At 41.5% G+C, this 72,089-nt stretch overlaps 2 protein-coding genes across 3 annotated transcripts; both read right to left on the bottom strand.

Moving 5' to 3' along the window:
• Nucleotides 1–20,936: 20,936 nt before the first annotated feature.
• midn (midnolin) lies at nucleotides 20,937–45,326 on the bottom strand. The gene is made up of 8 exons (XM_007252620.4): nucleotides 45,092–45,326; nucleotides 42,629–42,857; nucleotides 40,947–41,034; nucleotides 40,781–40,843; nucleotides 33,012–33,518; nucleotides 32,780–32,900; nucleotides 32,000–32,314; nucleotides 20,937–24,341 (listed from the first exon to the last, which is right to left on the bottom strand). Exons 1-8 carry the CDS (start codon nucleotides 45,162–45,164, stop codon nucleotides 24,079–24,081), a joined length of 1,659 nt encoding a protein of 552 aa, XP_007252682.2. The 5' UTR covers nucleotides 45,165–45,326; the 3' UTR covers nucleotides 20,937–24,078.
• Nucleotides 45,327–64,486: 19,160 nt separating this feature from the next.
• On the bottom strand, nucleotides 64,487–71,748 carry atp5f1d (ATP synthase F1 subunit delta). 2 transcript variants are annotated; one of them, XM_007252618.2, is made up of 5 exons: nucleotides 71,471–71,748; nucleotides 69,097–69,250; nucleotides 67,816–67,904; nucleotides 65,382–65,523; nucleotides 64,487–64,643 (listed from the first exon to the last, which is right to left on the bottom strand). In XM_007252618.2, the coding sequence occupies exons 1-4, from the start codon at nucleotides 71,588–71,590 to the stop codon at nucleotides 65,401–65,403; spliced, it is 486 nt and encodes a 161-aa protein (XP_007252680.1). In that variant the 5' UTR covers nucleotides 71,591–71,748; the 3' UTR covers nucleotides 64,487–64,643; nucleotides 65,382–65,400. The 2 variants fall into 2 exon arrangements, with proteins under 2 accessions (XP_007252680.1, XP_007252681.1); XM_007252619.3 differs by having other exon boundaries at nucleotides 64,487–64,613; nucleotides 71,471–71,718.
• Nucleotides 71,749–72,089: the final 341 nt, after the last annotated feature.

Genomic DNA, 72,089 nt, shown 5'->3' with positions numbered 1-72,089 from the left:
TTGAGAGAGCGCCCGACGTCTTGAGTAAATCAAAGCTCTGCATTGACTCACTTTAATTCACACCAGATCTGTTTTGCAATCCGTGTTCAAAGAATTGCAGTTCAGTTGGAGCTCAGTTACAAAAAATGCAGACTGACAGTGATGCGTTGCGACTGCACTTCTGTGCCTCTCATTAAGCTTGTGTGTGTGTGTGTTTATGTATATATAAATGTGTGTGTGTGATGGTGAGTACATGTGCAGATATATGTACATATATATATAGCTATATATGTATATATATATGTGTGTGTGTGTGTGTGTGTGTGTCTGCATGCGCACATGTAAGTGTTTGCATGTGTGTGAATGTGAAACCAGGCTCCAACCAGGCTTGGTTCAGCTTTTGGCTGAAATGACACGGCTGATGTTCCTGTGAAGTCCTGCAATGAGATGTTTACCAGAAATGACTTCAGAAACACACCTCCGGCCGTACCGCGTACACAAGTTCAGCTGAAAATATAACACACACGCGCTGATGTCATCGCAGTAGTTAGTACTGAGCTGTTTGTTTGCGCAGAGAGTCGGCCAAACGACTGTGTAAATAAAGCGTCCAAATCGTTTCTCACGGAGAAGGTAAATAAATAGAACGGCAATTGACAAAGCAGGGGCAATTTGACCCACACTGCCATAGAAGAGCTCTGGAGCCAATAGAGTTATTTGCAGTACGAGTGGAAGAGTGCGACGTTTGGTTTAAACAATTCCCCGATGCATTGATGGCATTGGAAATTGAAAATTAGGCAATATTTTAGAACAAATTCATATCATATGTTGCATTAATAAAAAGGGTAAACCTTACACTCTCATTCAGTAAACAAGTTTGAGTTTGATTGTCTGTAAACTACTAGTAGAATAAACTGGTGTAAGCCAATTTCACTCCAGGCATGATAGACATGCTGCTTAACACATTAAACCCAGAGAAAAAAGGTTCTATATTAATCTATGCAGATTTTGTTCACAGATTGTGCAGATTGCTTTATGTCTATAGTTGATGGATGGATGCAGTGCACAGCATTCTAGAGATTCATAGACCAAAAAGCTATGAAAAAAACATAGTACTAATATACAGTATTATTATCTTTATTTTCATGACTATTTACATTGTAGATTCTCACTGAAGGCATCAAAACTATGAGTGAACACACTTTGAGTTATGGTGAAATAACTAAAAAAATGTTCTATATTCTAGTTTCTTCAAAACAGTCACCTTTTGCTCTGATTACTGCTTTGCACACTCATACTTTGGCATTCTCTCAATGAGCTTCAAGAGGTACAGTCACCTGAAATGGTTTTCCAACAACAGTCCTGAAGGAGTTCCCAGAGGTGTTTAGCGCTTGTCTGCCTCTTTGCCTTCACTCTGTGGTCCAGCTCACCCCCTAAACCATCTGGATTGGGTTTAGGTCCGGTGACTGTGGAGGCCTGGTCATTTTTTTGTTAAGTACATAAAACTCCACATGTGTTCAAGTTTATTCATAATTTTGATGCCTTCAGTGAGAATCTACAATGTAAAAAGTACCGCCTGCTTATGATCTACCACATCATGTGGGAGACTAGGGTTCAATTGCCGGTCTGATGATGATAATGATGATGATGTTTGCATTGAAGATTGAAGTTTGTCATGTGACTGATCCAAAGTGAAGTCCAAGGTAATGTAATATTTCCCCACAGTACCGTATGCACTACAGTTTTGCCACCTGTTACTAAGTCAAGTGGAACATTTTCTGTAGTGAGAACATGTCCCACACTGAAAATCAAACTGAGCAACCCCGCATTATGTCTGGACATTTCCCAGAGTTCATATCTAAAAAAGGGCTTTGGATTTACTGCCCTGCTGCCACCCCAAGGTTATAGGCACTTTCCAGGCTATTGACCTCCTCTGATCAATTGGCCAGACAGCCTTTCAGTCCACCAATGCCAATACTTGCCAATATTCTCCTGAGTCCCAGAGTATCTGCCACCTCATCACTCAACACCAATCACCAGTGGCCAAAGCCCCCCCCCCCCCCCCCTGTCTGCACCTGTCTCCAAAATCCCCATTTACAAAATCCCTATTGATTTAAGCTCCCTGAGCACCAGGAGGCTCCAGATTGAAGTAAGGACCATCTCTCCAGGGTTCTCAACTGATCCCACCATGAACAATTGGATCACGCTGAGAAGTGTTTACCTCATGTAAAGGCTTCTCTTTTTTGTGCAGACATGACCTGGAGCATGTTTAAAATCAGGTTAAAGGAGTGACGAATAAATATCGCTAGTGGGTCTTAACGAAATGACTGCTCCTTTTAGCTCTCAAAATAGAAAAAAGACTTACGAAACTTTCTTTTGACTACTTTTTCAACTTTTTAGGGCTTCAGGTTACACACTAATCATATTGGAAATTTCCCATCTCAATCAACATGCATTTGTCAATCCTGTTACTAAAAATGACAAATAAATATGGAGACAATATGAGAAAAAAAGTAAAATCAATTTTATTGCATCAGGTGTCTTTAGTTTGAGGTTGAAAGTTGTGATATGACTTGTTCTGGTATCTAAGGCTACTTTCTTAAAGGGGCGGAGTTAGACGGCAGGGTGGAGAAGGATTTCTCAGACATGTTAAAATACATTGATATTCCTGTGAAAATAATAATAATAAAAAATTCTTAGACTGTAAAAAAGATGGACGCCGTGATGCCGCTCCCAATTATTCAATGAAAATGAAGCCAAAATCTTCCAAAATTTGACAATATAAGCTTTACATTAGCTTTATATTAGGTTACATTAGCTTTTGCATTTAAATAATGGAGGTAGAATTACAGTAAATTGGAAAAGAATGTGATTGAAAACCTATGGGGATTGGTGTGGTTACACAGCTTTCTGCAACCGAACAGCAGGGGGTGCTCGACCTGTGGTGGCATCACTTTTGAGAGACGCTACGAAACGCTAACAGCTTCTTCCCCAGGACTGTAGCGCTCCTTAACCATAGTGGACACCTCTCCACTGAGTCTCCGACCTTACTCACTGAACTGTACTGACTGCATTTACAATTCGCTCACTTGCACTTTGCTTATTTGCACAGCTGTGCAGAAGTTCTTCTGTAATGTAAACATCACCGGCAACTTTCTTTGAACAATATTTAACAAGAATTTTTTGGATACAACAATATTCATATGCGAACAGTTCTGATTTTGATTTTATTTTTATTTCATTTCATTTATTTCTTAGCTTCTATTGCTCTTCAGTGTTTTTATTCCTTTAGTACTTTTAACGATATTCTTATTCTATTTATTGTACCTTCTTTTGTAGTGTAATGTTTATTAATAGTCTATGTCACTGTTATATACATATATACTGTCATACATGTGTTGCTCTCACCAACCTAAACTCATTGTATGTATAGATAGTTACACTGTTATTGTATGGATTGTTAATGTATAACTTCACAGTTATTAGAGTAATTTATTATGAAGTAGTTTAATTAAAAAAAACTGTGAAGGAAAACATTCTCTCTATATTTGCAATACTGCGTTCAGTGTAAAATAAATCTTGAAAATGTTTTGATTTTAGAGTCATGTCCAGAGTGCTTTAGTTAAACAAATGTGTTTTTTTTTATTGAGTGACAAAAAACTGCACAAAAAAAACAACAAACTGGTTCCATAAAAAACAATGTTTGACAATTGAGATTTTAATAATAAGAGGTATTGCATGATCTACTGAAACTAGAACAGTTTCTCTTCAGTACTTCCTAAATAAAAATGGTACAATAATCCAATAAACCCAATTAGCACCAGATGCCATATTTGACACAAATATGCCAAATTACAGCTTGTCATTTTCTCAGTTTAATAACTCAAAAATGCATAAAAATCATCAGCATAAACCATATGTATATATATATATATATATATATATATATGGCTAGAAAGAGCTAGAAAGACATCCTAATCTCGGATTCTCACACTGGAAATGATGAGGTTTTACCCCTGAACTTGAGTTTTAAAGGTTTTGAAATCACTTGAAGAAGCTGCCTGTTTTCTCTCTACTCCACTTAATAATTCCACATCAGTGTCAGAAATCAACCCAAATTATGCATGTTTAAAAAAACAGACGTTAAAACTAGACAAACAAAAACTGTTTGATTTGTATTCAGGAAAATATCAATTTTAAAATGAAGTTTAGGAAATAGCCAATTTTATGATTTTATTCATTATATTTTGACATTAACAGATTTACTTGACTATTGTTTTTATTATTATTACAATTACAATTATGCTTTTCAGTAATGTTCCTTATAAAACAGGAAAGCTTTTTATGTAATGCTTGAACAGAAATTCTTAAGATTTAGTGGTATAATATCAGGCAGACAATTGATAAAAATCAAGGGCTGTAAAGGTTAAATTTTATAATTTTTCGGTTATCTCTGCTTATCAGTGATCGAGTGATTAAAAACACTGAACAGTGATTAGGTTCTTTGTCTAAGAACCAGTGACTTTGATTCCAAGCAGGAGCACACATGGGGGGGGGGGGGGGGGGGGGGTTGGTTGTCTGATGTAGCTATAAAATCATTCCATATACGTAGGTATCTTCTTACTTGAATAAGAGAATAAACATAATCACATTGTTAATCTTTTCTATAATTTGTATCATTTCTATTTTATTCTTACTAAAAAAACAAATGATTTTTTATTTTATCTTTAATCTTCTATTATTCCATTCATTTCTGATTTTTGCAATGTTTTAGGTTTTTGCAATGGTATTGGTATTGTTGTATCGGTATTGAGATGTTAGATAGATTTAGGTAGTAAATGCGTTAAAAATCATTAATAATCAGTTATAACACATACGTAGAAAGGTGACAGCCATCTATATATCTGTTGCCCTTTCTATGTATGTGGCATTTACAACATAATTAGCAACCATTAAAAAAAAACAAATTGTAAACCATTTATAAACCCTTTGTAAAGGTAGTCTTATTTTAAAGTGGTACCCTATACTGTATATACCTCATACACCAGTTATAACTTTCTACTGAATGTTTTACTACACATCCAAGAAAAGAACCGCGTTTAGGAACCTGTAATTTTAGAGCAATCTTAGCCTCCTGACAGGCAGTACCTCTCATCAAAACACATACAAAATATAAAACACAAAGTGTTCTGTTCTTTCTGAGCTATTCTGACCCAGATTAAATGAACGTACAGATCGTTTCCCGCTCCTAGATGTTTATGTAGTGACCCTCACAGCTAATCACGGCAGTCAGAGATGAGCTTAACATATGTCATCAGCTTTAGTGATGTCACATGTCAGCATGTCCCTGTCCCCCCGACTGCCAGCGACGAACACATGCTAATTGTAATGGCACCTGCCTGTGCTCTCTCACTGCCATATTAGAGCGAGAGGTCGGCCTGCCCCCGTGCTGACGGGCAGGTGGCTGAGTCGGTGTGTACGTAAACAAAGTCGTTCAGGGTGGGTTTGGTGTGAAAGGCTCCCGTCAGAAATGTGCCAGTGTTTGTGAATACTGCTTATGAATATAGTGCCTGAAGCCTGAGATACTGTCTATCTATCTATCTATCTATCTATCTATCTATCTATCTATCTATCTATCTATCTATCTATCTATCTATCTATCTATCTATCTATCTATCTATCTATCTATCTATCTATCTATCTATCTATCTATAAAAATCCTGGTCTGTAAAGTTAAGTAAAGGTTAAATTAAAAAAGAAAAAATGTATTCAATATTTTATTCAATATTGTTTCAATTCATTGTTTCAAATCTATCTATCGATAAAAAGCCTGGCCTGTAAAGTTTAGTAAAGGTTAAATTTTGTTATTTTTTTAGTTTCTTCTTATTATTACTGATTGAGTGATTCAAAACACTGAACAGTGATTCAATTTTTTTGCCTGAACTTTGATTCCAAGCAGGAGCACACATTGGGGTGGGGCTGGCTGATGACATCACTGATGACATTTTTCTATTATTTTTTTTTTATTTATTTAGCTATCAAATAATTCCATATATGTATTATCTTCTTACTTGAAATAGAGAATAAACATCATCACATTGTTAATCTTTCCTATACTTTTTTTTATTCTTATTTAAAAACAAAGATTTATTTTCCCATGTTCAATCGCCTTTTATTCCATTCATTTCTGATGTTTTACGTTTTTGCAATGGTATTGTTTCAATATCAGTATTGAGATAATCAGGTTTTGTATCGAAGGTCGTAATTTTGGTATCATAATTAAAGGTAGTCTTATTTTAAAGTATTAAACCCTATACTGTATATACCCCATAAACCAGTTATAACCTTCTACTGAACGATTTACTGCACATCCAAGAAAAGACCTGCTTAGGACCCTTTCATTTTAGAGCAATCTTGGCCTCGATAGGCAGTACCTCTGTTCGAAACATGTACAAAATGTAAAAAACTAAATGTTCTGTTCTTTCAGAGCTATTCTGACCCAGATTAAATGAACGTATAGATCGTTTCCCGCTCCTGGATGTTTATGTAGTGACCTGCACAGCTAATCACGGCAGTAAATCTTTTCAAATTATTTTTAGGAAGACATATTGGGTTATATGAAGATTATGAAGGAATGCATAAAGAATCATATATGAACTAAAAAAAAACATGTTAAACAAACCAAAATACTCTGTGAAGCATTTAGGTTTGGTTTCTGAGGCTGGTAACTCTAATGAACTCATCCTGTACACCAGAGCTTACTCTTGCTCTTCCTTTCCTAGGGCAGTACTGATGAGAGCTGCTTTCATCCAAATGTTTTTGATGGTCTTTTCGACTGCACTTGAGGATTTTCTTGAATTTTTAGGATTGACTGAACTTTGTTTCTTACAGTCATTTTTTTTGCTTTATTTAGTTGAAAAGTTTACATGCACTTAATAATCCAATGAAGGATGCAGAAAATCTGATTTCGTCAGTAATCTGAACAATATGTTTACATGCACTTGGGTAACCAGATGCTGGGAAAATGACAGTTTTTTTTTATAAATTAGACAATAATCTTACAGAAAGCATGTGATGTGAACTTTCTGCTGCAGCTTTTATAAACATGGACCCACTTAACCGACACATAGAGCCACAATTTGCTTTTAAAGCTATCTATTGCTATCCATGTATGATTGCGTGAGCATGCACAAACTCATAAAACTGAAAGAAATCAGAGGAATTGTATACAATATTTTCCACACTATAAGACGCACTCCTTTAATTATTTAATTTTCCGGAAAATCAACAGTGTGTTTTATAATCCTGTGCCCTTCTTATGTATGAATTTTTTTTACCAGTGAGGTTGTAAGAAGCAATAAAGCCACTACGCTGAAGTGAAGCATTATAAATGATTTTCAATTAAATTTCTTCAGCACTAAGACTGAGCGTTAGCGGCTAATGCTAATGGTCCAGCCTTAGTGCTGGAGAAATCTGGAAATTTAAGCTTACTGTAAATAAACATAAGCACTTTACTCCCCAATAAACAGTTTTCAGGAGAGAAATCCAGCGCTCATTTGACTTTGGAAAGTTTAAAAAGAAAATGTTTTTTTAAGAATTACAGTTTTGTTTACTTAACTTAGCTTTACTTAACTTAGTCGCTTCCTACCACCACCCAGCGGTAAGACCTGCTGAATTAGAAGGGAAACATGGCGAAACACCTGTTCCTTACTAGTGACGCTTAAAATGCACCTTATAATCCGGTGTGCCTTGTGTATGTATGAAAATAGACCAGAAAATAGACATTTATTGATAGTGCGCCTTATAATTCGGGGCATTTTATAGTGCGAAAAATATGGTGCATACTGTATGCTAATAAATTCAATTACTGGGGTAAAATTGAGCTTTCTTTATTACATTCTAAATCAGATTTCTAGGCCTTGATCTAAGAAATCAGACTAAGTTTTTATATAACTGCAGAAATCTGATTGTGATAATTTTTTTATTATTTGCTAACCCAGTGTACATGCTGCCTGGTACCAAACCTGACCCTAGGCTAGTAAACATTACACCCGCTCCCCCACTGCCACCAACCCCCCCATCCCCCTTCCACATTGAAGACGACACCTACACCTGCTCTCAGCTCCCAGCCCAGCTCAGCTGTTCTTATCACAGCTGAACTGAATTCTGGGAATCTTCATCCACTTCTACACACTTCAGTTTCCAGCCCTATCTCCTGATCTTCTGCTGCAGAAGAACATCATTATGTAAATGTTCCTCCCCACGACGGGGAGCCGAGGCTGGCCAAGAATAAGAAGTGTGTGAGGAGACGGCGCCGCTCCAGCACTGGGCCGTCCTCCTCAGGCCACATTTCTGAGCGAGCGGTTTAAAGTTCATCCTCCGCTTTGTTTATTTTATGCTGCTCTCTCACTCCGTCTCTCAGAGCGCGAAATGACGTCAAGAGAGAGAGAGAGAGAGAGAGAGAGAGAGAGATTCTCAGCAGCTCCACCAGGGCTCCTGCTTTCGGTGTGTTACCATAGCAGCGGCCCCACTTCCTGCCAGTGAGAGGTTTCCTGTGTTCATTCACTTTTCTTCTGCATGTGTTCCTCAGCCGGCCTGCAGCTCTGTGGACGACGACACCATACAAGGAGCTGGGCGTTCTGGAGGTCAGCTGCGCCACTGAATGGACGGCAACGCCCGCACACATTTTTGATTTTAGGCTTCATTTTGTTTTACTTTGTACAGAACTAGTCAAAAGTGTGGACTCACTTTAAAATTCTGTGTTTTTTTTATATTTTCTACAGTGTAGATTAATACTAAAGGCATTCAAACTATGAGGAAAAACATATGGATTTTGTAGTAAACAACAAAACTGTTAAACAAACCAAAATATGTTTTATATTTTAGATTCTTCAAAGTAGCACCTCTTGTTTAGATGGCAGTTTTGCACATCTTGGCTGGATTTTATCAGGCAGCTTCATAAGGTAGTTAACTAGAATGACCTTCAGTTAACAGCTGTGCTGAACTTGTCAAGAGTTACCTTATTTTTCGTACTACACTGTAAACCCATACGTTGTTTGAAATCTCTTTTACATAAAATTGGATATTTCTAAACATTACTCAACTATTTAGAGGTATAAAAAAGCTCCCACAGATCAGGAAGAGGAAGAAAACTTGGGAGGACCAAGACTCACATCTTATTTTTAATAGTTTTGTACATTAATATATACATATATTATTTGTATATGTTATGTATATATATATTACTGTTTATTTAGTAATTAAACTTTATGAACTTTGCTCTCTTTTTGACTGTGTCACAATGACGCCAGACTTTTGAGGAAGTTGGAACCTTTTTCAGGAATTAGGAAGGTCAGAATGTCTTAGTCGACAGCAAGTGCTGTGATGAGAATGTGAACCTAAGTTTCAGAAAATCTTCAGTGCTGCTCTGGGCCCAGTGTATATGAACTAGGACGCAACAAGCTATATATATATATATATATATATATATATATATATATATATATATATATATATATATATATACGTGAAGAAACTATAATTAAATCTTAACAAAAGAAAAAAAGCACTGACAATTTAACGTACATACATGACCTGTACTTAAAAACATAATACAAAAGACAACAATTATCAGTAATACTACTATTGTAATAAAAAATAATAATGTGTTTATGTAATTTTTCAGTGTTTTTAATTGAAAGCCACAAACTCGGCATGTGCAGATCTGGGTATTTCCTTCAGACTTTGTTTTTTGGTTTTTGGGTTTAAATGTGGGGAGTTTTTGGGGCGTATGTTTAAAAGATCAGATGTATATTTTGCTCTGATATGTATTTATTTTATGGGAAATAACCTGACTGAGCATAATAAACTCATTGTTGGGTTTTACCTGCTGTTCTTTAACTTTGTTGACAACATCTACGACTACGGCGATCTCGAGACGGGTCACATGCAGAGATAACAGTGTTTTTTTTTTTGGGTCTTCTCACGCAGTTTCCTGCCTTACCCTCACATCTACTTGGCACTTTTAACTCATTTCAGATAATCACAGCTTTTATGTCTCGAGGGAAACCCCCCCAACCCCCCTCCTTCCCTCCCTCCTCTCCCCTCCCCCTCTGCTACAGCTCACAACTAATCTCTTACACCTTTTATTCTGCACTGGAGCTGCTGGTGTGAGTGTGTACATGGAGGGGGGTACCAGTAATCGAATTTATCTGCTGCAACTCGAGCCTGCCATCTTCACTGAGAGATTATCTCATCGCTCGTCTCCTTCTCAGACCGGTTTTCACTTCACCGGTGGAGGTGCTGAGGGACAGAGAGCTCCTCGCGGAGTGATCTGTTTCGTTTGTGTGGGTTTCTCTGAGTTTTCCACTTAATCAGACCTCAGAACTGTAATGCAAATTGCAAATGTGGCCTAACCACAGCTTATCTTGGGAATCACAGACCCAACCGATCACCCTTGTTCTCGCTGAACATCCTGTCAAGCTAGCAACTGGATCTATACCAGATCTGCAGGAGGTGTCTCGGTCAATTGTTGCAAAGTGAATTCACAAAGATAAAATACTGTATCTGCTCAAGAGTTTGTTCCAACTGCCCGAAAAGCCTCTGTGGCAGCTCTGAGCATCCTTACTAAGTTCAAACTGGATTCATACCAGATCCTCAGAAGGTTTTTAATGTCAATGGTGGTAAATTTAGGTCCGGAGAAGTATACAAACCTGTCCAGGCAGTTAAAATAAGGATGTTTCTTTGAATCATAAAGTTCAAATCAAGTCACAAGACTTTACGCTACAGTTGAGTTCAAGTTTTGAGATTTTAGACTAGAATCCAAGTCTAGAAGTCAAGTCACAAGTTTTTATAGGTTAAAGTCCAGGTCAAGTCAGTACTTATTAGGCTAGAATCCAAGTCTAGTCACAGGTCTTTTTTCTGGAGTCCAAGTCAAGTGATGAGTCTTTAAACTAGAGTCCAGGTCAGGTCACGAGTCTTTAGACTACAGTCCTAGTCAAGAAGTCAAGTCTTGAGTCTTTATAGGTCTTTATAAGTCCAGATCAAGTCAGTAGTATTTAGGCTAGAGTCCTAGTCAAGTCTCAAGTAATTATAGTATGCACAAAGCATCTATGGTAAGTGTAGACTACAGACTACATTGGAGCTTTACACCCCGTTATACAGCAGTTAGTTCCGACCTTACAATCTAATTGGTTGAGAAGTGTTCTAACCGTGCTGATATTTGTGATAAACAGCACGGCCATATATACACAGGAAGGTTTTGAATCATCGCCTCCACCAGCACCAGCAGTAGCATTAGCTTAGCACAGGCTAGCGCTCAGCCAAGGCACGCTCGCTCATGGCCCGCAGTGCTGGCTCCATCAGTCACCTCGGCCGCAGTCTGATAGCCGGAACGGTAACCAGCCAGGCTACGCTAAGCTAAGCTAATCCTAAACTAAAGCAAGCTACGCTAACCTAACCACAGTCCAGCCGGCTAGCTAACCAACACCACCCAGCAAAACAAGAAGAAATGCTCACAAACGCACTGCTTTCACATGAAGACGACTCCACGGGGCAGGAGAGGAGATGTTCAGCATTATTTTACGGTCCTAACATTTTACTAACCCACTTAACCCCCAATTTTAATATCAAGCTAACGTATACACCATACGCAGTTTTGTAGCTACAGTTCTGTTACAGTTCACTTGTTGTGGAACTACTTTTTAGCGGAAGGCACAGTCCGTTATACATTTTTTGAGTGTCTTTTATTTTCTTTAGTCATTTTGTAAAAAAAAAAACTGTTATAAAAGCAATAGAACACTCAGGGTCATGTGTTATCGCGAATAACATCACATTCTAATCTTATTCTATTGGCAACATTTATCTTTACTGATACTACACTTGCACTAGCCAGCTGTTTTGATGCACTATATGATACACAGGGGCTGTGTCCCAAATCAACGAAAAACAGCAGCTTTTTGTCTTGTCCACCAAACGTGCATGGATTATAGAAAGACGCTTACAGTTCACATGCTCTTTTGGACAAGTCTGAGTTAAGTCAGGAGTCATCAAATCTGGTCTATTTTTTATGTGACTCAAGTACATCTCATACTAGAGTCACTAACTCAAGTGGCCATCTCTGAATTGGAAAGAAACGCACTGAAGACTTTTTCTCTGGATCTCTGGTTGGAGTGTGACAGTGAGTTCAGGAAGGCTGTGAGCTTGAAGCTGCTGGTTTGAGATGGGGGCTGGCCTTCCATTTTTCACGAAAGCCTGTTCCTGACATTTGCGAGGCGGCGACCCCGAACGATCCGGCGTTTAGCTGCGGCTTCTTTGAACCATCAGCGGCGCTGCCCTTCGTGGAGACGCAAATCAGCCAGCTGCACTTTCACCTGCTGGGCAAGGAGCTAAAACAATGGCCTGGCCTTTCAGAAGCCCCAATCATTTCTACAGCAGGCCTCTCCAGCACCCCCACACTCCTCGAGGAGCAGCCCCTCAGAAACACAATTAAGTTGGACAGCTCCTAATTAGACTGCATGTCTGGACCGCTGACTGCGGCTGAGGCTCGGTTTGAGGCGCAGCAAGCAACAGGTTAGGGCTTGTTGTCATGATCGGTAAATGAGACGCGATGAGGGCGCGGGGGCAAAGGCGAGGATTATTAATTTCTGGGGTGAGCTTGTGGCTTGTGGGTGAGAGCCTGTGAGGGGAAGGGATGATGAAACGCTGTTGCTGCTGCTCTTGCTGCTCCTGCTGCTCTTGCTAAAGGTCAGTAGCATGTGCTCAAGCATGTGCGTGTGATGACCCCTTTACCACAGATGAGGTGACCACATTCACCAGGGAAGAGCACTCTATAAATGTCTCCAAAACAAGGCGAACAGCTAATTGCGCAGGCAGGCAGCTATTCACTTGTTGCGGGAACTGTAGTGTGGGTGGACGAAACTGCACCGTCATACGCATCAAGAGCATGAAGCCATTTGCATATCAGCCCAGTCTCTTGGGGGTCTTTCTGGAGCTCCTCCAGCATTAGGAGACCTGCTCGCAGATCCCATGGCTTCCTTTTTCAGTTCACAGCAACAGGGAAGCTCACAGTGATGTGGTCAGACAGCTGGAACAGCAAGTCGAGAGACCACAGAGAATGAAAGAGTGAGAGAGAGAGAGAAAGAGAGGGAGAGAGAGAAATGGCATTAGAGGTTCATTCAGTTAAAGCAGCTGCATAAATAAGAGCCATGTGACATTTTGAACAGATTCCCATTCTTCTTATTTAACAGCACTGGGAACCAACAGACTGACGGAGACCAACACATTCCACTACTTTAGAACTAGTTTGGTCCTTTTTTATATGTATACATATGTTAACCATGTCCAGAAATGGTGTTGACATTTCAGAGGCTCCATGGCATCTGGGATGAGCCATTACATAGTGGAAAACGATTTGTGGTCAGATAAATTAGTATTTCTGGGCTTTTTGTGACGGAAGCATTAATACAGAAAGTGCATTGAGATCTTTAAGCAACATATGCTTAAATTAAGATGTAATCCATGCATTTTTTAATAAGACAATTCAAAACCACATGCTGCACACATTACAAAGGCATGGCTGCTGAGGGTACAGTAGTGTATGGATAATGCTTCCTCCGATACATGTGAAGCCAGCCACCGCCTCTTTTCGAGCTGCTGCCGAGCAGGACAGCGCAGCGGCTCGGTTCTGATACATCAGTTCACAGACGCCCTGTGCAGCAGACATCACCCTAGGAGTGATGTGGGTAGAGAGCGCCATGTACCCACCCGGAGGGAGCAAGGCCAATTGTGCTCCCTCTGAGCGCCGGCAGGCTGCATGAGCGGGCATTAGAACCTGCGACCTTCCGCTCATAGTGGCAGCGCTTTAGACCGCTGGACCACTCGCCGCCAATGAGTGGAGAATTGGCACGAGTATACCTCTTCTTCTACAGCCATGCCTTTGTAATGTGTGCAGCACCATGTGGATTTGCATTGTTCTGCTGAAAAATGCATGGACATTGAGCAGACAAAACATGCAATATGTTGTGTTTATTCTGGCTGTAAAGTCTACGTAAATGTATGAAACAGAGTTTTCTTGCCTTTTTCATGCTCTCCCAACTTTTTCTGATCTGTATTTGTAATAAAGTAAACTGTGCAACTTCCATCTGCACCGACATCGTAAAAAGTTTCTGTTTTGGCTTGTTTCCCTATTCAGAGTGCAGAGACAGTGTGATCACATAAGCCCTTTCAGCTGTGAATCACACGGCAGCCGCTGAGAGGAGGAGGACTCAGCCATGCAAAGAATCGTTGGGCCGTTGAGCAGCGCGGCGGTGTGGTGGAGGGCTCTAGGCCGCAGTCGCATCTCTCTTCCTCAATGCTCAGTTTCGATTTCAGTGCGCTGCTGTGCGCCATGCGAGCACCGAGCCCTTTCTTCTCAGCAGCCGAGTGTGTGGAGGCAGATGCAAAGCTCCGGCGCTGCAGAACCAGGCCGTGGGTTCTGGGAAACACTCTTAACTGAAATCGTAGTATTACTGGAAACTTAAAAAAGGTTGGCCCTCTGACCCCGCCTGCTGAAGCAGCTCTGTGGCAGCAGCGGCGGAGAGCGCTGCACTGTGTTATCAGAAGCCAGGTCACTGACATACATATCATAACCAGTCTGTGATCGGCGAGAAAAGGAAATGCTGGTTAGCTGTTTTTTTGTCTGTAAAGGATAGAGGCAGTAAAACACCACAACATGATAAAGCCAATTGATTGGAAATCTACTAAGATTGAAAAGTTTTAGTGCAATGTATTTGTTTCACTACAGCTTCTGCAGAGGGGGATTGCAGTGCTGTTTAGAAGGAAGATAAAGGTCACCAGAAACAATAAATGGTTCAAAATGTAGAGCAACTTTTGGTACCTCATATTGAAACATGCCGATTAAATACTTACACAGTTATTGCAGATTTTGTCTTCAGTGCAAGCTCTTGAGAGGGCAACACTATGTGGACAAGCATTGTCTTGTTGGAAAAGCACAGTCCTGCTAAAGGCACAGACCTCAGTGCCTCCACACACCAATGTGTTGGTTGTCTCCACCAAGAAAACAACAGCAGGACTCTGACTCATTGAAGATGACACTAGTGAGAAACTAGTGAGAAACAGTGGTGTCGCCATGTTTCCCTTCTAATTCAGTAGATCTTACTCCTGGGTGGTGGTGGGGACGTAACTAAATTAAGTAAAGCTAAGTTAAGTAAACAAAACTGTAATTCTTAAAAAAAACTGTTGTTAATCTACACAGATTTCAGTAAAGAGCTTCCATTTATTTACAGATTTCCACTGCGGCTGGGTGCAGCAGCATTAGCATTAGCGGCTAACCTCTAGCCGCAGTTAGAGCTAGTAAACGCCGCCCGACATCGCAACAACACTGCTCCAGCGGTGCTAGTCAGGGTTAGCAGCAGGCTACAGGCCGATAATACTCGCTTTTGAACGGTGAAAGAGCTTGTGCTTAGCTCTGTTAAAGGCTAATGCTAATACTGCTCCAGCCTTGGTGTTGGAGAAACTAAACTGAAACTCCTGTATAACACATAACATATTTCAGTGGAGTGGCTTTACTTCTCCTTACAACCAGACTGGTAAAATCTTTTCATAAGTCACACCGGATTATAAGGTCCATTGATTTTTGGGGAAATTAAAGGATGTAAAGTGCGCCTTACAGTGCGAAAAATACTGTATATAATGACAAAAAATGACAAACTGGACACACCTTTTGACTGGTACTGTATTATCAGTAAATAACCCATAAATAACCCCAGTCTCAAATCTGCTTTGCAGCTTTTGCAATGATGGTAAACCACCAACTCCCAAAACCTCGTATTGACCACTAACCCAAGGGTTTCTGTTCTTCACACACACCTGGGCCTGGTTTATGCCACCAGCAGACTGTCCGCATATTTCATCTGTCTTACCAACCAGGTAAAAACCCACTTTACCGAGCTGAGGAGCAGGGGGAATTTCGTCACAGCGTCCAAACCGAGTGTAAGGAATACGCGCACCGTATACCGTGTTCACATGATGCCCAGATGTTTCGTTTAGCAGGCATTAGCACTGTCAGACGTAAGACGCCTCAAAAAGATGATTTTCCGGCTGAGTGAAATGTTCGCAGGATCTTTCTTGTTAGTCAGGATTTAGCGGGAGTGCTCCATGTGATTGGCGGTGAAGGTTTCCACCGCTCAAAATTCAACCTCTAATTATCTCTCTTTCTCTGTTATTAGAGCGACATGAGCCTTAAGTTTTAAACGGCCTTTCTCCCCGGCCTTTAAACACAATTCCCTCTGCTTTATTGAAGCCATGAGTCATTTGAAAAAGTAGTGTACCTGGTTTTTATACCAAGCTTATCCCAAGTGTAGTTAAGTCAGCAAAGACATGTTTATTGGACACCTTGTCAACAAAGGCATGGTAAAACCATGTTCTGAAAAGAAAGTTTGGAACGGTTTTGCTTTTTTTCCCCTCTGTAGTGCATAAATTCAAATTCAAAAACAGTTCAATTGGGAATGGGAAATTTCAGAGTGTAAAGGGCAATGCAGCTTAAGTTGAAAACCACTGATCTACAATAGCTGATACACTGCCTGGCCACCTGGATTTAAGTAAGCAAATGATGTGGGGTTGATGCTGCAGTTGGTCTACAGGTCTAGGTTCAGCAACAGTATGTGCTGAAAGAATGAGGTCAGCTGACTACCTGAATATACTGAATATAGACCAGGTTATTCCATCAATGGATTTTTTTTCTTCCCTAATGGCACAGGCATATTCCAAGATAACAATATCAGGATTCATGGTGCTGGAAAAGAGTTCAGGGTTCAGGGAGCATGAGATCATCATTTATTGAGAGAGTTCACCACAGAGTCCAGATCTTTGGGATGTGCTGGATGGAGAAGGCTTTGTGCAGAGGTCAGACTCTACCATTATCAATGCTGCTGCAAGATCTTGGTTAAAAAATTAATGCAACACTGGATTGAAATAAATCTTGTGACATTGCCAAAGCTAAAGGCAGTCCAACGAAATATTAGTAATATTCGTTACATTCACAAATATCACTTAAACCTTTACGTATGTGTTAACCCTATCCAGAAGGGGTGTCGATTTCTTTGGGTTGTACCTTTCTTAAATGGTACATACAGGATCCAACAGGGTCCTGCCACAGTAAAAAAGACCAACTGCCAACTGTACCTTAAAAATAACAATTATGTTCATTTCAGTATGCTCCTGGCACCATTTGCATACTGGATGTGTATCCATCAGTGTGTAGTCATTTGCCCTGGATTATTCAAGTAATTTTAATGAAAATTTACTGAATTTGCAAATGAATAATAGTTAAATTGCCAATTAAGAAAAGGTGCTTTCACAACTGAGTCCAATCGGCTAATTACTAAATAAGTTATACACAAGAACCAAATAGAAAGTAACCCAGGAGAAACAACTGCACACTGACGGTGAGCGTCTGAGACAAGAGGACATGCTCATTATGCAAATTTATGGTGTCATTAGCCAATGGGAAAGGTGGCAACTGTTAATGTTTCAGTCATTAACTTGTGCCTCCTATAAAAACTGTCGATTCATTCTTATTATTAAAGAAGCTTATTAAAAACCACTGTTTACATCCTATCCGTATAGTCTGCCTCCTGCTGGGGCCAGCTGCTACACTATGCGGAGTCTATGTATATGTATGTCTAGGTTATTATCAGTACAGTAATGGCGGCACACAGAGCTAAGGCTAGCATTATAGGATGTAAATAGAGGTTTTTAATAAGCTTCTTGGGCACTTTTTAAGTTATTAATGCCTCGTTTTACATGTCAGGGCTCTCAGGATTCTAGCAAGGAGGAGTGGAGCTACTTTGAGCCTGAATAACGGAGGGAAAAGCAATTTTTCAGGGCAAATTATGCCCTGTGTCACCCAGTCTGAAGGGTGTTTGGACAAACTGTTAAAATTTCTGGATCTCGGAACTCTGTGGGAGAACGTAGGTCTTTTTTATCATGTTTTACTACACCAAAAGTATATTTTACAGCAGAGTTCTCCTTTAAAGCACATAATATAACATAAAAACCAGCGAAGAATTTACTGTATAGATACAGCAGCAGGGACATCCATGCATTTTTCATCAATGCATTTTTCATGTAATGTACAGCAGCAAAACCACATGCTACTGCACATTACACACTACCTAGGCATGGCTGTGAAAAAATGTGGATACAGGTACTGCACTGGCCTGCCTGAAGCGAGTTTCAGGTTCTGCTGGTTCTAAGCTAGTTCTAAGCATAATTCACCAGCCTGAGCTCCAACCTGGCTCATCCTGATCTGTCAGCTTGTCTTATGTTTTCTCCTACACTGGGAGATCGGGCGGGCTGACAGATGGGGAGAGCGTTGGACTCTCCATGAGCATCCCAACCCCCTCCAGCCACCTCCCTGAGCAAACCCCCCCAGAGCCTGGCTCTGATCCGGCCCCCCTGCTGCAGAGCCAGCAGCAACCCCATCCGCTTTCATACCAGCTTTCATCATCCCCGTACAGCTGTGCAGCCGTGCCGAGATGGCGCAGGGCAGTGCGCGCGAGCTCGGCGTCCCGCTCGCTCCTCTGATCACACATTCCGAAGGGCTCGGTTCAGAGAGAGCGAATGGAAATGAGGGCTAGAAACGAGAGCTGGAGAATAGCTAGCAGCATGTTGGAGGAGCCTGTTATGAAGGAACAGCGTTGTTGTTGTTTTGCAGTCAGCTTGGTGCAGCATTTCTCTTTTGCAGGATTCGTGTGTGGTGTAGGATTGCTTATTTGTTGAGGGTCGCATTGATTCGAGCCAGTATCAGCAGATTCTTGAGAACAATGTTCAAGAATTAGTGAGAAAGTTGAAGTTAAAGCGCCGGGGCTGGATACTTCAACAAGACAACGACTCTAAACACTAAAAACTGCTCAAAATCTACTAAAGCATTCATGCAGAAGAACAAGTAAAACGTTCTGGAACGATCTGGAATCATCTCAGACCCCAGACCTGAATATTATTTAAAACATTATTGTGGTGTGATTTAAAGCGGGCTGTTCATGCTCAGAAACCTCATCAAACCTGACTAAACTTAAGATGTTCAGCATGATGGAATCCCTACCAAATTTTACAGTGGGGAGCAGTAAAGTGTTTGTCTTGCAATGCTGTGTTCTTTTTCCTCCATGTATAAATAACCGCCCTCCAATTAACTCAATTTTAGTTCCAAAATGAAGCCAGCTTGTCCAAATGTGCTTTAGCTTTAGCATACCTCAAGCGACTCTGTTTGTGGCGTGTGCTCAGAAAAAAGGCTTCTTCTGCATTAATTACTCTCCCATACAGCCTCTCCTTACAGCGAAAAGTGCGCTGAATAGTTGAACGATGCACAGTGACTCAATCTGCAGCAAGATGATGATGTAGATGATGTCTTTGGAGCTGCTCTGTGGGTAGACTAACACTGTTCTCATTCTTCCATCCTTATCATCCTTCTCCTTCGATTTTTCTTGTTCTGCCACTTTAGGTCTTAACTAGAACTGTGCCTGTGATTGTCCATTTCCTATATTTCACTATGTTCCTCACAGTGGAAACTGACAGCTGAAATCTCTGAGATTTGAGCTTTTTATATCCTTGCCCTAAACCATGATGTTCAGATGTTCATGATCTTCAGGTCATGTTGCCACTCTTCAGAGAAGGTGAAAAGAGTACACAAACAACTTGCAATTGGTCACCCTAAACCTTTCTCATAACTGAATACAACTGTGTATGTAGGTCAAGGGTCAACAGGCTTACCAAACAAAAATGTTTGTGTTCCTATAATTAGTGCTTAAGGTATTCAAATCAATAAAACGACAAGGGTCCTATATTTTATGCACCTGCCTAATTTTGTTTAAAGAATTATTGCACACTTTCTGTAAATCCTATTCATAAAACTTCATTTTATTGCTCAAATATCACTGTGTTCATCTGCTTAATGATACTGTATATTAAACTGAAATTTGTTTATGCAAACAATGATTTATAAAGGAAAATCATTAAAAAAAATTATCAACATTGCCCAAACCTTTTTATACCACTGTATAGTGTATATTATATTTGTATGTTATTTAACATATTTGTTGTTAGTTTATTTTTATATGTTCTATTTCATCTATCTTTTATCGTATTTATTTGCTCTTTTTTTTTGCGCGTGATCGAGCAGTCATCAAAGCATTTAATTGCGAGTGGTTCTGTGTATGACTAATAACATGACAAAAAAAACTAGTCACTTTAATTGTAGTCAACGCCAGGAGCTAAATCAGGTACTGCTGCTAATGGGTGTTTATTTCTGTCACACCAATTAATCCCAAAAAATCATTCCACAGAATTAAGTGCTTACAGCTGCTCCTGAGCTTCCATTTCTATTGATTTCACCATACACACAGATCCACTGCACTGTCCACTGGGGTGGGAATACCTTCTATGGCGTATTCCAAGTACACACGTGCCACTGCAGATCAAGGCGTGTTTAAATGTTAATACACATTCAGGAATGGAACGTCAGATCCATCTGGAACTATGCTTTACTTCAACTTATAATAATAATAATAATTCAATAATTCAAATGGCCTTGCCATGAGCACACTGGCCAGTATTCAATCTCACTCACAAAACAACACCTCAAAGTTAAAACAGTTGTGGCCATTCTTCAAGCCATCCCTGACGTGAAACTCTTGATCATGATCAATTTACATACTGCTAACCCATGACTTGGCGAATCCCATGACTTTTAGTGTTTTAAATTCTTTCTGAGGTTTAGAGGTTCTGACGAATGCATACATTCTATTTTAAAGTGACAGTCTGTACGTTTTGGGTGAGAATGAGTAATTGTAAGAAAGGACGGTTCCTTTAACATATAATTTTAAGCCTCACAACTTTTCTATGAAAATAAATAAAAAAATAAAGAGACATTAATTAAGAAAAACTAACCACACAAACAACACAAATGTTTTCTTTCAATTTATTACCTAAAAAAGAAAATGTCCTATCACAAGTCACACTGAAATGTATTGCTTAAGAAAAAAATATATTTAGATATTTTCTTTTGTTTTGTTTTTTTAACTTGATTATTTCCATTATATTCCACAAAAACATAAACAGGGCACAGCCATGCCCTTCTTCGCCTTCTCCCAGTTTAAAAAAAATGCACAAAGAAATACATAATTCACAGTTACCATTTTGGTTTTATAAATTAATACAGTCACACATGTGCTACACCGGTCTATAGCTAGAACATTGTATTTTTGACTCTTGTTATTATCTTTAATTGTTGGCTACAAGAAAGAACAGGCAACTTAAATGATGTGAACTTCAACAAACTGTATTGTAAACACCCCCCCTGCCCTAAACCCCACCCACCCAATAAACCATCCCACTTGCAAACTCGTACATTTTTTTTCCTTTTTCTCGTTTTTCTCATTTCACATATAGGTGAGGCACACACAGAGTATAGTTCATACATATATGGAAATTAAAAAAATGTTTTTTGGGGTTATGGGGAGGGGCAAGGTGGGTGAGGGGGAGGAGCAGGGTGTGGCTGGGGGGGATTGGGTTTGGGGTAGGGGGTGTCCTTTGAAGGAGGAGGAGGAGGAAGTGCATGTAGTAACCTGTCCTTACAGGACGTCTCCGTTCAGAGTTAGGGCACTTTTACTTTTTTAGCTGTAGCACTACAGTGGAACCTTCCTCACTATTTTCATTCAATAATTTAATTCTTTTTATCATTTGATTTGTAAATTTGTTGCTTTTCAGCTTCTTGGTGGTAGGACAGAATAGGGTTTAAAGGATCTGCTCTTACAACAAAGTATGAAACGTAAATTTAGTATTTTACAAAATACGAAATAATAAATGATAATATCATTGTTCTACAAGAGCCCATATATTAGCTCTGCTGAAGAACCGGGTTCTGCAAAACTGCTTTTCATTTTTTCTTGCTCACTGAAGGGCAATTTTTAAGGCACAGAAGCCTTGACATACTAGAGCCTCCACCTTTAAGAAATGCAAAGAGTTGCCCAAATAATCGGAGAGAGTGATGATGTTTTGGCAAGAACACAAAACAAAACACAAAAATAGAACGTCCCCATCTTGTCCCCCGTCCCCCAAGTGTCTCATTGTGAAAGTTAAGGCCACTTGAAAAAAAAATAATAATAATTAAATTAAAAACAAAGACTAGGTTCCCCTTCAGGCAAGTAATCTCATTGCAAACTCAGCGAGTGCAATCGTGGTCTCCTTTTCACGTCGTATTTCTTTCGTTCTTTTCTTTTTTTTTCTTTCTCCGAAATCTTTGAAAGTAGTTTCAAGTCAGCTGGGGCGGACGCTGGTCCAAAGTTGCTCCTGGGGCGGGTCAGTTGCGGAGGGGGTTGTTTTGTGGACCCCCTTTTTTATTTTTTTTATCTTGGTGTAGAAAAAAAAAAAAATCAGTTTGGTTGCTCTCAGCTCATCACAGTCCAGGAATGATCCATAAATACTGTTTATAAAAGTCTGTGTTTTGGTTCACCACTGATATGTATCGTCATTTGTGATTAGGACCCCCGTCAGGTGACAGATTTTTTCTTTTTTTTCCTCAGAAATTCATGCAATTTTTTTTCTCCTCCTTGTAAGCACCAGTTTCTAGTTTCTCGTGTCGTGTTTTTTTTTTGTTCTCCTACAAAAACATGAGGCTAATTCACACATTTGCATGCAAAGTAAAGTCCCATTTAGCAGCAGAACTGTCGGGGCTGTGGAAGGCCTAATTGGATGTTAGTGCATCTACCAGTGAGGCACTGTATCGAGTAGGTGAAGATCACGGCGGCTGCGGTCCTATTGTATTCCTGCTGGATCTAACGGACAGCTGAGGGCCTAAATACGGGCAATTTAGGAGCAATCTGCGAGAGGTGCGCTCTGGAGACTGCCATTACGTAGATGAGACAGGGTAGTTATCATGTAGAAGATGGGAAACTCCTAGGTTGCGAGTCTCTGTCTGAATGTAGTAGAAAATCGTTTTCAAGCCTTTTGCCGGAACGAGCGGCGACTGCGATGGACGTTTTCAATCCTACTCTAAAAATGTACCTGTTCTTCAAAGAGATATGAGGACAAACTGAAAGAAACTGTTTAGATAGTTATACGACTTACAATTAAACTTAATTTGTGGCTTCACCCAAAGCCATATCCAGTAACTATCATGTTAACAAGGAAAATATATATATTTATGTATATATATTTATAGATTTATATATCAGATCTTGTCATCATATTTTGTTTTTGGTATTTTTTTTTCTGTTTTTTTTACTTTTTTATTTCGAGAATGAATCCAGCTTTAAACCTCTGTCACTACACCGAGCTGCATTAAGAACCCTTTGTGTGGTTGGAACATGCATTGTACCATTTCTTACTTTTGACCATCCACTGAAAAATCAAAGATATGTGCAAATAAAACCTCCTCGTCCATAAGATCAAAACCTGAATGCTATGTGGGTAATGCTACATATTTTTTTTCTTTTTCCAAAAAAAAAAAAAAAGTAAATTGATTAATATTAATAAAAAAAAAGCATAAACAAAGAAGAAATTACCCTCCCCTCCCCATAATGAGATCTGCTTCATGGCTCCTAAATGGTCTTAAATGCCCCAGTGGGGAACGAACAGAACCAGCAGCAAGTTGTAGTTCTCCGGAGTGGTGGATTTGCTGCGTTCACCCCGTGCTCTCCTTGAGAAGAGAAAAACAGAAAAAGAAAAAAAAAAAAGAAAATAAACAAAAACAACACCAACACCATTAAAGTCTGCTTTGCTCCTTTCTTGCGTTTCTTCTCACGACAGTGTGCATCTATCTCTGTGGTCATTAGTCCAGTCTACGTCCAGCACAACATTAACCCAGAATAGGTCAGTTTCCATTAGAACAGGCTGATGGGGACGTTGCCGTAACCATATAAAAAAAAAAGTCAGTTTAACTTCCTTTGTGAAACGAGTCTGTGGTTGAAGGGAAGCGTACAATGCTTTGAATTTTTCTCAGTCGTCACCAGCCTGAAGTCTCACACGGTTTCCATTCCTGTACACAACACCCCGACTCCTGTCAGCCTCTTCGTCCTCCTTAAATCGAGGAGGCCGGCCGCGTCCGCTTCAGGCCATGATGAACTCCGGCTTCATGTCAGCCTTGACGTCCGGCTTCCACACGGAGTCGTCAAAGTCCAGGTCCAGAGAGCCCTCGCTGGACATGCTGCTGTTGCTGTTGCTGCGGCCGGCCTTGCGGTTGGGCAGCCAGGGGTAAGGGGCGCGAGAGTCCCTCCTGGCCTTCCTGCGCAGACGCTTCTGCTGCATGAGCAGCTGCAGACGCTCCACCTTGCAGCGAGTGGCCCGGTTCTCAGTCTGCCGTAACCGGTCACCTGGAAACCAGAGGGAGGAAACAGGATTAGAGCTTAAAATGGCCTAATCAACCTCTGGAATTATTATACAGTTGATGTCTTAATGAGTTTTTATTCAAGAACTTCTATTACATGACTAATTTGATTAATATGCATAATTCTGAAGGGCAGTGTTGTCTCAAACCAATCACAATTAGCCAAAAGACATTTCACCACTGTGGTTATCTTTTGTAATTTACTATGGTAAAAGAAGCTAACAGAACAGCCATAAACTACATGCCAGCAGGATGTGGTACAAAAATAAATCCAAAAATAACAATAAGCGGCCATATGTTAAATTTTTTTTTAGCCACGCGCTAATATATGTTAGCTCAAAGCAAACGCTTTGGTAAAAATCTCATATTAGCTCCAAGCTAACACTCTAGTCATAAGCTACATTCTAGCTAGCTTGCTATGGTACAAAAATACCACAAGCTAATGTAATTCAACATGGCTGGTTCATATCAGCTCCTAACGAACACTCCGGCCACAAGCTACAAGCTATGGTTTAAAAAAAAAAAAAAATACATGATACATAAGTTACAGTACAATTCAACCATTCAACAATTCAAACTAGCTAGCTTGCTATGGTACAAAAATACCACAAGATACAATTCAGAACATAAGCTGCAGTAAATTTTACACAAATTTCACACAAAAATAAAACCACTGACCACTTCCAATCTAAAAATCCAGCCACAAGCTAATATGATTAAAAATAGCTAGTTTAAAAATATAGGAATGCTCGGAGATGCGGCACAAGATTTGGAGAATGAGCAGTGTTAGCTAAGCGTAGAATCGACACACACGCTCGCACACACGCTCGCACACACGCTCGCACACACGCTCGCACACACGCTCGCACACACGCTCGCACACACGCGTGTCTCCAGTATCTGATACCAGCCTGAAGCTTTTCAGTGCGTGCCCAAACGTCCTTTCCGTCAACCTTATCAGAGAATAGTTCGCTTTTAGAACAACCCACTGAACCTGACCTTGAGATTTCCAAGGAACTGTGGCCTAATCACACCTTCAGCCATAGCCTCAAACACACACACACACACACACACACACACACACGTCTCCACCCCACAGTGCCACCACACAGCTAAACACAAGGCTTTATTTTTCCGCAGGTAAAGATAATCTTGTGCTGCCCATCACTTTCCATCACTGTTGAGACACTAAACACAGTTTTAGCTGTTGAAGTGCTTAAGGAAAAGAAAACCCGGCGGGGTTACTCCTCACTTCTCCTCAACGTCAAGACCGCACTCTCCTCTGCCCTGCCCTAATTTCATTTATAAATATATTCAGAAGGATGGAGGGGAAAAAGCAACCGCAATCTATTAGCCAGCTCCATTAGGATCTATCCCAGAATTAAATAATGAAATAAAAGGCTAGAACGTCAATAATCCGAAGCACGGACCATCTTTCATTGGATGCAGTGTGCCTCACTCACACACACACACACACACACACACACACACACACACACATACACACACACACACACATACACACATACACACATACACACACCAGCAGCAGCAGTAGCTTTTAACATGGATCGATGGCAAATTAAAAAGACCTATTGATTAAACCTTAGCTGTAGTGCGGCAATCCATCTCCAGGCGAGGACACGGCTATTGGCTTTCAATAGAAAATGCAAGCGAATGGAAATTGTAAGCGAAGCAAGCCAGGCTTTGCCCCCCCCACAACCCCCACGCCCGCCCACCCTCCCCGCCACCCTTTTCCTGGTCTAAGCTCATTGAACGAGTAATCACCCCCTCCTTCACACACAAACACACAAGGAAAAGAGACCCCCCGTCCATAACCCGTAGAGGAAGAGGGGTGAAGTGTAGGGAAGTCGTGGCATTCTAGCATTCTACTCCGGTGAGATGGATTCTAGTGGGTGGGGATCAGATATGTGTGGCAGGACCCAAATCAATCACATTCTACTCCTGAAAACGGGAGATTGTGTGGGTTCAATTTCCCTTTGTACTTAATTAGCTTTTTCACGGGGCGGGGGTGCAGTTCTTCCATGGAAAAACAAACCGGTTGCTGAAAATGACTTCTTCAGCACATCACCTCAACTACCAGCACTATTAGCAGCACCGCTTCCCCATCCGCCATATAACCAAAAGGCACGGTTGCATTTTCACATCTCGCACTGTATATGGCATGAGTGCAAACAAAACAGAGGGTGCCAGGTAGAGCAGGTAGTGTGACTGCAGCCTGTTCTGCATGATGTAGTCAGTATGTCTTTGTTCTGCTCCGCTGCTAGCCCCCCTCTACCCTTCGTACCGCCTGCATGAGCTACCACCAACTTCTCCCTTTTTCAAGCCCGGATACAGAAAATCAGCCTCTAAGCTTTGTTCGCTGACGTTTCTTCCACAATTCTGATTCTGATTCCAACTCCGGCTCTGGCTCACACTCTCTCCTTCACGTGTCCTCTCCAGCAGTCCCAGCGCTGATCGCTGCAGGCGTAAATGTAGGGCAGCCACCCTCACCCTTGAGCCTGTCAGCCATGCCTCTCCGTGATAACTGCGGGGAGTGAGCGAGAGGAGGGGAAAAAAATGCACACACACACTTTGCATGCAAGCCTATGTGCTCCAAGGGACAAAGATAGAAAAAAAAGCTGCAGAAGCTCATTAGGAGCACGGAGCACGGCATGCCTCTGCAGAGGTATTGTACCGCCATCACAATAGGCTCAAAGAAGCTCAGGGAGACCCTTCCTACCAAGCCAAGCTTTTGGCTTTTTTTTGTTTGTTTGACTGTGTGCTTTTTCTTCTTTGTGAGAATCTACAGCCCAGGACGATGCCCTTTCCCACACATGGCTGCTGGACACAGGGATAGCTCTTCCTAAATGGCCTGGTTGTACCTACTAGAGCTTCTAGGGCTTTACGATATATATGAACTGCTAACTTTTGTTTGGGTCAAAATTTAAAATGACATTACATGACAACAAGCATTTATTAATATTGTAATTTTTGCCTGAATACAGCAATCACAAAGACTGGAAGGACAATGGAAGCAGTTCTTTGCTTTGGGGGATAAGTAAAGATGGGACTTAACCTGCATGTTTACTTGCTTGCTTGCTAACATCATTAGTTAGCCTGCATGCTACATATTATGCCCCAAAGGGAGGGGGGGGGAATCCTGCCTCTGTTTATGGTAGCAGGGTCTATTATCTGTGGACAGGCTGGCCTAGCCAGCAGCCTTCCAGCAGAGCTGCCTGAGCTGATATAAGTAGACAGAGACAGAGAGAGAGCGAGAGAGAGCGAGAGAGAGAGAGAGAGAGAGAGAGAGAGAGAGAAAAAGAGAGAGAGCAGAGTGTGGAGGAGAAAGCCCAGGCAGTGGGGGCTGGGCTGAGGGGAAGCAGGGATACGCATGGAAACAAAAGCAAATAGAGGAAGCAAAAGTAAAAATGCCCTGCTTTCCCTTCGCTGCTTCTCAAGCTTTTAAACTCATTCCTTTTTAAGAAGGCTCAGGCACACAAACACACAAACATACACTTGAAGGCAGGACAGGAACAGAGTGTTTTTTGCCAGCAGCAAATCATGAGCGAACACAAAAGCGGGTCACCGACAAGGGGGACGAGAAGCAGAGAGAGAAGAGAACGCCTCCCCCTTCTCATCCCCTCCCTTCCTCTCTGCAACCTTCCCATCCTCCCCTCGCTAGCCTCCTCCGCCCCAGCCAAGTCCCTACGCCAACGCCGCATTGTCTCCCCCACAAGCCGTATGCTGCAGTGTCCTCAGTCAGTCACACGCAACACAACGCAAACAACCCAAGCCCAGAGCGCTAAGCACTACTGCAGACCTCGAAACGTGGGGCCCAGAGCCACGTGAAAGCGGGGGAGGAGTCATTCAGCTGTTCAGTCTGCACATGACATATACACCTGGCCTTCCTCTTCAACCCCCATCCCCACCACCCACGTCCCTCCCCCAGAACAGCGCCTCGACGGGGGCCTCAGAGGGACATGAAAAACGGCAAATGAGAACAAGTCTGCCTGGAGAACAAGAGGCTGGAAAAAGATTACACTGGAAATCCCTCTGGAATCTTGAAGGAGCAGGCAGCCTCTCACTACCAAAAGCTGTCGCTTGCAGCAGCAGAAAAGCGCTTCAGAAAAGGGGACAGACTGCTCCAGCTTGCCTTGTGCATCTGGGCAGAGAGGCTGGTGCATGAGAATTTATCGATCGCTGCATTAAGGGAGGAGGATTTCAAGCATGCTGATCGCCACGTGAGGAGAGAAAATGGAAGGGAGAGGCTAGAAAAAATTGTGGGGGGATGGTTGGGTGGGTCAAAGTGAGCGAGATAAAAGAAGAAGGAGAGAGATAAAAGAAGAAAAGACATACAAGAAGGACAAAAAGAAGTTAATGAAAGAGAATGAGAGAGAGAGAGAGAGAGAGAGAGAGAGAGAGAGAGAGACAGGAAGACTTTCAATCAATGACACAGTTGGCCTTGCTGCAGGCATTGGGTCAGTCCTGGAATACTTCTGCCCAGTCCTGCAGCCCACACTACAACGGCTGAGCAGCTCCAGTGATCGCCTCCTCAATTGATCTGTTAAAGATCAGCTTAATGAACAGTTGTCTCTGATTTGTTTGTTTGTTTTCCCAGAAAAGTCCTGTGATCTTTACAGGCCTGGATGAGCTAGTGCTCCCATCAATGGGAGATTTCACAATAGCAGAGGACATCACTGCAACAAAGCCAACCAGATAGAACATCCTAAGCATTTATCAAAGTCGTATTGATCGAATAGTGAGAATACCTCAATGAGTAAACATGAGCGAGGCATGAACAAATAAAATGTCCTGCAGACATTTCCACAGCTGTGCCCTCAGATCAGAGCCCGTTACTGTGCTGTGATCAAGCTGCAGCACGTTCCTGGGGAGCTGTAGGAGAACCAAAACCACCTCGAGAAGGGACAGAGGGGGTGAAGGCAAGCTCAGAGTTGCTACACAGCACAGGACAGGACAGGCATTGTGCTCAGCCATCTGGAGCCTTAAACCAGGGGAGCCTTTACCAGCCCCGCCATATCCAGCCTCTCTTGGATGCGATGCCATCAATGACCCCACAGGGAGCCTGCATCTCAAATAACTGTTATTTGCATACTGGGAGCAATAAAGGGCATCAGATAGGGGGTTCTATAGAGCCCAGCCTGACAGGAAGGGAGGCAGGTTCAGTTACGGCCTCGCAGCAGCCAACAGGCTCGCCGATGGCAAAGCTGCACCGGGGAATGAATTATTGAACCGTGGCCAGGCATGGGCAGGTCAAAGCTCCATAGTGACAGAGAAAGAGGCCTGGGGCACTCCAGCACAAAGAGCACTGCAAAGGAGGCAAGCCAGAGCCGAGGCTTTTGGGAGAGAAAGCCATGGCCCTGTTTAAACGAGGGGCCGTAAAAGATAAAGAGAGGACGAGATTTTGACATTTCACGTTCCGCAGAATGTACACAGGAGCTGGGAGTGTTAGCTTTTGGGTGGATTAAAGGAGTGACTTGAGGAATTTGAGCAGTCCCCACCCTGGTGCCCCTCTTGCACTCACTCACTTGCTTGCCCTTTCTCTTGTCTGAAACTCAACTCCACCCAGACTGCCTCTTCCCAAGCCCAAACTAAACTAACCTGACCTGACAGATAGTGAGGGGAGGGGAGGGAGGAGGGCATTCCTGCCCCCACCCCTTCACCAACCCTGCTTCAGACTCCTTTTGCTCCCCCTTTAGCCCTACTGTTGAGCTTTGCAGTCAACAGATACACTGACTAAAAGCTCAGGCTAATCTTTCAGCCTTCTGGGCCTCATTCTGTCCATACCCTTTCAATCGTTAATTTCTTAAATTCTTTCAGTTCTTTACTTTCCACCCCTTTCTCCTAACCTTCCTCTCTCTCTCTGTGGCACTGCAATGGCATGGGCTGGTGTTCTGCTAAGCTATTTACTTACTCTGGGGGGAAAAAGGCCAGTCCCACACAGGGCAGGGACTATCGAGACCCCACCGAGCAGAGAACTTCACTCCAAACTGCCAAACCCTCTCCACGGGTGACCTTCCCCCTCCTGTGGATCATAATCCAGTCCCCCTCCCTGGACCCCTCACTCAAACAGGCCTGGCCAGAGGCAGTCAAAGCCAAAAGCTTGATCGAAATGAGGCCAAAGGGCTGGGGGTGATCAGTTACTTTCTTAATCAACATGCACTTCACATGAACATGAGGTGTAGAAGAAAGAGAAGAAGAAGAGGTAGAAACAGAAGAAGAAGAAGAAGAAAAAGAAGGTGGTGGCCTCATGGAGAGTGCAAGTATGTGACATTTCCAGGAGCCGGGCTTACCCAGAAGCCAGAGAACACATTGAGGTGTTCGTCTCCCAGGCTATTCCTGTAGACTAACAGAGGGAGATTTCTTTGAAAACTATAACTGTCATAAAGCAAGCCAGTCACCAGGTGTTAAGAAATTCAAGCCTCTCAAAGCTTGAGCTGACTGCTTGGTCACACACTCCCTACCTCCCCAAATGCAGACAAAGAAATCACCAATTTGGAAACAAGCCGGCACTTTTCTGCACGACCCTCCCCCTGCCTCCCAAAAGGAAGCACCAATTAATCAGTGGGCAGTCGTTGGCCAGATATAAACACTATTTTTTTTATGAATGGACTTTTGGTTGGGTTTTTTTCCTCTCCCATAGACCTCCAAACACAATGAACATTCTCTTCAGGCTCATGTTTCTTGTATAAATCTCTCTATTTAAAGATCGAAAGGAAAACAAGGCGTCATTGAGAAGGCCTGGCTTGTGGTGCCTGGATGGCCAGAGTGGAAACAGTAGGATGGCCCATTGACTGAAAATGTGGGAGTGGAACAAAGAAAGCCTGATGATACAAGCAGGGGGTGAGTGCACAGAGCACATTATGCATTACCACAAACGAGTGAAATCCCTCACCTTATTGATAAAATATAGCAAAAGGGGTAAAAAATATTTTGATTTGTTCAGATAATCAGTGGTTCTCTTTCAGTTTCACATTTGCACAGCTTTAACAAAACTGGCTGTGCTTTCAACAGTAAATACTGTAAATGGCGATATTTTTTTTTATTAATGGAAAGCTCTGTAGCAGCTGTGTTCTTTTCCTCCTTTTTAAGCAAGAAAAAGGCAATTCAGTTTCTGGAGACAAAGCAGGGTACCTGCCACACGCCCGTGAAAGATCTTAGCTGACTATCTAAGCTCAACCTCCTCCCCCTCCTGTTCATTCTCTCCTAGAGGAAAGCCGACACCGTCAGCAAAGAGACAAAGCCAGACCTGCTGCTGCTGCCAGAACGCAGCTACTGAAGCTTGACAGAACAAGTCTGCCAAGGAAGGTACTGAAATCCCAAGATAGTGCCATCTCTTCACCTTACTCTATTTCCTCACTTCTCCTTTACCACCTACACCACCACAAAAAGCATTATCAAACAATGACTTTACCCTTCATTGTTTCTAGTACCTCATTCTCTTACTTCTGCACATATTATTTTATAGTAGAATCCAACATAATCCAATTTAGCTTTAAAACATCCTAAACATTAACAACTAAGCAATAAGTCCACAACATATGTTGAACGCATCAGAATTCCCACCCCTTGATCAACACTAAAACAACCAAAGTTTATTTCATAAAGTCTAAACAAACTCACCATGAGGCTTGCACATTCGGACCTGGCTCTGGCACTGGACTAGAGGGTGGAGGGAGGGCTGGGTCGCTGATGGCACGGAGGTAGCTTTAGAGGAGAGGCCAACGATTTCGGATGTGGCTGGAGGGGATGGCGGCGGTGAGGGTACAGGGGAACCTGAGCTGCCGCACTGGGTCTGGTAGCGGAGCTGTGTGAGAGATGCGGGCATGCCCTGGTAGTGGCGGGTAGCACTCAGGAGGTCATTCAGGATTTGCAGGATGGTGCTGATGTCCCGCCTTGGGCGTCCGCTGCTGTCCTGACAGTTTGGATGCAAAGTGCCTAAAGGTGGGGGGAAAGAACAGACAAAAAGTCAAAGCCTGCTCTGTGTTCTGTGTCCTAAAGAAAACCACTACCTGTACTTCATAATGGATCAACTGGCAGGCCCCTTAAATCTTTACTTTAACTTATAGGAGAGAGTGGACACAACTGTAGACTTCTGGCATTGTTGCTGCCTACTGCAAATGATTGTAAAAAGCTGGATTCGCTAAACATTAACCACTCTGGTCTGATAGCACAGTGATCTACACATTATCTTAGAGTAGCTTGGCTATTGTCAGTTTTAGTTTAGTTCGCTAGTGTGTACTTTAGCCAGTGCCCATTCCATACACTGTGTCCTATATATATATATATATATTTTTTTTTTTTTTTTAAGTGAGTTATATTAGAAAAGGTGAAGGGTTAGACAACAAGTAAAGGATACGTAGTGGAGAAATTGGCTAGCAAAGCAGCAGCAGTTTTGAATACCTGAAAACGTTCCAGAGAAAACTCCTGGAGCGTGGTTGACAAAGCTTTCGATGATAGCACCTGGTTTGCGGGAGCGTGAAGAAGTGTTGCTGTTGCTGGCAGTCTTAGCAGTACAGTTTGTCTGTGGAGGACATGGGCAGATGGTGAAAAACCTGTCACAAACTCACAGTCAATTTAATCCTATGATCCATAATAATCTTTTGGGATTTGAACCAAAAGGATTGAGCCTTACCTCTGCGCAAGGGGCAGCAGGGCTGGAGCTGCTAGGGGAGCTTGGGCCGGCTGACGTGGACTGCTGGGAGCGGAGAAGGCTGTCCGGGAGAGTTGAGGGGCAGGGTGGGGTACTGCAGTGTCTGGAGGTCGAAGTGGGGTACATGAGGGGCACGGAATGGCCGGAAGAGGAGGGGCTAAAGGCTGCAGGACTGGATGGGAGTGTTGTGTGCGGATGGTGCGGGTGAGGGTGTTGATGTTGGTGTTGGTGTGGGTGTTGGTGTGGATGTGGGGGTTGGTGTTGGTGTGGATGTGGATGAGAGCTGTGGGAGACTCGTCCAGATGAACCCATGGTCCCCGCAGAGTGTCCTGTCGTGCCCTCCGAGCCCCCACGTGAGATAAGGTGTCGGTGCTGCAACTGTTGGCTGCCTGAGTGCTGCGCTGCCAACTGCAGCTGGACAAACATCATGTGATCTCCTACTCGCAGGGCCAGGGTCAGAGGAGAGCGTCCAGACAGGAAGTCACTGACCTAAGAGCAGGAAGAGTGGGAAAGGGTGGATTTAGGAATCTCCCCAAAGCTTGAAACTGCAACTGAACAAATTCTTAATAAATCACTGAATGAATGTGAAATTGTGAATGGCATTTCAGAGACAGACACTAATACTGTATGTAAAAGCACTCGCACACAGAAACTCGCACAAACACTCCCCCAGTCCTGAACTCTACCATTCAGTACACCCACAAAGGGCTAACTTCTGTCTGGCCTCGGGCCTGAAAAATCCACCATAGAAACAGGATGCAAACCCACTCGCCTCGCCGCCACATAATAGCCGATTGTTCGAGGGGTTTGGACGGATCTGGAAGGCTTGCCCATTTTAGGAGTGCCCAGAATGGGAAGCAGAGCCAAGCATGGGGGCTATGACCCCTACAAATCAGGAAGGGAAGCACACAGGGCTTCTCTTGACTTGGCTCTCTCAGCCTACTCATAACAACTTCCCTCTTGTCCCATCTCAGCCCTCAGGCTTCCTTTGTAACAGCTGCCACTTACTGTTTTGGTCAGACGGACGTACGGACGGACAGACACCTTAAAGGCACAATGGTGGTAGAGAATCTTTCCCAAACCTTTTATTTTTAGATATGTTTTAATAACAAATTCTTACCATACAGAATAGCTAGAAAGTGATTTCTTACTAGTAAAGCAAGACAAACAAAAATGTATACATCTTAAGCAAGAACAATATGTTTAAGGGGGACTAACAAGTAACCTCGATTGACTTTCTGCTTTTAAGAGAAGCTGCTCAACCAATCCTGTAAGCTTCTTCCTTGTGGTAAGCCTACTGACCCAAAAAGACACTAGAAAATGTAAGAGTAAAACCACACCACTTCTTACAGCCCATTAACACTGTTAAAAAAAGTTCATAAATATGTATATGAGTTAATTTTTTTGGGGTTCCTTTAAAGCACCTTAAGGGGTTCCTGCACAGTTTCAATTTGAAGAATCCCTTAAGGTTCCTTTTAACAATGTATTTTCCAGCCTTTGCAGAAGACATGCATAAAACCTGCATGCTATTAACCTTCTATCTAAATGGGGTCTCCCCATCATTACGTTTCACCTTCATCTTTTACGCTGATTTGTTTTTCTATCAACAGTTGAGTGGAACCTTTACCACAGCAAACTGACACAGAAATACCATCCTCATCTTCAGATCAACCTGTAACAACATCTCCATATTTACTAAATAGCAATCAACGCTTTGTCCATTTTGACACAGTTTTAAATATTTAAACATCTAGGACACAGGCTCTGTGGGAAACTCTATGCAAAGGTCACAGATGAGTCACCCCACATGGTGGGCAGTGAGGATCCCTTCACTGATTGACAGCTGTCAAGTAAATAGTAATAAATGATTTGCATCAGCCTACACAGTTCAGAGACTGGAGAGAAGCCCCTGCAAAGGCTGAACAAACTCTTCTGAGGTGAGAGGCAAAGCCTCCGCATGAGGACGTGTGGCTCTGGCACAAAGCCCCCAAGAACGCCACGCTTTGGGACTGTGAGTCGACGAGTGGGCACGGCAGACCCCGCATTAGCCTCGCAGATCAGTCCCCCCCGAGCCAAAGAGTCACACTGACTCATTCGCGAGGCCCAGACGCTACCCACATAATGAGAGAGTGCGCTAACCTCAACCAACCAGTAAAAGTGGCCCTGAAAGGCGAGGACAATCTGCAGTCTGCAGGCGGCAGAGACATTCCCCACAGCAGTCCGCCACTTGACTCAGAGTCAGACTGTCAATACATCGCCCACCACACACTTTTCTTATATAAAAAAACACAACAAATGGCCACTGCAGGGCAATGAGTTTTTCCTGCCTCCTCTTCTTGTCTTTCCTTTTATAATAATATTAGAGCCACCAACACTAGCTGAAGACCACAGATTTTATCCACACGTACAGTAGGAAAAACAGAATCTTCGAAAAGGTTTACATTAGAAAACCAGCACGGAGAGCATGCAGTAGCTGTCTAAGAATGAACTTAGTCAGCTCCCAGACCTCAGCATTCTTCCTTTGATGAGGAAAACACATGCAAACTGTGGCTAGAAATGCCAAAGACATCTTAAAAGCAGGTTTAAGTAATAAGGTGCAGCCCCGTCGTACAGCTCCCGTTGGTCTGCAAGAGGGATTATAATACATATCTACAGCACCTGAAATGGGTCAGGCTCTCCAAAGGCTTGGCCAACATGGCATGCTCAAATGTGCCTCTTTGTTCTAAAGGCCACTGACTTCAGCACTCATGCCAGAGATGACAGATCATGTTCTGACGGAGCGTTCTCAAACGACGGCATGAAAACATCTTTGAACTGCTCTGACCTTCAAATAGGGACCAAACCTGCATCTTCCACCCTTCCCTCCTCCCCCTCCTCTCGTTCTCCAAAAGGCCAACAAATCAGGCTTGTGCAAAGCAGACTGTATTGTAACATAATTTTCCAAAAAAAAAAAAAAAAAAAAAAAAAAAGGGTTCAGAAGCACTGTTTCCTAGATAAGCAGTACACATGCAAACGGGTGCCTGCAGCCACCACCTCTTCACCTTCACCATCCACTGTCTGTTTAGTTCGGTTACGGTGGAATTTGGTTCTGCAGTGGGCTGCTGCGGTTGCTATGCAGGGAAGAGCAAGTGAAGGCGACAAGAGAAAGGGAGATGGGGGAGCAGCTCGGCTGGGGGAGAGGGAGAGATGCTTGGTTGTGGAAGAAGGGGGTGGGGTGGCAACAGAGTGGAGATGCTGCTGGATGGTGATGAAATATTCAGTGAGAGTACACCCCTCTGGCTCCTCATGTACCCCGCCCCCAAACTCAGAGGCGGCTGACAGCGTGTATGTTTTAGGGTCCCTGCGGTTCAAGGAACTCATTTGCAGCCTTTTCTTTTTGCTGCACACAGTAGGCCAAGGGCCAGAGCCTGGAACAACAGTGTGGTGCCATCAGTCTACAGTCCAATGACTCCTTTACTAGCGGAATGGTGGGGAGGGGTCAAATAAGAGAACCGTTTCAAAGAGATGCAATATCCTGGTCATCTTGCCACAGCACTATAGGTCAGAGCAAAACAGCAAAACTGCCTTACTTATACTTTTACCACATTTACAAGAAGGGTTTGAATGCTATTGATTATGCATGCACCAAACATCTGGAAAATGAAAATATTTGACTCCAAATCATTTTTGGTGTTGGTTTAAAACCAAACGATGACTAATTTAACTGATATCATATAGCACTGTTTACACTACAATTTCTTTTTATAGCGGTGGCACTTTACTGGACTCCAAGACACAAAAAAAACAGATATAATGGCTCCCTATAGCCAGAGATAAGTGCAGATTCTCTGCACACAACGAGACTTCAGTCTATCATCAACTCAGCAAGTAATCAGGCTCAGAAAACAGTTACTTAGCATCCCTGCTAAAGCCAAGGCTGGCTACAGTGTCTCTGTTAGCATTTTTTTTTATTCTGGCTGTCCATTGGAGCCTGGCTGTTATGGCTTTCCCCCACCTTTAAATAAAAAGCCCTCCGACTTCCCACCCTTTCATATAAAATCTGAAGCAGCGATGGCAATCAATTTCAATTTGGTGCATCACTACTATTGATACAGGCTCCACACCAGCTTCAAAGATCACACTGAAGGGATGTTGACCTATCCACAGTCTAACAGAGAGAGATCTAAGCAGGTCTCAGATGAGATTGGTCCAGTGAACGATGGCAAGATTTGATCAGCCGAATGATTACAAAATCCAGAGTGGCATGCCTGACGAAGTTTCTGTCATCCCACCTCTTTTCTGTGTCTGATCTGAACCCAGCAATCAAATCGCTTTGAGGTGTTCTGGGGGCTACAAAAGAAGCAATCCACTTAGACCCTGCTCTCAACTCCTGCTGTCTCCTTTCTCCCTCCACTGCTTATTCCCTTGCTCCCTCCCTCCCCGGTGTTCTGCATTCTGTGTGATCTGAAATATGAACTGTGAAGGCTCAACACCTTCTGACTCAGACTCAATTGGCTCAGATGGGTGAAAGACGGTGCTATAAGAGATGTTCACTCCACACATTCATAATGGTTGAGCACAGCTGTATTTGATAGGAATATTTTTAGCAATAATTAAAGAATTAACATTTTAAATGTATTTTAAATGGATTTAAATTATGTGCCATTGTTAGTTTAGAGAATAAAGGGCTATAGTTAGAGGAAGGTTTTCCAGCAGTAAGCAATACATTAGTTCTTGGTAAAACGCTGGTATTATGGTTCTTAAACCCTACTTGTAAAAAGCCTGCTTATAGGGGTCAGCAATGTGACAATTTTAGTGTACAGTTTTCAATTTTCTTATACATAGTATATTCTCTAAGAATATTCAGGATTTTGTCAGTAAAAGGACCAACTGCACTTTTCATTACAAACATCTTGTATTACTGAATGAAGTACAGCACATTTAAATACTGTGACCAACATTATAATGTCTGCATCAAACAAAAAATATATAAAGAAAACCCGAAAGAAAAAGCGAAAAAATCATTTTACTTTCAATGGAAGTCATTTTGGAACATGTCCTTAAATATATTGCAAAACAATATTTTTGCCATATCTCTGAGCTATATCTACTCACAAATCTTTTGTTTAGCTGAAATGTAAGAGACCTATACACCCCTTATCATGTCTTAGGGCCAATCAGATCACACAAACCAATTTATCATTTTCACTTTGTCAATCAAGCAATTACATACACTCATTGCTCAAACACCACGTTCAAAAAAGATTATTTCTGTTGACATGTTGCATGTTTCATTTCAATCCCAATATGCACGTCATTGCTGACCAGTGTGGCCACATCACTGGAACCTTTTGTGTCCTCCTACCTATATTTATCTCCTGCCAATTAATATACAGCATTCTGAGTCACCGGCGCCGACTTTACTGGTAAGCTCATATACGCTCCACGAGAACCAAAGTGGGGGGCGTTGGAAAGGGCAGTTCTCAGCCGGAGCTTTGCTGACAATATCCATCCGCCCGTCCGTTCCTTTCCATGCCTCCCCCACCACTGTCCCTCCAGCCCCGTCCTATCCCCTCCCCCGCAGTCCCTCTTAGCCTCTAAGCCTGGGAAGAGGGAGGGAGGGAGTGGGAATTATGAGAGGGGTGACAGCGAGGTGACTCGTCCTATATTGTTAAATCCCACTATTTGCATCTGTCCTTTTTCAGACACAATGACAAAACCTTTGCTCGTTGAGGAGAAGGAGAGTAGTACACTTAAGAGGGACGGATGTACGGTGGGACTGTGGGTGTCGCTGGTGCAAGTGGGTGCACGCTGGTGGTGCAGTTATAATGGAAATACATCACTGAGAACAACAGAGGATGCAGCAGCTTTGAGAGATAAACTGGCATTGTTATTCCCAGAGGACACAAGGACTGATGTACCTGCCTGCGTCAGGAGGTTTGCAGCAGACACTGCCAATTAGGGAACTCTCCAGTTTCTCGAGTGGAGAATATGACACTGGCCATTATTTCTACCAGAGGGTCTTCTGTGATAACCATGTTAGAAGTGCTGCTAGCTTGTTTTCTTGAATCTCGCTTTCAAAACACCTATTTATTTATCTGACTGTTTAGCTGTATGGTCATATTAACAGTGGGACACACAAGGACATACAAGGCTAGACCCTTCAATTCCTTAATATGCACAACGACAGGCATGGGTTCAGAGTCCCCTGCGTTTAGTGGCATGGAGAGAGAGAGGAGAAGAAAAACTGAAACATCACAAGACATGGAAAACCAAAGTAGCCTCAAATTACAGAGCTAGAGTAACCAGGCAAAATACTATTCCAATAACTGCCGGCCTTTCTTTTCCATAAAAACACCCGTCCGTCTCGTTACATGGAGGTCTAAGATAGAGATTTCTGAGGATGCTATCAGTGGAATATATGGCTGAAAGCTCTGGGAATTCTGACACTGCTGTAAGGCAGACGACCTTATGTGCTGTAACTCTATGAGCAAGTTTCTACGTACATAACCTGATCTGCTCACTCGCTTGCTTGCTTGCCTGCCTGCCTGCTCTTTCTCTCTCTTTCTCTGACATATACACATGCAAATTAGCTGCATAATGGTGGGCTCAGGGCTTAATTTGGAAACAAGTCATAGCCTTTTGTTAAAGCCATTTATATTCCACTACTACTCAGTCCTAAACAGGGATATTTAGATATACAGAAGCGAACTACTAGATATAACCTAAACTAAAGCACATCCACAAGATAATGCGCTTATATAAATACATCACATGGATTTCAACTAAGGTATAAAAGGTTAGATGGCCTTCCTCTTAAGAAAATAAAAGTACCATAACCAAGAGAAACCCACGTATCATTACGGGGGCTGAGCAACTCCACTCGGTTGGTGGCACTGGACGAAGGCAAGGGCCAGACCTGGGCTGCATTCATGGTCGCATAAAAAGCTTTTCTTCAGGAAACAGTCGACACTGCAGCTGCTGGGAAAAGGCGTGCTGCATGAGAAGAATGGTGCACTCTTCTGCCAACCCCCTCAACACACACATCATATATACACACACACACCCTCCCTCTTCCTTTTTTCTCATACACACACACACATATATACATATACATATACATATACATATATATATATATATATATATATATATATATATATATATATATATATGCTGACTGCTTCGTCATCACTGTAAGCTGTTTTTTCTCTCCCTCTCTTATATTCATACACAAACACACAAATGTGCAAATACACACAAACACACGCAACAAAGCACAGCTCTCCAAGGTAAACGTAGCCTATACCTGCTGGTGAGTGACTATGAAAAACAAAGTGAGCAATTGAATTATTTCCATTTATTATGACCCAATATTACTCTGTATATACATAATATAGTTTTGACCAAAGCACAGAACCAGTAATCCTCACCAATAATCGCTCAATCAATTAATTCACACTACAGGACAATATCTACAAAAACAGAGGCTTAAAAAAAATCTGCTCGCCAGGTTTTACTTTTCTGCAGCAATTCGACTCTGGAAGCATATGGTTGCCTTCAAAGAGGACTGGGGTCTTATTGAAGTGGGTGCTAGGTGGAGCTTGCCCTGGCTTGTCTCAGCTCAGAGATGTTGCCAGGAAACTGGAGGGTGTTTCTTAAAATATGCATGCTAAGTGTGTTGAGGTTTACACCTTTGAGTTTGTCCACACACACACACACACTATCCAGCGCAAACGTCGCTTATCTAACATACATAAACAACTTCTTACCTGCGTTTCCGTCAGACTCTCCAAGGCCTGCATCACAGACTGCTCGGGTCTCGACGTCTGAGACTTAGAAAAGGAAAGAGAAAGGAGAGTCAGTCAGTTTCTCCGGAGGTGCGTTTTTCAGATGGGTGTCAAAATATCTGCTGCATGAGGTCAGCGGAATCATTACCATAAGGCCTGCTTCGACTGTCGGGACAAGAGTCAACTTGCTCCCGTCTGTAATGCCCAAGTCCTGAAGTTTCCCTGAACTCAGGCGCCTGCAGAGAAGACGAAAACTCGAGTAAGCTTTCGGAGCCCGCTGGCAGTCTTATAAGATGAAAATAAAATCATCATCAAAGTTTCATTACATTTTTCCACTTTAGCTACATGCCACTTTAGCCAAATGTCTCAAACATGACAAACTTATTTTTTTTGTTTGTCATTGTGTACTAATCACTTACGTGCATGATATACTGTAAACAATGTACTCAGTGACTAGTAGATAGCTCTATCAAAGCAAGAGTATGACTCCTTAGTTAGCTTATCTACAACTCTCCCATGCAAATGCAGCCAGTCAGCTGCCAGATACAGTTTCTGTTGATTTTATTTATGGTTATGAAACTTGAATGCAGCAGCACTTGGGCTTAAAATAACATTTGTGATTAAAATAGCACAAAACAGCAAAAATAACACTAACAGTGTTTGTGTGTTAATATGTACAATAAAGCCTACAGCTTACATTACACTAAGGCAGCTTGTTAGGCAGCAAGCAGGGCAACCCCCTCCAAAGTGCTGATGTACATTGTAATCATACAGACTTGTGCTAGGGCTAGCTAAATAGCTAAATGTCACCTCCTACTGAACAAAGGGGCTGACTGGCTGGCTGCATAGCCTACAGGCACCCAAAACCGTCTTCAAGAAGAAGACATTGAGCAGAAGCCCATGATGTAATTTGGTGGAGGCGATTACTCGAGGAGGTCGTTAAATTGGCCCAATTCAAATGAAAAACAATGCAACTGTTAGGGGTCATTTGCAAGTGACAAAGAGGGCTCTCTCTCGCTCTCCTCCCAGCTTTGCCACCTTTGTGTTATTGTTAGGCGGAGTGGAGAGCTTGGTGAAACTAACATTGCCCTTTTCAACATTAAGGAGGAATATTCTAGTGTGGCATTGTGTGGCTCGGTAGGGGAACATTTATTGTCTTGCTTCTGCTTTAAAAATGACATCTGCTAATCCAGCCAGGCAGGCTAAGCTAAACCTACAGTAAGTCTAAATAATTGGGGTTGGGGTTGTAACCAGATCAAGGAGGGTTTTTCAGTGCGCAGAATTGAATATTTTTGGATTAGGCCCTGGATTAGGCATGAATTCATAAATTTCTAGGTTTGGATAGAGAATGTTAGGTGATAAAGGCTATGAATGTTAAAAATTTAAACATGGACACAGTGAGGGGGGTAGGTTACCAAGTTAGGCAGAAAAAAGCGCTCCATTTATAATAAAGCTAACATTTTCTATCTACCTTAAGTACGTTAACTAGTTAGTTAACTATGTGAGCAAAAGAAACGTAGCTAGCTGCTAACTAGGTTAGCTAGTAAGTACGTCTTTGGAACGCTTACATAGGAAATGGGGGAATTGGCAACATAGACTAAAAGGTTTAATGGAAGGGGGCAGTGCTTTGTTCTATTGGATGCATGCAGTAAATAATGGTTGGACAGCCTCAGAGAGCTTAAAGGCTAAACATGGCCCCTGTATTAACATGCCAGAAGGTTCCTTCCCTGACCTATTTACCTTTAAAACAGCAGGGGGTGGAAAATAGAACAGAAAAAAGAAGAGAGAGAGAAGACATGCACAACTACGTAGCTGAACGTATATACTCACGTCTCTTTGTGCAGCAGAGCTAGTCTCTCTTTGGGGACCTTCAGTCTCTGGGACAGTCTTCTTTTCAGCCCCTCCACAGTCTCCTCGGCCGGCAGGGAGAGCTCGAAGCGCGTTCCCGTGGTGGACTGGATTTGCAGGCTGATGGGAGGCTCTCCCGGGACGGCCTCGCAGGACGGGGCTCCGCGGCTCGGGCAGCTCCGTGCGCTTGGCTGCTGCTCCATTCGGTAGCCTGCGCGTGTAACGGGGGGAGGCGAGGCGAGAGAAAGAGAGAGGATAAGAAAGAGGGAGAGAAAGCAAGTCCGTTTGTATATGCTGGGTAGCTACCAGGGACGGTGCTTTTCTGATAACACCGTGCGTTAATGCTCCGTTCCGCCGCTCCAGTGGGACCAGAAAGCCAAGAGCGAGTTAGATAGCTAGGGCAGCATTCCCAGGAATCACCAGGAGCACGCAAATCAATCCCTGTTCCCTTTCCGAGCGTCCAAAAACAGACGATCCACGTCGATCAAACAAAGCTCGTATTTGTATTATGCCTATAAACACGATGAACGCGCGCACCCGGCGCAGACAAACAAACCGCACATCGCGCGCACCGGACTGTCCTTTACAACGCTGCTCGCTTTCGATTCGCCAGACAGAGAGCAAGAAGAGCGCAAGCTTCACACCCGGCCAGACCCCGTGCTCCTCCAGCCAGCGCGCAGCTCTCCGATCCTACAGCATCAGAATGAGCTTCTTTAACCCGCCCCCACTTTACAACACACCGCCAGCGCGTTACGACTCCACCCACACCCTCCTGCCCCGCCGACCAATCAGGTCAGAACCAGTCGAAGACGTCGGTACTTTAGGCCAATCGGAAAGAGACGTGGACACCCACGTGGAGGATATGCCCCGCCCACACCACCTTCCCCCTCCGATTTGAAGCGAGTCTTTTACCCTCATGGAGGACGAATCGCGTCAGAGTGGGAGGGGCGTGAGCGGCTTCGACACAGGCACTGACCCGCCCTCTACTGTCCTAAGACCATTCATAATGCAGAACTGCTACCATAACAAAAGGGCCTCATCAACGGGTTGTGCACTGCTGCGACCACTAACATATAGCTAGCATATCAGAAATCCATGAAGCACCTATACAGGAGTGCGTACAGAATTCCACGTAGTATTTAACAGCATCCATAGAGCTTCTATACAAGACAAAATTCATATAGACATCCATTAAGGGGGCTTATACATTATTCATACAGAATTACATACAGAACCCATGCAGCATTTACACAGCAGCCATACATGCAATAAATATTTATATATTTTTTCAACCCCTGTTCATTGCAAATGCTCAGCTACACTAAGCCACAATAAGGGTCACCTTTAATGTACTGAGAAAACGGACTGATGTATCGATGGATTGATCAATTGATTAATGGAAGCAAAACAGTAAATTATATTGCATGGCTGCTTTTTTTTCGTAGGGGTTAAAACAGATACTACACCGCCCACTAGTGGTGAACACAGGCATGTGCTGTTACTAAAGCTGTCATAAACCCAGTTTATATAGCCAGTGCATCGTTTTCTGACGTTCTGTCAAGCAGAAAACATTATAAACAACGTTTAAAGACCAATTTCGTCGTCATCTCTAAATAAAGAGTGATCAGGTGTTCATAAGTAACTTAGGTTGCATGGGCTATCCTTAGCCAAAAACACAAGCTAGTATAGCATATGACAGTGCCTGAACAGAAAGCCAGATAAGCTAGATATAACTACAAACTGTCGAGATTAACATTTAGCTGGTTAACAGCTAGTTAGTTAGCAACGGTGGTAAATTATATAACGTTAACGTTACATAGAAAAGGGTCAAATTACTATTTAACAGTTAATTTAACGTAGTTAGCTAACACTAGCTCATTTATAACAATAACGTTACACATGGGAAGGAAACCACAACACAATACCACAGCAGTAGTTAGCTAACTGTGCTAGCTAGCTTTAGTTAATAAGGATAAACAGTTCAAATTAGCTCACTAGCGTACCGGTTAGTTAACTGGCTCAAATAAAGAAGCGTTAGCACGGTTGGCTAGCTTAATAGCTAACGTTAACTAGTTAATCTAGATAACATAGCTAGCAGATAACCTAACCTGTTTTAGCTAGCGTTAGCTATTTAAATTACCTTCAATGTATTTAGTTAGTTAGCTATGAAATGTAGCTTAGCTATGATATTTAACGTTATGGCATTTTTAATAAGGTCTAATCACGTCTGTGGCAATTTCAGGTCGATAAAGTAGGTTAACTTAAATATTCTAGTTCTGGTTACGCTGGATTTTTACATTTTGGACATCAATTTGATATTGACTTCAGCAAAAAAGAAAACAGTTCTAAATTCTAGGCTCATATAATAGTATAACTTAGCTAGTAACTAGTTGAAATGTATATCCCGGTATCTAAATCAAGTAACGTTAACGTCATGATACATACCAATAATAGTGGCGAAAATCTCAAAGTTCCGCGATAAAGTTCCACAATCCTCAAAATTCCCCAGTTTTGGCATGTACTGAGTAGAAATCTGCTCTAGAACAACCAGCAATGATCCAAAGCAGCGATCCACGTTATAGTCCACAGCCTCTCAGAACCAGAGCCAGACTGCTGCTGAGGGAGCTGGGTCGACTCCTTTTTACCAGCCGTTCTGAGAGCCGGTTCGACTCTCAGTGATTTAGCCGAGCTTAACGCTGAAGCTGGAGGTAATGCAGCTCCGGCCGGGTGGGTGGGGAGTGGGTGGAGTGTCGGCGTTAGCTGCTGCGGTGTGACTGAGTGTTAAGGTGGAGAGTTCAAATAGACGATACACAATGACTGTATTAGCCTGTATTTACAATGACTTAAGGCTTTGAGTTATTAAATCAAATCAGGTCACACAAACACACAGAGACTCATACACACACACTCATACACATTTATATACAGTAATATTCAAACGTTTAGACACACAACTTCTCATTTAATGTTTTTTTTTTATTTTTGGTTTTCTAAATGGAAGATTAATATTGACAACATCAAAATTGTGAAAAATGCATATGCAATTATGAAGTGAACAAAAAATGGTTTAACAAGCCATATGTCTTCAAAAAAACACCTGTTGCATTGATGCCAACTCTTGGCATTATTCTCTTCTCTGCTTTTTATAGTAGAACCTGGAATGGTTCTCCAACTGTCCTAAAGGTGTTCCTAGAGGTGCTGAGCAGCTGTTAACTGCTTTTCCTTGACTATGTCAGGTGTTTGTGAAGGCAAGTTTTTTCTACTACCCACTTTTTTCTACTTCCACTACTGTTATATGGGTTCCATTTATACTGTCATTCCATCTCAATCACCATCAATATTGCACTATTGTCTTCCGTCTTACGTATGTTTATTGTGTCTTGTTGTATTGTACATATAGTGTCTCCCACTCTTTTAGATTATATATCTTATTTCTTTTTGCTTATATTTATATATCTATTTCTCCCCCACACTACTGCACCTTGTTTCTGTCTCATGTATGTCTATTTGTGTCCCTGCTGTATTGTACACATAGTGTCTCCCATTCTTTCTTTTATTATATCTATTATCTGTACTTGCTGTAAAATTGGGAAGGAGAGTAACTTAATTTCAATTCTCTGTATGTCCTGTACATATGCAGCATTGGCAATAAAACTACTTTACTTGACCAATTGTCTATGTGTTCTTTTGTCGTTTTTAAATCTTCAATATTATTCTACAATGTAGTAAATAATACAAACTGAACAAATATTAATAAGAATATTCTATCTTGACTGGCACTTTATATACATATAAATATGCATATGTAACGGATCGATTTCTCATGTTGGTCCCACAAATGGATGTCCCGGATTGACCCCATCAGGCTCAGTGATAGCCTGGCCCCGTCTGGGTTGTACACTGCAAATGCACATATGCTGTTTGCCTAGATGGGAACAGTGTCAGTTTAAAAGTGGGCTGTAAATAAATATATATATATATATATATATATATATACTGTCCCTGGGTGTCTATATTTTTGCACACTGGTGTCTATATTTCTATACACCACATATACAAACATACAGAAAAATACATTAAATATTTATAATGTTATAACTACACATTCACGTTAGCTTCTCTTAATGTTGTGCTTTTTGCCAATTCCACCTTAAACACGTCGCCTTGTAAAAGAAGGGACGCCTTTGGGAGGTTGGAGGCGTGGCCAGCTATGACGACACATCTGTGAGGGCCGGGATGGGAGGGGGGAGACGCTAAGCAACCAGCGCAGCAAAACACGTTGCCAGGATACGCAAAGAACAGGACGGTAAACACGAGCCTGGTTACTTACTTTTACGTACCCCGGTGACGTCACAGCGCAAACGACGCGGAGCTCAACTGTTACAACGTCAGTAGAAATTTATATCGTTTTCACTAAAAACGAGTTCAGACAAAACCACAGCTCATAGTGTTTACTAATGTTTAGGGTAACGTGGGGAGGTTTCTAAGACGTTTTGTGCAAATATTATTTGCAATAATATAACATTACTTGAAGTATGTACTTGAAAATTTAACATTAATTACTAATCAATCAATTATATAATTCAGTGTAATCAGTCTTTTAGCAGGTGTTAGATATAATCATAATTTCAAACTAGAGCAATTTCTGCAGATATTGAAGCACATTCATGCATGAATGTTACATCGGTCTTATTTCAAATACACAGGTTAGTGTAGAATAGTAGTTTATGGTATGATTTATTTATTTTAAAATAAAAAGTAGTAAACCAAAGGACAAAACAGGCTACCCAGATAGAAAAAGTTAAATGTTGAATCACCATTTATTTTTCACTATGCATTAAAACAAGTATATAGTTTGAACACACAAACTTCTTGATGAATGGACCAATTCTCCAAAATGACCTAAAAACTCTTTTTACATTGACTTCCATTAAACGTTTAATGGAAGTCAAAAAGTTGCTGTTTGGAGCTCCGCATGTTTTTTATTGGACAGCGTCAATATACTCTATACCTTATAGCATAAGTGTTTACTAAACAGTTGGGATCCAGATTTGCTATCTGGTTTTAACAAGAGCTGGATGGATTCCCCTTTTAAGTCTTGTTTCCTCTTAATAGGCTCCTCTTGTGCTTTCTCACTTGGGGCTCAGACGTGGATCTCTGTGAATCAGCTTTATGACAATGCCTATTGTTAAAAGCGGTGTATAAACAAACCTGTTCTTGAAACCAGTGCAGTACTGCAGTAGGAGTAGTGGTGGTCAATATGGTTTTGAAATAATATCACGTTTCAGTGTATTGTGTGATAACAATAGCATTGGCGATATGAAACAGTTTCAAACATTCAGCAGAAGCAAAAAAAATAATAATGTGACACATAACAATGCATTGTAGCAAAATATCTGCCAAACAACATGTATAAAAATTAATACAGAAAAATATAATTAAAGTGCAAAAGTAAAAAATAGACTGCTTTCAAGACAGAATACTGCTCTTATTATGATATAGATAAAAAAATAAAAATGAATAACTTTAGGATAAATAACTTTTGGGGCATTGAGAATGATACAACATGGCACACACAGAGTCAGGGGTTAATCACCACAATTTTGATACATTCTGCGATACAGCCCCCCCTACGGTAATAAAATGAGTTTATAAACTTATACAGAATGGGCTTATTTCATTAACTGTTCTTAAGAAGAAAATGACTTTTCTAAAGAACAATTTTTTGAAAATTCATTGGAAGATACTGTTGAATAAGATCCAGTAATGTAAAAACTGAACTGTCAGCTGTGTGCATGTTGAGGAAACTGCAAACCTCATATTTCAAACATTTATAATTTGCTGTGTGGCCTCTGAAACACACAGGGCGTTGATCCAGACGTGGGTGAATTGCATTCCTATCCGTCAGAGTAATTCTCACGACCCGCTTCAGGTCACAGAATGCTGGCAGCCCTCGTCCGTCAGCCCACCACCTTCGTTTCTACTCCTTGAATCATAAAGGAGCGGGTTTAAGCACACCTGCGTCGGGGGTTTACATTCACATAAAAAGGAAGTAAAGGCAGGGGTTGAGGAACACGGTGGGAATGCGGCATGTACGCACAAGACACCTCCGGCCTGTGGGAGTCACACCCGTATCAGATCAGGAGATAATGCCCGCGATTTCTGTGTTAAATAAATAGGAAATGATGAGACAAACAGAGGAAGTGATCTGTCATTCAGAGAGATGGAAACATGGAATTGTGTTTGTTCTTTGGAAGTCTGGGAAGGCCGGGATAGCTGGAAAGGCTGGGAAGCCTGTAGGCCTCTGTAACCTGCAGTAGCGCTAATGCTAACATTAGTGGAGTTAACAAAAACATCTCTGTCTATAAGCCTCAAACAAAGGATGCCCCATCTGCCAAGACGTCCAAATACACTGCGTACAGACGGCTTTGCTGTGTTTAGTGGACAAAGAGGACAATGGACAATACCCTTGATTCAAAGCAGCCTCTAATGTTATTAAGACTCCATTTGGCAGCAGCAGGAAATGCGTTGAGACAAAGGGATCTCTCAGTGTCAAACGCTGCCTGCTCTCCAGCGTTTGTTCTCCAGATGCAGTCGTTATCCACCGCCCACTCACCTGCCCACACACACATTCACCCCACACACGCTTTTCCTCGTTAATCCCGGTTTGGCTGGGATTAGCAGCGCCCCACGTGCGGCTAATTTCGCCGGAACGTGGCTGGGTGAGAGCAGCTGAGCCAAGGCACACTGACATTTCACCCTCATAGAGCCACGCTCCCCTTCAACCCCCCTTCCACCAACTCCTCTGCACCCTTTCCCACCCTCTCAAAACACACTCCCCATCCACCCACCAGCACCCCCACCCTCCGCCCCCTTCTCTCTGGCCAGAAACCTGATCATCAATCCAGGCAGCCATCCGGAGTCACATGGTCCTCCCTCCTTCTTCACAGCCAGTGACCTCACAGGCCGGCTCTGTCCATTTACAATAAATAGGGCTCTGCGCCCACGATGGAACCATTTCCCGTCATCCTCTGCTGTGCACCCCCCCCCCCCCCACCCTCCCCATATGCTTCCCCTTTACCTCTATGCCGTCCATCCTGCGTCTATTTCCTCCTTTACCATCATCCATCCAGAACATAATTTACATGAGTGTGTGTTGAGTGTAACGCTCTCAGTGCTGGGGCGAGGTTTACACACACAGGTATGGTCATGTTATTATGGATTCCTGGAACAGGCCGACAGTGTGCGGTTTATTGTACATCCACGCAGTGGGCGATGAACTGTAAAGTACATTCTGGGTTGGGTGGGGACGAGTTCAGAAAACCAGGCCACAGCAGCGGGAGGTGAAAACGATTTTACACTGTGGTTAGACTGACCTTCCAATTTAACATAAAGGCCTCCTGATATATCCAGGGCAATTCAGTGCCATACTGTATACATTTTTGACAGGACTAAAATATCAATGATGAATAATGTAAAGAGTTTTGCACAAAAATCTAAGTGACATTTCATACAAATGTAAAAAATGTACACTTTTCACTGTTTCACACCTGAAAGTCTGGACCAGACGCTGTACCAAGGTTGTACCACCATGCAGGATCTACCCCAAACAAAGAGCCAAGGAGCACAAGACCTACATTTTGCGTGGTCCCTACATGCACTCACTCCACCAGCTGGGCTTATTTCAGTAATCTCGCTCCTGTTCCTGGTGAAAAAGGGAGGTAAAGCAATAAGTTCCAATAAGGTAAAGCAGTTACGTTACAAAGTGAAACAATCACACAACCCCACACACAGCAACAGGAGCAGATAGACTGCTTGAAGTGAATCCTAGACCACTCTGGCCCAAACTCACAGAGCAAAGTGCCTCCAGGTCTGGCAAAAAAATCCTATTGGACATCAATTTTTGTGAAGAAAAATGGAAAACTATAATTTTAATGAAATTACGCATACTTGCACAGGTGCTACTCTCTAAATGACTCTAAGCATTTTTAAACCCCTCAGTGTGCCACATTGGGGTTTCTCTTTAATATGTTAACTGTATATGGCATACATTTTATTTTTGGGGGGAAAGACTTCACATTTTGGAAGCTTTGTGGTCCCTGATAATTGAGTTTTTTACTTCTAACACCAGAAATTGGTTAATTGGAAGAAATATTCAATTTTAAAGCCAATAATTGGGCATAAACAGTAATGACTGTAGTGACTGCATCTCATCCATGTTCCTAAAAGTATTGCTCCTCCATCAGAATAAATATCAAACCCAGTTCAGAGACATGTCTGTGCCATTATACTAAAATGAATAAATAAGTATAAATTAGTAAAGGCACAATGTACCAACAAGACAACCAAGAAATGTCTTGGTACTTGAGGGCAACACCATGCCATAGAGGGTTAAATCAAGCCAAAAATGCTAAAACTGTACTACAGAAATGGATAATATGTACATGAAATGTAGATGAAATTCAAGCATTCTAATGTTTTAAAAGAAAGTAATTCTTAACATCATCAACATTATCAGTTAATCCGTTATTGGGTTCACTCTTCAGTGCTTCCTTGTGCGACACGTCTGTTGTGCGACGGATTCAAGCTCAGAAAGTATTTAATGGCAGACACACCCAACACCTCACAACTCGTGTTATCATGATGTTATTGATGGCGCCACTCCTGATGCACCTGATAACAGTCATGGATGCGACACATCAGGATGACAAAGATGACACCTGAAACATCGGTGATCTCCCAAACCTACAGTACATGACTCACTGCCTGGTGATCAGAAATGCGGTTTAGAAGTCTCACAGTTGAGTCAGAAAGCTAAGGGAGAACCAAGGTAAAAAAAAACTGTGGTTAAAACAGCCCATCACTGTTCCTGTCTTTCACTTTTTGTGGCAAACAACTCACAAGTGCGGAAGCTATCTGCTCCCAGTGCTGCGTTGTAAAAAATTGTGTTATTGGTTATTACTCCTTTCTATCAGTATGAACGCACATTCTCATAGTACTGGAGTGAGGGTACTGTAATAAGCTCAACTTAGTGGAGTGAGTGTGCATACTGATAGCATGGTGATAAGCGCTCATCTCACGCCGGCCTGGATAGATGCAAATCTTCTCAAACAAGAATGGCTTCCAAAAGAGTTTCCTTTCTACTGAAGTGTTAAAGCTTTTGCAATGCTACAAACAAAAAGTACTGCACAGAATTACGCAATCGATCCACAGTTCAGGTGAAGCTTTTGTGTGTTAAAAAACAAACCAGCGATAATGAACCCCTTCCCTTAAACAGGACCTGAAGCAGCCCTGAGTGCAAACTCTGCAAATTTATTCTGGACAAGTGTGAAAATACCTTAAAACACCTCTTATTAAAACACCAGTTATAATTGGCAAGTGTAAATGTATGTGGCTGAAATCTAATTTAAGGATAGAGCCCAGATTCTAGGTACAAGAACTTAGTCTTAGGCATGTTGTGGCTGATCGTTGATGGTTCCATGGTTCCATGGTAGCTGTGGTGGTGCAACTGGGATTTATCCATCTGTGCTAAGAAAGTGAATTTTGCGAGTGATAATTTCAACCTTGGCTGAATCACATCAAGTCATCAAGTTTAAACCAGTGTTGAATTATGTTTCCATTTTGAAATATTACAATATTGTTTCAATAAACTATAGATTACATTCTCTTTTCATTCTGCACTCTTATGATTCTTTTAAGATTTATAAAGATAGTGGTTCAATTAGACAAAGACATTTTTTTCAACCTTGAAACGACAACTGACAATATTTCAACCACATTTTAACATTGAAGGTCAGTCATGTGCCAGCCTGGAAGTGAAAGGCTTGCAATTAACATATGGACCTAAAGAAAACAGGCCAAAAAAAAAAATTAGAAAATGACCAGCAGAGGAGTTTTCAAACGACCAGATTCTGGAAAGCAGAATTCAAAGCAAACACATAAAATTAGATTTTCTCCTGTTTTAAATTCACTTTTTCCAGCTGAAATCAACAGAACCATGAATGTTAAACTATTTTACAGAAGAAAAAAAAAACACTGCCTTGATTCCAGTTCGACGCGGCTTGTTCTTGCAACACCACCCGTTTGGCATTTGATTTGGGGAAGCATAAGTGTTTCAAGTACTAGTCTGGTGTTTCACTCTCTAGCAAATGACATTTCATTTCACGTTACAGGCATGACTCAGACACCGGACATGCATCAGAATGTACAGTAGCGCTGCGGTCACGTTCTCCTCACACTTAAACTGGTTGCAAACATTGTGATTTCAGACTGAGAGGGTTGTTACCAAGCTTGTGACTGCTGAGTCAAGATCTCAGTGCATTTCTTAGCCTTCAATCAGCACAGCAGGAACAGCACACTGTGATCTGCAGCAAGGCCTGGCCTTCATCATCCAAAAAAAGGTGGCACTCAGAAGGAAGTGTGGGATCGCAATGCTATTCCGAAGGAAGATAAAAGATATCTGGATTAATTAATGATAAAATTTAGACTAATTTGGCAAAATTTAGTAGTGTGTAAAGCATGCGTAGGACAACATGCCTGGCATCTCAGCATGGAGATGTAGAGCGTTTCAATGGTGTCCGGTGATAATCCATCCCATGCAGCTTTAATATTCCAGCAAAGTTCCTGTAGATTTTGTGGTAGGCAATAGCATCCCACACATTTTCAATCAGGGATCATGTTTATTGTATTTAATGCAAATTAATCAGGTTACCAATTAATCAATTTACCGATTTCATTTTGCCAATCTTCCATTCATTCTTTTATTTACAGTTAAATGTCCACTAAATGTAAAACCAACTATTTTAAGAAGAGAAAGTGTGATTAATCACAGCATGTTGTTTTGATTTCCATATTGTATTTTTATAAAGGAGTTTTAGTATAGTTCTACAGCACCGAGACTCGAGACTGGAGCAGTATTAGCATTAACCGCTAACCGCGCTAGTCTTTTTGCTGCTTAGAGGTGAGTGCTCCTAACCCTGGCTAGCACTGCTGGAGCAGTGTTAACATTAGCCACAAACCATGCTAAGCGCTAGTTAGATCTTTCGCCATTCAGAGGTGAGTATATCGGACTGTAGCCTTCTGCTTACCGTGGCTAGCACTGCTAGAGCAGCATTATCTGCTAACCACACTAAGCGCTAGCTCTTTTGCCATTTAGACAGGAGTATATCAGACTGTAGACTGCTGCTAACCCTGGCTAGCACTGCTAGAGCAGCACTTGCCATAGCCGCTAACCGCAGAGCTAGTTCTTTTAGTTTACTTTGTTAAAACAAGCTACGTGGGAAGAACCACTAGCTAATATCACTCTGGCTTACTGGAACACTCAGGGTTCCTCAGTGTAGCGCTGTTGGGTGGCATTAGCCACTAACCGTGGCTAGCCTTAGTGAAAATCTGGAAATCTAAGCTTACTATAAATAAACAGAAGCGCTTTACTCACCCCAATAAACTTCTGAGAATTATGGGATTTCTACTAAGCACTTAATATAATCCTCAATAACACTTCACAGTAATAAAGTACAAGTACTTAAGTACAGCCATCAGCCCTTTCACTTACATACCCTCTCTTGGCCGTGTTCAGCATCAGCAGTCTATGTTTAGTTCTGTCAGTATATCATTACTGTTCATGTTATTCGACACAGGCAGCAACAGGTCAGCGTTAATTAGCGTGATGTGCCTATTTTTACACACTTGTTGACCTATCTGGTGCTAACTTATGAAAAGACATGTTTATAATGTGGAGCTAACATTACCATTACCCAGCTCCTTCCAGTTTGCTTTCCTCTCATCGTGATAGCTCAGTGGGTTTATTACAGGAATTACTCTAGAGCCTTTTATTAGGAAGACGTGTTGGCATATATATATATATATATATATATATATATATATATATATATATATATATATATAAACATCTCCATGTCTGACGCAGTTGACGACGTAGCTTCTGTTGACCTTCTGCACACTGTCCCACCATACCTATTATCTGGAGTTCCCAGAGTGGAATCTGTTTGGGGTCAGTCCTGAAGGTCTGTTTTCCAAAATACACGTCATATCAGTAATCTGGAGCTGCATTCAGGGAGTGTTCCCACTGAACACTGTTTTGTTGTTTGACATCATACAAACACTTTTTACAGCCTCAGCGTTCTCCTCTTCACAACTTCACAAGGGCGTGGTTTTGGACTTGTTGCTTGGTTGGCAAAGCTTTACATTATTAGCACTAACTAACTTGTAACTAAATGTTTTTTTCTAAATACCTGCATTTTTAATCATCCATGTGCATCCATAGCCAAGCAGCTGCTTCTAATCCTAACAGCCAATTGCATAATAATAAATCGCTGGAAGCAGCAGAGACATGCTCTCCGGAGTGACGATCCACGCTTCTCTGTCTGGAAGAGAAGTACTTTTCTGACTGCATTGGGCCAAGTATAAAGTTTGGTGGAGGGGGGATTATGGTGTGGAGTTGTTCTTCAGAAGTTTGGCTCGAACCCTAAATTCCAGTGAAAGGAATTCTTAATGCTTCAGCATACCAAGAGATTTTGAATGTTCTGAATGAGATTTTCTGTTACAAAATAATGCGCACGAAGTAAAAAGTTCAAGTCCAAAAATACAAGTGATAAGTGAGTTTGCTGAGGAATTTAACTGGCCTGCACCTGACCTCAATCTGACCTCAATCACCTTTGGGATGAATTATAGTGGAGACTGCGAGCCAGGCTTTCCCGCCCAACACCACAGTGTCTGACCTCAAAATGCGCTTCAGAAAATAGTCAGAAATTCCAATAAACACATTATTTCAGCTGCGAATTTCAAATCACAGATTTTGGAGATCATTAACAGGTGCCACAGTCCTGAGGCAAGTCAGCTTTCACCAACCCTTGATGTCACCCTCGCTATGTGTGAACTGTGGAAAGACGCGTTTCAAAAGCTCGAAGAGTGAGCACTGAAGCCTCGCGAGCCCCAGACAAATATCTAGCAGGTTCGATATCTGAACCTGTCGACGACTCTACTAAGGGTGGTGACTGGAAATTAGTGCAGTGTCTAGCTACAGCCAATGAGACCAAACGAGACAGGTGAAGAGAAAGCCATGGGTGGAGTTATACATGCATGTATTCATTCATTTTAATATCCATATTCTTTTAATTTTTCTGAGTTTCTACCTGATAATCAGCGCACACGCAACCGGCATTATTCGTGTCTCACGCATGACTTTACATCAGTTCAGTTCACATGTGTTTCAAGAAACAACATGATTTTGGAATGCAGACTGACTTGTCGCAGATTCCTTTTGGTGAAAGACTTTGCAATCTGTGTCGCTGAAGCTTTGTAGTGTGAAGAGGACAGCGATCTGATGGCTTTGAAAGTCTTGTAGCATGAACCTGGCATAAGATGGAGAACAAGTACCGCAAATACCTAATTAGCAAGACTCAATCGACTGCTACCTTAGGAAATTTATTTTTCTAGTTGTAAATCTATGTACAGTAAATGTGTTAAAGAAAGGGTGACACACTCGATCCCCTATCTGGACACTGTGGGGAGTTGTAAGAAGTGAGCAGTGTGTTCTCCCTGTGTCCCCATAGGTTTAATTGCCTCCTGAAAGTGAATGGTTGCATGTTGTACCCTGTGATGGACTGGTTCTGTCCTATGTCCGGTCTGTCTTCCTGCCAGCCACATGGACAAGGTTCGGCACGGAACGCTTACAAACCACAGAACTGTTCAGTGAGAGGGCTAAATGACTGAGGGACCTGCCTATTATCTATCCAGGTTGATTCCCATGTTGTCTACAATAGCCATGTTGGATGAGCCTGGTAGCTGGTGTGCTGATGCCTCAGTGGCAATAATTTATAAACCCAGTCACTGCCATGCCAGCACTGAGGAAGCAATGTTGAATGAGGCCGGGAGCAGGTGTGAAAGTGCACACTTCTCCATTTTGCATTTAGTTAGCATCCTCTGTTTCGCAAGTTAGCATGCAGGAATGAGGCCGACACAGCCAGCAACAGCACGGTGACAAATATGTTGTTTACAACCTGCTTAGTTTCCATGACCTACTCCAACCAATCTTACCAATTTTCTGTGAAGTGCTTTTAACCTCAGCAGTTCCTAGGAAAGAGGGAACAGGTGGGTGGAGCATGAAGCAGTGAGTGCTCTGTTTAAACTTTAAGTGGTCCTCAATCTGACACTCAGCAAACCTGTACATCCATCAGCAAAGAATAGCTCCAGTCCATCAGCGCAGGAAGTCTTTAAGGCTTTTGGCACAATCTGTGGGAGCGCTGAGATGCTTCTGTGGCGTTCCCCTGTGGGGTAGTCACAGCCTAAATTCGAGAAGGACAAGCCGTCAGGGTGGTGTGCATATAAATCAGCCTATTGTCCTTTGGGTGACCTGAGGCTTGAGGGTGCACCCTTCACTACAGAGAAAATAACTCGGCTATCAGTTCACATGTTGGACAGCCAACGTCATCTTGCTCTGCCGTCACGGAGCTCCACACAAATGTCAGCAGCAGGTCACCCTGTCTCATTCCTGCAGCCCTCCCGCACAGATCTGCATTAACCTGATGCCAACCAGCCAGCAGAGTGGGATCAGCAGCCCGGGCTGAGCCTGACGCTAGTGTGCCATATCCACTGGAAGGTGGCACTCATTCTCATTCCTGCAGGCAGTGAGACACGTAGTGGAATCCCGGTCTTGTCCGGGACCAATACAAGCGTGTAAAAGGAGCTAAGGGTGTTCCAGAATGGAAACTAGCCTGATGGCATATTTTCCAAGAGCTTTAGTGCGCAGAGAATTGTGATTAGGAAAGCATTGCAGCTCTCGGCTTGTAGTCCGAGGTTAACAGCAAGATACAGAGACAGAGACACTGACTCACAGGAAAACTATTACTACCTTTCCTACTTTAAATGTCCTTTAAAACAGCCAATAACATTATAAAGCTGTTGAGTTTGGGTGGCTCAAAATACACTGCAAAAAAAAAAAATTAATACTCTGACATTCTTTGTCATGTCCCATTGAAGCTAAGGAATCACGCACTGACCTCTGGGATATGTCTATGGGCTCTCCCGCATTCAGACTGGCTCTAGTTTCTGCCAAAGTTTTCTGCCTCTTCTGGTTTGGTCTGCTACTTTGAAACTTCAAAAATTGAATGTCCCTTCCATCTGGCACCCACTGTCAGGCCTCACTCAAACTCTGATCATTCACGTCATCTTGCAGTGAGCCTACTGGCCAGTCTTCAAACTACCTCACAAGAAATCACCTCACATCTTACACAGATGTGGGTGCTCCCAAGTTGCAAAGGGTTCTTTGAGTGATGCCTTAGAACAGGCCTGGGGATACAGACTCCAGCAACTCCACTTTGGTAGTCACCTTATTCAACCTCACCTCACCTTCTCTTTCTGGTAATTAACTGAGGAGTTTAATCAAGTGTGTTCAAGTAGGCTTAACGTCCAGACTTAACCTGGAGTTGTGCACCCCTGCCTTAGAAGAACCATTTTGGCTCCATAAAGAACCTTGGTAAAGGTTCTTGGTAAAGAATTGATGTGTTTTCTTATGACACTGTGCTCTTTGAGAACCACCCTGGTTATGATAAAAGAGCATATTTGCATTAAAGTGTCAGAGCCCTTAAACGGTTCATTCTTTGTAAAAAGAGGTATAATATGTAAAGGAGTGCATTTAGAAATACCATTTTTAAAGGTTTAACTTTTAAACTTTAAATGTAACGTTTTTTCCCCCCAAATTTCCAATTTTCCAGTGTGCATATAGTAGTGTTATGAAATAACGTTGCAAACTAACGAGTAGCCTATATGGGTATAGACTCTACCGTACATATACTGTAGTTCTTAAAAAAGAACCAGAGAAGGACGCTCAACCTGGTGCTATTTTGAGAACACAAGTGTGCAGAATTACGTAGTAAACGAGTTCCTTTAATTGACTTTTCCACGCCGGAGTACAGCTGCTCCCAGCCGAGCCGCCGCTCCCCATGCTGCAGGGGCTGAAAAAGCTTGGTTAGATCCAGAGGAAAAAATGCAAGCAGGAAAAAAAAGAGAGCAGCGCTCTAGGGAAAATCAGTGCCATCCTCCAGATGGACAGCTCACGTGGCGCTCGGTGCTGGAGGGGAGGAAAGAGGGAGTGCGTAAGTCAGCCTGGAAAATTCAGCCTCCCTCATAAACACAAAGGCATGCTGCAGAGGGACGGGCATCTGCAGGCCCTGACCCTTCAGCCAGCCTTAGCCCTGAGAATCGTTCAGGCCTGCCGTGATCTCTTTATTATCTCCGTTAAGTACATTAACTCTATTAAGCTTGATTACTGCATTACAGTTTGATGGCGCCTTCCATAATTCAGCATTAGCACATGTTTTGCCTAAAGACCAGTCAGAAAAGCTTCCACCATTAAAACTGTTATGGTAATTTAAGTTTTTAATAGATGGACGTGACCTTGATGGCCTTTGCTGACCTCTGTGTTGTCAATTGTGCTTATTCGTGTGTATTGTGTGTGATTACATAAGAGTGAACATCAGCAGTGTTTTATCCCGTCATGCTGTTCTGTCCTCTCGCCTGCCCTCTTTTGGAGGCGGGGTTCTCGTCTGTGAACGGCGAGTGCTATCTGTGGTAGAGGCACGATGGTATACATGAAGACCAATGCATTTGAAAAGGCTAAATTGTACTTCTAAATGTCTATGAAAGGTCTAAAAAAAATTCTGTGCCTGTTTTTGATACTTAGCATGAAACATGCATAAATTAATAAAGAAAATAAATAAACCTGTTGTGTGAGAATAATTACTGGTATTGGAAATTTTAAAACAATACCCAGCCATATCGAAAAATCAGATGTATTACAGTTGCTGCCTCTGCATCACTGCAACGTATAGTTACAGCATTTGTTAAAAAAAAAAAAAAACAGAATATGTTTTATATTTTATACCTCTTGCTTACATAACAGCCTTGCACATCTTGGTATTTACTCTTTAAGCTTTAAGAGGTAGGGACACCTAAAATGGCTTTCAGTTAACAGCTGTGATAAACTTGTCAAGAGTTAATTATTTTAATTTATTGCCCTCTTCATGTGTTTGAGAGCATCAGTTGGCATACAGTGAATAACCCCATTTGAGTAATGTCCTAATCCATATTATGGCAAGAATGACTTAATCAGTAAAGAAAAAAAAGGTACTTTAAGAAATGAAGGTGAGTCTCAAGTCTCAAGTATCCTCAAGTGCAGTGGCAAAGACCATCAAAATGTTATGATGAAACTGGCTCTCATCAGGACTGCCCAAGGAAAGAAACACTAAGAGTTACCTCTGTTGCACAGGATAAGTTTATCAGATTTACCAGCCTAAAAATCTGCAAGGTAACAGCCTCCCAGATAAGAGTGCCTGAATGCTTCCTTCACAGAGTATTTTGATTTGTTTATCACTTTTAAGTTACTACATGATTCCTTATTTGTTCCTTCATAGTCTGGATGACTTCGGTATTCATTTACAATGTAGGAAAAAAATTATATAATGTAACAGTAATGTATTATTGCATGATACATGTATTATGACAGGCCTACAGTATACCTGTCATCAGGCTTTAGATCTGATTCAACAGTTTACAGAACATGAGAATCTGGTCTGTGGTCATGTGACTCAGACTGATGTGGCGAATGATGAGTGGGTGGGACTCTGGCATTGAGCCGCATGCCCACAGTTCACCCACTCACCACTATCCCACTGATCTACCAACTCACACAGCTGGAATGTGACACTTTGCTCTGAGGAATGTAGAACCGCCACCGACTTTATTGTTAGGCGCCCGAGGGAATACATGAGACCCAAGGGCGGAATCCAGTGCACTGGCAAGTCTAGGCCTCTAGCAGAGGACCACATGCCCCCAACCTTACTGATGAAGACCCACTGTAATACCAGCTAAACTTTGAGAACAATGTTAAAACTGCAAGTAATCTGTGTATTATAATAGATTACCGTTCACACTTGAAGCATATGGGTTTTTTCTCAATTCCAGATGGATGGTACATTCCATTTGGTACTTTCAGTGCAGGAGACCCCAGACACATATTGCAGGTCAGTGCAATGTGCATTAGCTTCCATGCGACATGGTAAATGTCCAGTCCCATCCAGCTACTTTTGACATTTCAGTGTATAAAGAAGCAAATGTTTTCTATAATTCTGTGTATCACCAAAAAAAAGGCTCCACTATTGGAACTACTGGAGTCTACGTAGAACCTTATTTTCACCAGGATGACCCTAAAGCAGTGGTTCCCAACCTATGGGTCGCCAAAGATCCACGATGGGTCGCGAAGCCCTCTTGATTTTAAGGGGTTTAATTTTAATACTATATATAGTCTAGGGTAAGTAAAATTCGCCGCGCTGCGCTGCGCTCTCTCTGTCTCTCTCTCTCTCTGGCGTGCGCGCGGGCGCTCTCTCCGGCAGCGCGGAGCTGAATTCAGCGCGAGGCTGAATATAATAATATAATAATATAAGAATATAAAACTCAGTTTAGTTAAATAAATGAAAATGAGTGAGGGCCTGTAAAGTTAATCAATTATTGTCCAATATTTGGACAGATTGAGGTTTTGGTGAGCTGTTTTACTGATTTGAAACTGAAACTGAAACTGATATTATTCTTTTTTTTTTTGTTTGTTTTTATTTTATATAAATTATTTTTTATTCATTTTAAATAGTTGTATTATTTTATTGATCTAATTATTTTTTTCTTCATAAGATAAAAATTCCTTATGTTTTATGTATCAATTTTTCCTTTTTTACGTGTTTATTTTATTCATCTATAGTAAATGTCAGTTTTTATTTGTCATTTCTGACTTTACATTTCCCTCATCTGCTGACCTTCCATCGACCCACAATGATTTGCTACAGATCCATCCCTCAGACGAAGTCTGCTGGCACTTCCTGCTCTGTAGTGTCTGGTGAGGTTCTTAATCAACAGAACAAAATAGCAGGGTGGGTGTGGCTGTAGTGGGTGTGGTGCCAGGGTGGTTCCATGCAGGTTTTTTAATTGTGACATCACAATAAGGGAGCCATCTAAACAGCTTATAGAAGTACATGATTCCTGACACCCAACTCATCCAAACTTACAGCACAAGCAATTAAAACGTAGAGGCAGAAGTTTAAATGACGCAATTGTTTGTCAGAGACACTTTAAAGGTTAAATTTGGTAGACAATCTTTAAATTTGCTTAAATTTATCTTTCTGCATCACATTTTATTTATACAGTATATACTCACCCTAATTAGTCTGATCAGACTCTTGGCATAAAAGGCCATAAAAATGCTTCTCCTTCAGCCCTATTAAAAGCTTTTAAAGGTTACTTTTGTGTAGTGTACCTCTTGGTGAGAGATCTTTGACTGCTAGACATGCCTCTACAACACACTTTTAAGCCATTAAGTGGGAGTACATCAATGGACTGAAAGAAGCAGGTTGGTTAATTCAACAAATTGCCACCCGTCATTTAGGCGATCCCGCAATCCGACACCTTTGCCTTCATTTGTATTTGTATTGTGGTGGAACGCAATCTCCTACAGATCCCCATCTGCAAAAGAGAACTTAATATTACTTTAATGCTATATTTAAACATATTAAACTTTAATCACAAGGTAGTACCTGAAGAGTACCTGAAACTGCTTATTAAGGACAGATTAAACTGTGTAAGAATTAAGTGCTGGGAGTTTTAGTTACAGTGTATTAGGATCTGTGATGAGAGCTTGTTGGCTCTTTGTGATCTGCATGTGAGGAACAAGAGCAAGCTGCAGCACGCCACCATGACAGTCCTCCAAATGCTCGTAAAAAAGATCTTGTGGTTTTGTGTTCTGAAGCTCCAGTCAGCACATGATCACGGCCCTGGAGAGTTAACATGTACTTAAGAAAATCCTGGACCTACTTAACACGAAGTCCTGCTGTCACGGGCAGAACCTGCTGGCACTGCCATGGCAGTCTGAGGTCACTGTAAATGCGAGGCAAAGGCAAAGAAGACTCAAGCCTCTGGAGGAACTGGTGGTGCTTCAGTAAAAGATGGAATTATAGCACTGTGGTAGTAAAACAAGACATCTACAAAACAAAACATAAGGGTTTAGCGTCCTTCCTTACACATTTTTGGGAGAAAGAAAAACATGGTGTCTAGGGCTGTGTTCAGAGTGCAGGCAAATCGGATTTGTTGAACTGACTGTACACACTTATTTGTGAGTACAGACATCACAAACGTATGTGCGTGGGTTGTTGTGGTAACAAAGCTGGTGTTAGTAGTTAATCTACTACCCTGCATTTACACTAGCAGCCGACAGAGCAACAAGCACCCAGTCATTTCCTATTAAAAGGACAAAGTGGCGACAAAGTGCAACAGACATGGCAACAAAGCAAATAAATTACTTTAGGGCGCAAAATTAATTATGACATGATAAAGTAACATAAATCTAAACCCTTTTGGTCGAACAAATCAAAGAGAATGCGCTGGAAGGGTGTTCAGAATCTTCTTAGACTGGAGAAGGAGGGGGATATGGCCCTTTAAATAGAGATTTTTCAAAGACACATTATGACAAATTATCATAACTGACCATGTAGTTTTAATGTTTTATGGCCATTTTCTTCCAAACCAGCTTAAAAAAAAGCTCATAGCACATATCTGTTGCTAGCTAGCTAACTCTGCATTCACACCTTAAATGATGTAATAAACAGCACAAATCTGCATAATTTAAGGTACAACAAACTAATAAAATAAAAGCGCAATTAAAAGCTAAAATCAGCTCCCAGTTAAAGAGAAATTAAGGAATGGACAATACATTTTATATTATATTATTTGCTGCACTGCCTGCTACATTTCGGAAGACATATGTTTTCCTAAAGTTCCTAAACTACTTAACCAGCAGCAGCTAGGTTACTGAACTGTAGCGCTACACTGCGATCAGACCAGCATCATCACCTTCAGGTTCTTAAAGAGGCGTCCCAATTCTTTAGAGGATTTTACCCCTTCCCTTGTAACTGTGTTCCAATGGAAAGGGTTATACTCAAAAACAAGGGGTAGGGGTACAAAGTAAAAATGGGATTAAGCCCTCATGTTGTTTCTGGCTGTCCACACTAACAAATCAATCTGAATAAAATCTAGGTTAGCCAAAATAAGATTTGAGCTGGCAGTCTGAAAATAGTGTAAAAGACGCCCTGTGTGCTTTTCCTGTGTTGGAAGAAGGGAAAACATTGCAGCTAGGAAAAAGTGCAGGGCTGGGGGACTGCAGGACCTGGGTTGAGAAACACGGAAGTAGGCCTACTGGACTACATTTTTATAGAAGAGTACTGCCCTCTTTTGGCACTATTTGGTACTGCATCAGTTAATACACCAGCTGATTGGAGAAGCACACAGAAATTTAAAGATCAAGAAAAGCCCAAATTAACTAATGCTGCACAATGTTTCATTTTAGCATTGGCATCAAATGATAGTTTCATTGACAACATTTGAGGCACAAAAATTGAGGGAACTAAAGCCCACTGCATTGTGCCTCATGAATAATACATGAAAAAAAAACAATTTTAAAACAAACTTTGCTCCAAAAGCTTAGATTCCATCATTTTTGTGATGTTCGCTCTCCCACCCCCTTCATTTTGAAATGTAGGTGATATAGGATGTAAAATGATACAAAATGTAAAAGTGTAGCTTGCATATCGGCTGTATTCAAACGGGCCTTTACTTTTGATTCCATGTCCAAGAAATGCAAGCCTAGGTTCCAGAACACAGCCACCATCTGATGTTTTAAGATAATTAAAATAGTTAATTGTTGGATCATAGAGTTCTGATGAAAATTGCTGTTTATTATTGCAATAATATATAATGCAGATAAAAAACAAAAAACAACCACAATGATTAATTCCAAATAAATTTATTGGTATAATCATCAACTGTACAAAGCAATCCATATGACTTCGGTTACTGACTTCACTGATGGGGACTGAGTAATGGAGACTTTTTTCCCCACAAAACAGCTTCAGACCTGGAGACAAACAGATGTGCCAAATGAAATCTGTGGGAAAACAAAAAGCCTGGTTACAACAGCTGTTATATATATATATATATATATATATATATATATATATAAGTCCACTAACTAAATAAATAAATAAAGTCCATCCGCTAACACACCTTTGGATTTCAAAGTGAACTGTGCTCATTTTTAGTTCAGCATATGCTAATGTCCATGCCCAGACACTTCTCTCAAATCACTCAAACCACTTAAACCATGCCCCCATTTTATTGTTTTAAGGTGGTTCTATGGTTTAGAACAGTGTTTCTCATCCCTGGTCCTCAAGGCCCGTGGCCCTGCCCTGCCCACCCACCCACTTTAATGCAATAATGCGCTGTAAATGAGCTTTATCAGGAATGTTGGGAGCAAGGAAACCACTGAAAAAGGGCAGTGCATGTTCAGGGCCAGGGTTGAGAAATTCCATTTTAGAACACACTGCCTTATTGTGGACAGAAAGGAAAAAAAAAACATCACTGTGTCCAAAAATAAATAGTGTTAAAAGCTTACAGGAAGCCCACAGGGTGCTGCAAACCACATGGTCAGGTCTAAACCACCTTAATAAAGACCTGGATGTGGTCGGAGAGAAGTGTGTGGGCATGAACTTCTAGAAATGATTCAGCTGACTAATGCCTAAAAGCCTCGGAGACACGCACACAGTGCACAACTGAAGCAAAATTTGGACACCAGACACGCCTCAGCTGTACCTGGAAAATACACTAGAACACAATGAACACATACCACTAAAGAAGCGACAGCTTTATTCCAGAGCCTTGACGATTGCCTCGTTGGCTTCTATGCTGATCTGGACCTCCGCCCGGGACGCCTCATCTGAAGCACTGCCCATCTCTGACTGGGCTTTCTCCAGGTTAGCTTTAGCCGTCTGCAGGATAAATCAGATCATACAAAACTAATAAAACAGATGTTTGGTTGCTGTTTATTGATGTTTAAACTCAAAGCCAAGATAAAAACTTAACCTTTCCACACTGTCTGCATTTTTCACTTAAATACATAAACATCTGGCACATTATTTAAAGAAAAGTGGACACAACCGCTCTTTTACATAATACGCTTTGACTGCAGGTCAAACATGTAATGCTGAAAAACAGTAGTGCTTGTGTGGGGGTGACGACACCTCTTCGATACTAGAGCACATTAACATGGCCTCTTTCCTGTGAGAGACATTTGTTATGGTGGCGATTACACAGCTGTAAAGGCCAAACATTGCTGGGAGTTAAAGGTCTCCCAGCGGGGATTTGACACATCTGCTCCACTTCAACAGGGACTGACCTTTCCTTCCTTATTAACCGCGCAGGCCCCCGAGCCCTGCTATCACTGGGAAGAATAAAGACTCATCCATTTCTGTAGAGTCAACCTGACAGTGCTTTGCACTCTGGTGAGGAAAAACTGCTCCAAAGGCATAAAGAGGTTCAAGAAATAAGTATGTTTCCACTCGTGTTATTGAATAGCTGACATTTACTGCAGCAGAGGCAATTAAGTGAGGGACAGAATAAGTTCACATCTATTTAGATGTGTTAAAGAGTATATCCAGCCTCGGTCCATCCTCAGAACCTACTGGTCTTCTAATCTCTCAGCACATTAAAAAACTTTTGACTGCTACTTTATTTGGTTGCCAAATACCTAGCTTTTTTAAATTAGTTTTCTTTCGTTATGATTTTCACATTGTAAATTTAGTATTGAAGACATTAAAGCTACAGAGGAACACATGCAAACTTATTTTGTTAAAAAAATAGACAGTTAAACAAAGCACAACATTGTTTTTTTTTACTTTAGATTATTTTAAGTATCCATACACTCTTGCTGAACAATAGTTGCTGCTTTTCCTTCACTCTGTACACTTAGCTCATCCCAAATCACCATCTCAGTTGGGTTTAGGGTGGTCAACATTTGAATGTTCACTGCCCACTGATACATTAGACTTAATGCATCACAACTCACTATTGTTGAATCATTGTTGAGTTACAGATGCAGCAGAACTTGATGTTTAACATTTGGGTGCACACTTTCCAGGTTTGGAAAAGCAATATATATATATATGATCTAAATAACTATAAATTTATTAAATGCTTTGGCTGAAATAGTGCAACACGATATATCTCTAAAAATAATTAAATAATAAGCTGTATCAGTGTAAGTGATTTAAAAAAGAAGTAAGAATAAATCACAAGTGGAATGTTTGATTTAAGCTGTACTAAAAACAGTAAGGCAATTTAATGCTAAGTGCTTCACATATACAGAATAAAACAATCTTCAAAGTCCTTTATCTTGTGGTAATCTCTGGTTACCAGGTTAACATGTTCTACAAACACATCTGCATCTCCGGCATCTGATGGCAAGCTACATGAACAGGATTCGAACCAGCGATCTCCCTATCATAGTGGCAGCGCCTTAGTCGGCTGGACCACGCTAAGCCTTAGACATTAGATGTTCCTTTAACAGATCTATGCTGAAGCAACATACACTCGCACTGTATATAGTGTGAGTACTTTGATTTATGTATTTTTTTTATTTTTACAAAGAGAGTGCACCAAAATGTGTCTCACAAACCATGTAAAAATGGTCTCTGCGTTGGTGAGAACTGTCTGGGGCGGAGAAAAACATTAAATACAGGAAGGGCATATTCTGTACAGATTTACTCTAAAAAACTGCAGAGATGGCATTTGTTCATAGCTGTAGGAATGACCTGGGCAATATATCAGGTTAAACTACACCTGTACAATGCAGTTTAGTTTAAATCTGAACAGCACATCTGATAGTTGGGTCAGATCAAGGTCAAATCGCATTCTCACCCAAAACAAAGCACTCCAGTGTTTGCCTGAAACCAAACAGAAATCACGGCTTCTAAATTTGTTTACTGCATTAAAACCAGTCCAATTGATTGGCACCAAGTGTGTTAAACCAGAGCCCAGCTTAACTGTACTAAGCGTATGTGTGAGAACATTCTTAGAACTTCAAATACAAACTGCTGAGTAGTTTGGAGAAAACTTCAATATCAGATTCTGCAAGGTCCTCCCTCAAAGACAAATTGAACAGCTAAATTTCCACTACTGTAAGCAAATATCAACACACTTGGTTGGGAACACTTCCACAATTAACTGAAAGAACATGTTTCAGCTTTCAAACGTTGAAGATGTTAATTTGATCAGCTTCTTACAGCCAGGTCCAGATTTTCCAAAGGAACAGCCTCCTCAGCGAGCAGCTGCACTGAAGAGTCGGCGTTGACGGTAATTGAACCGCTGCTCACTGCAAAAAACAAACAAGAACATCATGGTCCCAGTGTTGTGATACGACAAAGATAATCTTAAAACACTAAACAGAAGACCGCATGATGTATTTTATTAAATCATCTCGCAACACACTAATCTGGAATTTTAAGTGTTACTTTAAACACATTTTAATAATTAAATAACTTCCTGCTAAATTGCCAGCATAAACAGTTTAAATAATAACAGCATGTGTATTTTTTCATATTAAAGGGCCACATTCATTTAGATTTTAGTTACTGTAATACATATGCAGACTTTAAAGATTCAGTTCATAAGAATAAGATTTTATATTTGATTCATTCTAAAGTTTTTTTTAATACCTATATGTACGTGTGTGAATCTGCATGTAAGTTCCTGGAACGTACATTTCTCTTTAGGGATTAATACCTTAGAAAAAGTGTTACCTTTTAGAGAAAGCTGAATCTCCATCCCTTTACTGAAATAAACTTTTCTCAAGTCAAACTTGAAAGTAAACATTGTTAAAGCAGGGCTCCAAGCTAACTTTACACAAAGCTTTATGTCAACCGTCCCAAAATCATCCATCACAAAATATACGTTTATGTGGACTTAGCGTTGGATGTATAAACTCCAGGTTCTGCAGGCCCTGAGAAGCTGAGCTTGGGATCCGTGAGCACCATTAAACTGGTGCCGGCCTTACTGGCAGCGTGAAGGAAGAAACAAGCCACAAATCTTGCTGGAGCTCCACAACTTCTCACAGTTTCTGGTGTTTAGAGCATTGTAATCTCTCCGTTTTATATACTTATCTCCCATGCTGCGGATCTAGGAATGCATGTGTTGTAATAAAATATAATTTACACTTAAGCAATACAGTTGTCTGTTTGTGAACTCGGCTGTGTATGTAGTACATAACCATAGTAATACCAGTTTTGGAATTTTTGCAACTTTAGTTTCTTGTAAAAAAAATAAAATAAAAATAAATGTTTCGCCTGCTGGCACACTGAAGTCCGTCCACATCTACCCATCTTAAAAGCACAATTATGCTGTTAGCCGAAGAGTTAAAAAGTTTTTCTGAATAGCGTTGCCACTTTTTGAGCTCCACATTTGACTGACAGAGATTCACCAACCACAATTAGCTCCTTTAGGGCCTTTTTTCTACTAGAAATGTTATTTATAAAACAAAAATCCCTGCCAAAGGTGCAAAATCTTACCAAAATACTTTGCTGAAGTTCCGTCATCACTGAAAACGGTGACAACACCGGGCCTTAGCACTTGTAGTGTGGGGACGTGGGCTGGAAGGATACCGAAAGCACCAGTCAGTGTGGGGACATCCACCTGTTTAACACTGACTCCTTTAAAGAACACCTGCAGAGAGAAGAGTAGGACTGATGAAGAAAGACTGCACCAATAGAACAAAAGCTTTGTGATTCCAGTTCTGGTGCACCATAAAAAGTCCAGGAATAAGGGTTTGCTATATTGTATCGTGCAACAATACTGCCAAAATTCGAGACACCATTAAAAAAATAAATAAATAAATAAATAAATAAATAAATAATTTAAAAAGAGTGATAAAGTAATATTCCTGAAAGCAGTCGATGTTGTATTTGTTTGGCTATTTACTGTACTCACTTTTAATTGTTTGGTTGCAATTTATATGTATGCACTTTTTGTGAAGATTTTTGTTGGTACATTATTTTATTTTTAATATTTAATTTATACAAAAGCTTTGTTTTAAGTCTTCTAGACCAATGTTAATAGATTTCGTTTCTACTGAATGTATGAAATTTATTCATACTAAATAAATAAATAGATGCAGTAGAGTATATTAAAAACTAATTAAAAAAAATATCGCCAAGAATATCATTATAAAAAAATATCCTCAAATCATTATTTTAGGGCCATACCGCCCAGCCCTACTACAGGCAAAAAAAAAACAGATTAGTTAGAGATAGCTGTCCAATCTGATATACACAAAGTAGAGCGTTCCTTAATAAAGGACAATATATATGTATATCTATTTTAGATCCTGCATCCATTACAATGGACATCATGTATTTTCTTTATTTAAAAATGTTTTGTTGCTCATAACACTTTGAGAGCTGATATCCATCAGAGTAGACCATGAACCAGCCGATGAACAAGTTCATAAACCAATGAAACAGTAGTTTGGCCCCCAGGTGCCCAGTGCACTGAAAAAATAGTAGTACTAAGCATTGGGGCAAAGTAACAGCTATTTTTTTGTAATTTACTGTGATTTAAAACAATTTTTAATTGTGCTTTTTTTACTGCTGAGGTATGGTTTATGAATTAAAAAGGTCAATATGAAATATAAAATATTACACACAGGCTTCCAACACAATGGAAATAAAAACAAAAGTATTCAATATTTTAGTTAATTGGATATATTTGCTATATAGATTTTACAGTAGAATATTAGATCCTTCTTTTCTGTGCACTACAGACAGAAAACAGCATTCCCTCATTCTTTCCATCACTGAAAATAATTCAGGTCTGAAAGGAATATTGTGTGTATACATTTCTATGACTTTATATTCATAATTTCCTGCATATTTTACTCTATGTATAGTCACAGTCCAATGACAATGACAAGTGTCTCCAAAACAGCAACTTTTCAGGAGAAAAAAAACTCTAAACTATCAATGAAAGTCAATGTAACAAAGTTATCTTAGGTAATTTTAAAGTATTTCTTCTGGTCCATTTATCAAGAAATTTTGGCACAGTGTCAAATTTCTGTGTTCAAATTATGTAATAAACTAAAAATTGACCTGTTTTTTTTTCACTGGACAGCGATGATATGTAACTTGGTTTTGCATATTTCGTTCTGTATATAGAGGTTGTACATTAGTGCTGCCCAGTACTAGATACTCAAATCTCACAAGTACATCAATGTATGACTTTTCTGACTTGAGCAAATATTAAAACAAACCAAGCTTGTATAACTATTCTAAACAGCTTAACCAAGTTTTAATAACTTCACCAGCATTTAAAACAGACACTACAACTTTAAATGTCAATGTTTTCATTCTGTGTAATGATAATGTAGCTAATGTAACTAAACATTGAGAGGTGAACTGGAGCTCAAGGTGAAGTGGACTGCTAGGCTAACTGTCAAGGCTTAGTAGCTTATGTGCTAGCTTGCTACATTAGCTCGCTAGCTAACATATCAGGCTACCTAACCAACCAAAAAAAAGTGTAACTTTAAATGTGGCTACTAAGAAAACGAATACTCAAAATGAAACACAGCCATTATTAATACCACTGGCAGTTTCTAAATTTCTGAATTCAGTACGCTAGGCTAGTTAGCGTTAGCTAACTAAAGCTCAACATTAGCTGTAAGCTAACTCAGATAAGCTAGCTAGCTTAGCTAGCTAATGTAGCTAGCTAGCTAGAGGAAAAAAAATCACCAGTGTCCTGCAGCAACGCGCTAACAAACGCCTTAAAGAACATAAAGCTAATAATAAACGCATCTTAAACATGACAGGAGAATTTATAACGCATTGCCTCTGTCTCTTAAACGCTCATAAACGGGTCAGTGCTGCAGAGAAGAAGGCCGGGAGCTCCTACCTCGTTCGGCGAGGCGAAAGTGAAGGACATCTGGGGAGCACCGGAGGCCGCCTCGGCGTAGCAGCGCACCTGCCTCAGCGCTGGAGCCGCGCGGCGGAGGAGGAACCGAGCTGCCATCATTTTGTTGGAGTCTGTGGAGAAATGGACGTTTTACAGAGAACTGAAACACAGAGCAGTGATCCCCCAAACCCAACCTCTCATTCACAGCGCGGCGGATAGAAAGGGCACAGCGGAGCTCCCCATAAGCCCCTGCGAGCTACGCTGCTTTAGCATCATGGGAAATGTAGTTTTCAAACGCTTTGCACCCTTTTCCTATCTCCGCCGTTATATCAGAAAAAGACTGAGAATCGCTAGAGGGTGCACGCTAGTGAGTCCAAAATGAATAGGGGTGAATTGAGCTAAACGGCTAAAAATTCTAATTAAAGAAGCAACATCACTTGATCAGAATATTCTTTGACTTTTGGAGTATATAATTATGTGTCTTTGCCAAAAATGCAAAGAATCAAAGTGTATATATTTTAGTTTTTCTTAATAAACGGGTTTTATGCAGTAAAAGCGCTAGCATTACTGCTAGCTACTGTAACGTTGCACTGATGCTGAAGTTAAGTTACAGCCAGAG

This window comes from Astyanax mexicanus, chromosome 16 (genome assembly GCF_023375975.1).
Source record: "Astyanax mexicanus isolate ESR-SI-001 chromosome 16, AstMex3_surface, whole genome shotgun sequence".
NCBI classification, from domain to species: Eukaryota; Metazoa; Chordata; class Actinopteri; order Characiformes; family Acestrorhamphidae; genus Astyanax; species Astyanax mexicanus.
Note: the sequence above shows the minus strand (reverse complement) of the source record. Positions and strands in the feature narration are given on the sequence as shown.

Coding starts and splice junctions, on each gene's coding strand:
- midn (XM_007252620.4), bottom strand. CDS start 45,164: ATGCCAAAACTGGGGAATTTTGAGGATTGTGGAACTTTATCGCGGAAC. Junction 41,035..42,628: donor GCTCTGCTGCACAAAGAGAC/GTGAGTATATAC, acceptor TCTTCTCTGCAG/GCGCCTGAGTTCAGGGAAAC. Junction 32,315..32,779: donor TTTCTCTGGAACGTTTTCAG/GTATTCAAAACT, acceptor CCCCACCTTTAG/GCACTTTGCATCCAAACTGT.
- atp5f1d (XM_007252618.2), bottom strand. CDS start 71,590: ATGATGGCAGCTCGGTTCCTCCTCCGCCGCGCGGCTCCAGCGCTGAGG. Junction 69,251..71,470: donor CTTTCGCCTCGCCGAACGAG/GTAGGAGCTCCC, acceptor TTCTCTCTGCAG/GTGTTCTTTAAAGGAGTCAG. Junction 65,524..67,815: donor TGGAAAATCTGGACCTGGCT/GTAAGAAGCTGA, acceptor TTTATCCTGCAG/ACGGCTAAAGCTAACCTGGA.